At 39.5% G+C, this 72,089-nt stretch overlaps 5 protein-coding genes across 5 annotated transcripts in view; 4 read left to right on the top strand and 1 right to left on the bottom strand.

Annotated features, from left to right (window-relative positions):
• The window catches only part of LOC121907923 (5-beta-cholestane-3-alpha,7-alpha-diol 12-alpha-hydroxylase-like), a 2,363-nt gene extending 93 nt beyond the window's left edge, over nt 1–2,270 (top strand). Inside the window, exon 1 of the mRNA XM_042427472.1 lies at nt 1–2,270. This exon is cut by the window's left edge and continues 93 nt beyond it. Coding sequence (XP_042283406.1) covers nt 1–1,453 — 1,453 coding nt within the window. The 3' untranslated portion in view covers nt 1,454–2,270.
• A 28,293-nt stretch (nt 2,271–30,563) lies between these two features.
• gjc2 (gap junction protein gamma 2) lies at nt 30,564–35,666 on the top strand. Its single transcript, XM_042429007.1, has 2 exons — nt 30,564–30,936; nt 33,258–35,666. The coding sequence occupies exon 2, from the start codon at nt 33,287–33,289 to the stop codon at nt 34,538–34,540; it is 1,254 nt and encodes a 417-aa protein (XP_042284941.1). The 5' UTR covers nt 30,564–30,936; nt 33,258–33,286; the 3' UTR covers nt 34,541–35,666.
• A 3,333-nt stretch (nt 35,667–38,999) lies between these two features.
• Nucleotides 39,000–42,078, top strand: iba57 (iron-sulfur cluster assembly factor IBA57). The gene is made up of 3 exons (XM_042428819.1): nt 39,000–39,501; nt 40,908–41,257; nt 41,393–42,078. Exons 1-3 carry the CDS (start codon nt 39,134–39,136, stop codon nt 41,782–41,784), a joined length of 1,110 nt encoding a protein of 369 aa, XP_042284753.1. The 5' UTR covers nt 39,000–39,133; the 3' UTR covers nt 41,785–42,078.
• Nucleotides 42,079–44,566, bottom strand: jmjd4 (jumonji domain containing 4). The gene is made up of 6 exons (XM_042428816.1): nt 43,893–44,566; nt 43,627–43,792; nt 43,383–43,508; nt 43,039–43,306; nt 42,746–42,892; nt 42,079–42,627 (listed from the first exon to the last, which is right to left on the bottom strand). The coding sequence occupies exons 1-6, from the start codon at nt 44,143–44,145 to the stop codon at nt 42,292–42,294; spliced, it is 1,296 nt and encodes a 431-aa protein (XP_042284750.1). The 5' UTR covers nt 44,146–44,566; the 3' UTR covers nt 42,079–42,291.
• A 1-nt stretch (nt 44,567) lies between these two features.
• On the top strand, nt 44,568–51,574 carry snap47 (synaptosome associated protein 47). The gene is made up of 6 exons (XM_042428818.1): nt 44,568–44,644; nt 44,801–44,872; nt 44,967–45,488; nt 45,664–46,163; nt 46,442–46,566; nt 49,644–51,574. Exons 3-6 carry the CDS (start codon nt 44,992–44,994, stop codon nt 49,788–49,790), a joined length of 1,269 nt encoding a protein of 422 aa, XP_042284752.1. The 5' UTR covers nt 44,568–44,644; nt 44,801–44,872; nt 44,967–44,991; the 3' UTR covers nt 49,791–51,574.
• Nucleotides 51,575–72,089: the final 20,515 nt, after the last annotated feature.

Here is a 72,089-nt window from a genome sequence, read left to right as displayed (position 1 = left end):
GCGACCAGGAGAACCCCCATTGGATAAGGGGCTCATACCTTGGCTGGGTCATGTCTTAGAATTTCGCAGGGACACATTAAAGTTTCTAGAGAGAATGAAGCAAAAGCACGGTGATGTATTCACAGTGCAGCTGGGAGGGTTTTATTTTACATTTCTTCAGGACCCTCTGTCATTTGGGGCATTTGTCAAGGAGAGTCGAGAAAAACTGGACTTCAACAACTTTGCTCGGCAACTGGTGCGCAAAGTCTTTGGTTATGCAGCTATAGAGGAGGACCACCAGATTCTCCACATGTCCAGCAACAAGCACCTGAAGGGGGAAGGCCTGGAGGTAATGACACAAGCCATGATGAGTAATTTGCAGAACCTCATGTTGCACAACATCGGCTCAGCTGCAGACCAGAAGACCTGGATTGAAGATGGACTGTTTATGTACTGCTACAATATTGTTTTTAGGGCTGGCTACTTATCCCTGTATGGCAATGTGCCACCCAAGTCTGAAGAGAATGAGGGGAGTGCCAAAGAGAAAGACAGAGCTGAATCAGATGCCTTATTTTACGAGTTTCGTAAATATGACCAACTTTTCCCCAACCTGGCTTATGGGGTCCTGCCCCCGAGGAAAAGGTTGGAAGCACAGAGGCTAATGGAATTCTTCTGGGACGCTCTGTCAGTGCAGAAGATGAAGGTCAAGGACAACATCAGTCGCTGGGTGTGGGACATGCAGCAGGCCAAAGAGGAGTTTGGTATGGACGAGTCAATGATAAACAGGTACATGTTTGTGCTTCTTTGGGCCTCTCAGGGCAACACAGGTCCTTCTTCATTTTGGCTGCTCCTCTTCCTCATGAAGCACCCAGAAGCTATGAAGGCTGTGAAGGAAGAGGTAGATAAGGTTCTGAAGGAATCTGGGCAGGAAGTCACACGTGGTGGCCCTTTGGTTGACCTGACCCGTGACATGCTGATGAAAACGCCAGTCTTAGACAGTGCTGTAGAGGAGACCCTCCGACTCACTGCTGCACCACTCCTCACCAGGGCGGTGATGCAGGATATGGCAATTAAGATGGCTGATGGTCGTGAATTCCTCATTCGCAAGGGTGACAGAATGGCAGTCTTTCCATACAGTGCTGTTCACATTGACCCAGAAATCCACCCTGACCCACATTCATTCAAATATGACCGCTTTCTGAATCCAGAAGGGAACAAGAAAACTGATTTCTATAAAGGAGGGAAGAAGGTGAAGTATTTCAACATGCCCTGGGGTGCTGGGGTCTCCATGTGTCCTGGGCGTTTCTTTGCCACCAATGAGCTGAAACAGTTTGCTTTCCTTATGCTGGTCTACTTCGACTTTGAGCTCAAGAATCCTGATGAGAAGATACCTGAAATTGACTACAGTCGATGGGGCTTTGGATCAATGCAGCCCCAAAGAGACGTTCAGTTTCAATACAGACTCAGATATTAAACCTGCAATCAGGTTTTTGGGGTTTTTTCTGATTGTGATCATCTCAGTAGGTGTTAATTTGACAATGATGTTTCTAGGAAACATGAGATTCCACTCATGAGATATCACTAATATTATTATAGGCACATAATGGACATAAAATAACTTTTTATATATGTCGATATAAATAAATTGTCAACATATTCTAAATAAGAACTATGATCAGTCCCCTTGAAATGTACAATATAAAAATGCACTACTACTATATTTTGAACAGTTTATAAATCACAATCTTGATATCTATATTTTTTGTCCATTGTTTCATTCATTAACAATAATATGATCATAAACCTTAAATGGATTGTTGGTTTGACACTGAATGTTGTAACTGCTTTATTGCACAATTGTTTTCAAGTGTGATGTAATTCTCAATAGGTGAAGCTACATGTGTAATTAATTATAGTGCTTGTGCAATACTCAGTGAAGTGATAACCTATAATAATTGATTACAGTATTGCAAAAGTTAAGTCAAATTTTGTAGTAATGAAGAAATTGAGATTGTAGTCAAAAATGAAAAGCTTGCTGATATTTTTGATTATTTTACACTTACAGTCTAGCGTTATATCTCATTAGATGTAGTCATGTAAACTTGTCTTTGTTTGTGTAACCTTAATATCAGACATCATCGATGGACTGGTTTCACTAGAAGGTCAGTTTATATTCTGGGAGGGAAGTGTGTTCCATAAACTGCACCTGTAACCACAGTAACCAACTTTGCAATAGGATGAGATAATGTGTATCTGTTTTTTGATTTTTTTCCACCTTTCTAATAAAGCCTTTACTTGACCAAATGATCAAATGATGTGACCCGTTATGACCTCTTCTGTCAGGGCCAGACATCACCTTTTTGGGACCATAGATGGATGTAGATTCAAAATACAAAGTCTTTTAATATTTTTAGATAAATAAATAAATTAAATTCAAACAATATATCTTAAATAATAACCATGTCATATTAGCCCAGTCTATTTTCAAGATTCGGTATTTAGTTTATTGTCATTTTCTTGTGTATTTGCATACACACACAAAAAAATGCCCTTCCTACCAGCCCACAGCAGTGCAACAACAACAGTTTGTTAAATGCTAAATGGACTGCATTTAAATAATGCCTTTTTAGTCTTCTGACCATTCAAAGCGCTTTACACAACATTCTCCCATTCACACATTGATGGCAGAGGCTGCCATGCAAGGTGCCAACCTGCTAATCAGGATAGAATCTTAGCATATTCATAGTAACCACAATTTTCTCCTTTGTAATAAAGCCTTTACTTGACCAAATGATCACATTTTATGATGCCTGTGCCTAATCATTTCATGAGACCGAAGTAGAGACAAAGTAAATTGTCCTTTACTTGATAAAGCTATGTCATAATGGATATAGACTCTGAGCTTTATTGTTTTACAATGTAATTGCTCTATAAATCATGATTGTAATTCTTTCTGTAACTCAGCATTTACTCAACAGATATGATAAATTAGCTATTACAACATTTAAACAATATAATGTAATATATGATTCCACTGAGCTGACCATACAGTTTTTACATAATGATAGGTGCTGTAATCCCTTTGACATTACAAAATATCTCATTTGGAAAAAAAAATGTTAATGGATAAAAAGTATATAAATATGAATATGTTGAGTTACAGGTCTGGAAACTCATTTTTCTCTATTTTTCTTATGCTTTTATAAAGTCTACAATCTGTTTCAGGGGTCATGAATAAGCATGAAGGTCCAGAACATAGAGATTTTCATAACTCATTTGGGGCAATTCAAATCAACTTTTTCAACTTTCTGTGCAGAGATCTTGCATGTTTACTAAACTAACTAAACAATATACATACAATATGTTACATGAAAAAATGATGATACTACATGTTCCAGTATCAGTTGAGAAAAATCCTCTTTAAAAATCACTTTTACAACTTACAAGGATAAACAAAAAGATGCTGATATTTTAGAGAACAATTTCACCCCACCATCAAAAGGTTTAGCTGCTTTGATGTGTGTTGAAACACTCACTGCCAAACATAAACATACACACACACACACACACACACACACACACACAAACCCATAGTCCCAGACATACATCTGGCACCAATAAATGCCATATGACATTGTTTAAACAGTTTAATTTGAACTTTTCTGAATGTCATCGCCTGCATCTCATAAATCACAATCACAATCAGGGCTATTCAGAAACTTTTCATGATGTCATGGTTTGATGAGAATAACGCCTTAGCTTTTGTTATTAGTCACAACTGTACTTTTCCTTAGGGTTTTTTCCATGAAAGTGACTTACCATCTCTAAGCATGACCCAATGAGTTTCTTAGTTGACTCAAGTGGTCTTCAAAATGACTACTATATGTTAATATCATTATTGGTGATCTTTTTTTATTTTCTGCCAATCTTTGCTCAGATTTTGAAACATATTTACTTCATTTCAGTTACATTAATATTTCTAAACTAAATGCCCCTCTGTTACCTAATGGTAGTATATTGGAATGTCAGAGAGAAACAAAGGATTTATCCAGTTTTACAGTATCATGCTGATATGGAAATTCAGACTGGAGATTGGTAAGATTCCAGTCACCTCTTCTCTGTTGTCACTTTTGGGTTAGTGGAAGTGGTAAAATGGTCTTAAATTTTATTTATTTTATCGGTCAGATACAAATGCATGTCACATGGGGCATACTCTGTGTTCTCCAAAACTAATAATGATTTCTACCTCCAGACACTTGATAATGGGTCATTAATTGCAGACTGTTTGTACGGCTTTAACAGGCTCTATTAGACTGAGATTAACTGGAACATTTGTGAATGACAATTTACTAATGCCCATATCGGACATAGCTGTGTGTCATGGGCAGAACATTTGGTTTATTTGGAATTTAAAAGTCTCAAGAATCCTGATGAGATGCACCCCCCCCAAAAAAAAGATATCCATTTCAGGTACAGACTGAGATTTTGAACCCACAGTCGTCATATCTTTTTTTGATAGTCATAGGCTGGTCTTCTACGTCATTTCCAACATCTGAAAAGGAAATGACGGTTACCATATTGTAACCCTAGTTTTATGAGGACTGGCAGAGGTGGATAGGGTTTTACTAGCCACTCACTCTCCATAGCACACAAACAGCTGTTCAGTGCGCCGAAAGGGGGCCGTGCGTTCAACATAACATTACAAGGCACTGGAGGACAAAATGCCTCTCTCTGAATAGTTCTCGACCTAAATGAGCTCCTTATGTTCTTAGGAACAATGGAGGGGTTCCATCTGAGAGTAGCACAGGGTATCATAATCCTGAGTTTTATTCATTTTTGCTGCAGCATTTTTGTTTCTTATTGATCTCAATCCCTTTATTCTATTTGTGAAAACTAAAAAGGGGCGATTTCGCTGCTTTTCTCCCATCCAGACCACATTAGACTAGATCCAGATCAAAAACCACTATACTTAGAACTATCAAATCTGGACTACATTAACATGGAGAGGCTAAAGTGTCTTAAAAACACAGTTTCTGTTTTGTGAAACCTTTATTCTATTTGTGAAAATGCAAAAAAGGGTGATTTCACTCTTTTTTCACATCTAGACCACATTAGACTAGGTCCGGATCAAAAACGACTATACTTAGAACTGTCAAATCTGGACTACATTAACATGGAGTCTCTAAGGACTCATTAAAACACAGTTTCTGATTTGTCAAACCTTTATTCTATTTGTGAAAATGCAAAAAAGGGTGATTTCACTCTTTTTTCACATCTAGACCACATTAGACTAGGTCCGGATCAAAAACGACTATACTTAGAACTGTCAAACATTGCCATTCTCACAAATAGAATAAAGGTTTCACAAATCAGAAACTATGTTTTAATGAGTCTTTTGAATCTCCATGATAATCTAGTCCAGATTTGACAGTTCTAAGTACAGTGGTTTTCGAATCTAGACCACATTAGACCAGGTCCAGATCAAAAACCACTGTACTTAGAACTGTCAAATCTGGACTAGATTATCATGGAGATTCCAAAGACTCATTAAAACATAGTTTCTGATTTGTGAAACCTTTATTCTATTTGTGAGAATGGCAATGTTAATGATTTACAGTGTTGCCACAACCCAGTCTTCGTTACTTTGCTACTTGGACTACATTAACATGGAGAGGCTAAGGTGTCTTAAAAACATAGTTTCTGATTTGTGAAACCTTTATTCTATTTGTGAAAATGGCAACGTTAATGATTTACAGTATTGCCACAACCCGGTCTTCGTTACTTTGCTACTTGGACTACATTAACATGGAGAGGCTAAGGTGTCATAAAAACACAGTTTCTGATTTGTGAAACCTTTATTCTATTGTGAAAATGCTAACGTTAATGATTTACAGTATTGCCACAACCCAGCCTTTGTTATCTGAAATTTCAAGTAGTCCATGTCTCTCCATTTCATTTCTGACTGCCATGAAGATCTCGTCTTTCTCACTTCAAAACAAAAGTAGAAAAGTTATTTTTACCTTTTTAAAAACAATCAAAACGTCTTCATAGATTGGTCAATTGGTTAATTTACTCTTCAAATTCTTACTTCAACAGAATTACCATTGTTCTCTCACCTTTCCTCTAATTGGCCATGGTCAACCTCTCTCACTGCTTCTGCCAATGAAAGCCTGTACCATGGCCTGTGTTAGAAGTACCATAATTCAGTCTTCTTCTTCATATACATATATATCTCAGGGTGCTGGACTGTGAACTGTCAAGTGAATACCTCAGGCAGCAGAAACCCGATGATGCAGAGGAGGAGGAGGAACCATCATGGAGGGACAAGCCCCTACACGGCATGTACCACCGACAGATAGAAGAAGTGGCTGATATCAAGAAATCCTACCAGTGACTGGAAAAGGCTGGACTGACGGACAGCACAGAAGCACTAATCATGGCAGCACAAGAACAGGCACTCAGTACAAGATCAATAGAGGCGGGGATCTACCACACCAGACAGGACCCCAGGTGCAAAGATGTTCCTGAGACAGTTCAGCACATAATAGCAGGGTGTAAGATGCAGGCAGGAACAGCGTACATGGAATGCCATAACCAAGTGGCTGGCATAGTGTATAGGAACATCTGCACTGAGTATGGGTTGGAGGTCCCAAAGTCACAATGGAAGACACCTCCTAAGGTGGTTGAGAATGACCAAGCTAAGATCCTGTGGGACTTCCAGATCCAGACTGACGAACTGGTGATGGCTAACCAACCAGACATTGTGTTGATCAACAAACAACAGAAGAAGGCAGTGGTGATAGACATAGAAATCCCAAGCGACAGCAACATCAAGAAGAAGGAACACGAGAAGATTGAAAAATACCAAGGGCTGAAAGAGGAGCTAGAAAAGATGTGGGGAGTAAAGGCAACAGTGGTGCCAGTGGTAATTGGAGCACTGGGGGCTGTGACCCACAAACTGGGAGAGTGGCTCCAGCAGATTCCGGGTACAACATCTGAGGTCTCTGTCCAGAAGAGTGCAGTTCTAGGAATAGCTAAGATACTGCGCAGAACCCTCAAACTCCCAGGCCTCTGGTAGAGGACCCGAGCTTGAGGAAGACACACCACCACCCCCCACCGATGGGAGGGGGGTGAGAGGGAGATTTATATATATGAAGACATTTTTGTAAAGAGCTTTCTTTCAATACTTTGTTACAGTTATCAACATTTAATTGACTGTCCACTAACATTTTCCATCATTTCAGACCCTGCTTTTCTCCTCCTGCTCACTAGATGTCCTTATTGTGTTCCTACTTTTTCCATTCACCTGACCTTGCACCTTCCTGCAGACATGATCCTCATTACCCCATTATCCAAAGAGTTTATACTGTAGACCTGCACAGTACCCTAGTCGTTTGCCACTATGTGTATCATGTCCTCTAGTCATAGTGTTGCAGCCCTTTTGTTTTGCCTGAGTCTACACTAGTTTTTGTTTGTTTTTTCCTGCCTGCCTTTACTTAACTGCCTTAACTTTTATATTGCTTTGTGCTTTGTGTTTTTAAAAGTTCTATATAAACAAATAAATACATTATTATTATTGTTATTGTTATTATTATTGTTGTTATTATTATTATTATTATTATTGTTGTTGTTATTGTTGTTGTTGTTGTTGTTGTTGTTGTTGTTATCATTATTACTTCTACAACTTTTGGTAGCATTCCTAATATAACTAATACTATTACTAATGTTTCAAGTACCTATGGAGTCCTTACACTACTATCCTCTTGCTCTTTTCCAGACAAACTGTCATCTGAATGTCCTGCTTTTGTCTCAGTTTCCTTCAGTCTTACTGTCTGGCCCACTTACATTCTGTACATTTCAGTCTATCTAACTTACTTTTCTTACTTTTCCTTACTTTTCCTTACTTTTCTTAACTTTTCCTTTTTTTCCTTCCTTCTTTCTATCTTCTCTCTTCCATATTCCTGCGTTTCTCATGGTCATATGCATAGCTTCCACAATGTCCCTATTGTTCTTTATCTGTCATTTTACTTTTCCCTTTATACTTCCCTTTTCCTTCTAATTTCTTTTATTTTTCCCACCAATTCTCTGTGCTTTTCCTGTTTACTTCTCTTTTGCTATTATTTCTCACTGTCTTTCCTTCACTCTTTATGTCCTTCCTTCTTCTCTCTCTCTTTTCCTCTGCCCCTCCTTTTCATCTACCCCTCGCAATTTTATTGATATATCCTTTCTGCTCCCCATAGAAAACACAGTGACAATACAGATTTAGTGGATCAGATTTGTTTACAATGTATGCCATATACCAGGCACAACCAACCTAACCTGAAACCAAGTTTTACTCCGGTCTGTTTTCAGACATTGCAAGAAGGAGATAAACATCACTTCCTTTGTCCACTATTTTGCCTGCTACTGGGGCTGCTTTGTTGAAATATTGTAGGGGGCACTGTCGAGCCATTCCGCCACACCCATGCCCGCCACCTATACAGTATTACAGATTTTAAGACCTGGCATGTGTGTACAAAATTTTGTGAGTTTTCAAGCATGTTTAGTGGCGAACAATGTGTTGCCATGGCAACGACTTTTGATAAAAACTCAAAAGCTTCAGGAATTATCATTATGAAGGTCTTACACCTTGGCTGACCAAATTTTATGTGTTTCTGGGTTACCTACTAGGAGTAGTTAGCAGGAGAGTGGCGAGAAGACTTCCTGTTGCCAGTAGGTGGCATCTGTCCATCCTGCTTGGTACAGCTCATAAAAGTACGGAACATGTAACTTTCTGTCACCAGTAGGTGGCGCTATGAGTATGTCTCAATATTGACACATAGATGTATTCAGGAGAACCCTCATGAAGCATGAGAAATTTGGGGCAGATTGGACAATGTACGTTGGAGTTATAAGGACTTCCTGTTTTATGGCGAAACATCAACATCGCTGCATTGCCACAGCAAGGGCATTCAGCAAAAACTCAAGATTTTGATAACTTTTCATCACAAAGGTCTAAAGATGACACTGACAAAAATTGAAGTTGGTGGGCTTAAATCTCTAGTAGGAGTTAGTTAAAATACAATGCCTGGTAATGGCAAAATCTGCGCAAAAATTGAAATTAAATTCAAAATGGCTGACTTCTTGGTGAACTAGGGTATCTGGACATGTTACATGTGCCTACCAAATTTCATTCATCTACATGAAACTGAAAGGAGGGGCTTCAAATTTGAAATTTTCTAGGGGGCGCCATTGAGCCATTTTGCCACGCCCATGCCCAAGACCCTTAAAATATTAAATTTGACATGACAAATGTGCAAAGTTTCAAGTTTCAAGTTTTCAAGCATGTTTAGGCCCTCAAAATTGTGTTTCTTTTGGAATAATAATAATAATAGAGAAGAATTCCTTCAATTACAAGAGGGCTTTCGCACTGTTGGTGCTCAGGCCCTAAATATACTCAGAAAAATACACCTATCTACCAAGTTTAATCTTAACCACTAATAATTTATTTCTTTGCTATACTTAAGAAATAGAAAAAAAATCTATTCAGGGATATAAGTTATAACTGCTGTCAACCTACCTCTGACAGCATCACATTCAGGATGTAGAGTGAAGGTTTCACAAATCAGAAGCTGTGTTTTTATGAGTCTCTAGGGTCTCTGTGTTAATCTAGTCCAGATTTGACAGTTCTAAGTATAGTGGTTTGTGATCTGGACGTGGTCTAATGTGGTCTAGATGGAAAAAAAGCTGTGAAATCGTCCTTTTTTACATTTTCACAAATAGAATAAAGGTTTCACAAATCAGAAACTGTGTTTTAATGAGTCTCTGGGGTCTCCATGTTAATCTAGTCCAGAAATGACGGATCTAAGTATAGTGGTTTCTGATCTAGACCAGGTCTAATGTGGTCTAGATGTGAAAAAAAGGAGTGAAATCGCCCTTTTTTGCATTTTCACAAATAAAATAAAGGTTTCACAAATCTGAAACTGTGTTTTATTGATTCTCTGGATTCCTCATGTTAATTTAGTCCAGAAATGACGGGTCTAAGTATAGTGGTTTGTGATCTGGACCTGGTCTAATGTGGTCTGGATGCATTTTCACAAATAGGGTAAAGGTTTTGAGATCATTAAGAGAAAATACTACAGTAAAAATTAATAAAAGTCAGGATTATGATACCCTTTGACATCTCTGAGTCCTGTCATACTGGAGTATTAGTTTCATAAGATTTTTTAATACTGAGGAGATAAGACCACAGCAAATAGGCAGTGATAGCAATAAGAGTGAAATGCGGTTTACCATGATTAAGGACAAAAAGAAAAATATGCTACAGTTAAAATTATCAAAATTTAGGACAATTGCACTTTACTGATCATTCTCATTTCATCTTCCCCGTATTTGTTCAATTTTTCAGTTCATGAATTAGCTCGAAAATGACTGAACAACGCCAGAACGTTAATTAACATTAGATCCTGACCGATCCTGTTGGCATGTCAAAGATTTAAGTAATCAATTAAGTTATGCTGTTGTGTCTCGTAAATGCGCACAGAGGTGCAGCTGGGAGATTGCCGCATATAACTTTCTCTCTCTCTCTCTCTCTCTCTCTCTCTCTAAACATATATATATATATACATATATATGTATCAGTGGAGGCTGGTCCATAGAGGCAGAGGAGGTTGATCCTCCTCTATTTTTTGAGAGGCAAGAGGGAGATCGAAATATAAAAAAAGAATATTTGGTTAAAATAAACCATTACCAAATCTCAGTATTATTTATAAAATATTTTTTCTCTGTTCTTTGGAAAAAATCCTTCATTGAAATTCTGGTTAAAATGCTTCAACAGCGACACCTGCAGGGCAGGAGGAGAAAGAGCAGTGTGTGTGAAGTGGTAATGGGGAGCAGTGGAGGGGAAGTGGGGGACAGAAGAGGATGGGTGCCTGCTGTCCTCCGCAGGGCGGGATCTCTTACATCAATTTAATGTACTTCATTTTTTTTCATGCTAATCTATGATCGGCCAAGACACGTAAAATGACGCTCCAAGGGAGGATGTCCTCCCTAACCAATCAACAACCAGAATGCAATATTGACATTGCGTTGGTCCAATGACAGTTTTCAGATTTCATCTTCAATTCTCTCCACTGTAAGGCAGAGTAGCAGTAGTAGATAATGAGCAGTAGATAGCTCCTTGCATTAGCCAACGCAACAGTTAGCTTGTTGTAGCAGCCTGAAGGACTCTTTATACATCCATGGAAGGACTGTTAAAGACTGTTGTTAAGCTAACAGTGAGAATGGTATCTGGACTGTACGGCGCAGCAGCGGCAGGACGCCACTGGGGAGGCTGGAGAGAGAAGCAACCAGAGAAACAACCAAGAGAGTTAGCTTGTTGGTCATTGTTGCTAATGATATCAGACTGGTTAACCAGCAGCCACAAAGTTCTGTTAACTAATAAACAAGATGACCAACAGCCACAAATGGACGTTATGACATTGATACTTCAACTCCATTATAGAAAGAAGAAGACGTCAGATAACGTGAGTCAGATACAGCTTCTCTCTCTCTGTCTCTTTGGTTGCTAATTTCTTCTCTGATGGTTAAATGTCTCTGTAGCTGTTTTGTGAATTTATCTCCCTAACAAGAATGCAGCAGAGATCATATAATGTGGTGTAGATAACGTTAGTTTGCTTGTTGAAGTTACAGTGAAGTAATTGAGTGGTTGTTCAGTCACCTGTTGATGTGTGATAAGTGTGTGCAGGTCTGGCTGCTTGTTTGTGACAATTTCTTCAGTTGGTTTTTAAGCTGAGTTGTATATTTAGTAATAAGCTTACAGTAACTAGAATAACAAGTGTAAGGTCATCTTTGTAGACTATATTTTGTATGTGGTGCATGTAGATAAGAGTGTGTAAGTCATGTATTTGATACATGCATTAATACTTTCTGATGTGAACCTACACTTTTAGATCTGTAAATGTTTTCAGTGTTCAGTCTTTCTAGTATTCAGCACTGATCTGTACCTGTATCAGAGTATAAGCTTTGTGGTACTTTATATATGTCTGTATACTAAGAAAATACAGAGGAAACACATATGATATGTTGTCTGTTTTTGATGAGAACATAAATCTGTTGTCACAATAGAACAATACTATATATTTGATTTCACTATGTTGGTAAAATGACACATTCTGAATCACTCCACGGCTAAAATGAGCACTTCTTTGTTTAGAAACAATATGTATATGCTAAATGTATTTAAAGAAGCAGCCTTTTCACCACTCAGGGGTTTTGTTTTTGAAAGCAAATTGTTTTATTGGTGCATAAAATTGCCCCCCACCCCTCCGATTTCATCAGGTGGGGGACAATGATATAGTATGATGCAGTTCGTTGTAAGATTCCACGTTGGTTTTCCTCCTGCCCTCCCCAATTTTTTGAGTCACCAGCCGTGACTGATATGTATATAAATTCCAACGTGAATCAGTAGGATGGGCATTTGATTTTCATAAGGGGACACAATGCATTGTATATTTGTTTATCCTGTTATCAAAGTTGAACACAGCTTTGGACGGAGTGGACCCCCAGTCTGGTCCTCCCGCCGGTTAATAACCAACGAATTTGGTCTTTGAAAATGGAAATGATGTCCGTGTTTATTTGCATATAGAGCAGGGAAGTGAGATCCGGTCACAAGTGGTCACTCAGGACGCATGTGGAGACGCATTTTAATGCCAGGTGTAAACAGACATACTTAAAGCTGTCCACTTGTGATCGGATCACTCATGACACATGTTAATACCAGGTGTAAACAGGGCCTCAGAGACAGGAGGTGTTCTGAGGCTTACACCAACAGGTTCTTCGCCATCTTCAACAGGGCTGTGGCTCGGACTCCACCCTGCCTGTTTATGTAGGCAACTGCGGTGCGGTTGTCTGTTCTCACCAACATGTGTCTCCCCTGGACCAGAGTCAGGAAGTGTTAGAAAAGGAGCACTGCCTGAAGTTCGAGGAGGTTGATGTGTCGGTTTTTCACTGAAGGCCACACACCACCTATCACTCTCCCCATACAGGTGCCCCCCCATCCTGTCAGGGACGCATCTGTGAACACCGCTATGTAGAGCGTCACTCGGCCTAGTGGTGTTCCTAGACTCCACCTCGTTTGACCTTGACACTTTGGTAATAATCCAAGTATGATTTGTAGGGGAATGAGGGTCAGGCAATGCAACCTCGAATGAGTGCTAGGTCACGATGACCTGTACCAATGCCAAACATTTCAGTCCACCAAACCAAAACAGGAGACATCTGGAGATGTTGGGAAAGAGGCGGAATACCACACACACACACTTAGTGCAGAGACGCCCACTCACGTGTGTTTATAAAAGAGATTCCCCATCTGACAACTGTGTCTCGACCATCTGATTCCTCTGTCATCCACCTCTTTCTGCCACAACATAATTGGTGACCCCGATGTGACTTTGTCCTGCATGCTTCCCTTGTGCTCACCCTGAGTCTTGCACAGTGAAATTATTTTTTTTTTCTTAATCCAAGTGACCATAGAAGAAGATTAGTTTAAAAAGTGCCAATAGCAATATGAGCATCGTGCCAATGGCCTTGATTGGGACTAAGTACCCAGAGCTCTTAAAACAAATTTCAGAAACAATGTAGTCTCAGACTTCTCTAAAATGTATCAATTGCACCTGGCTTAGAAACAATAGTGTCTCAGCATCTTTCACATTTCTCACAATAAAAATGGGCCTGGCAGCCTTCAATCATCACACACAGAGAACCAAAATGTGACATTACTGATCACGCCACTTCCCAACTTCCCTGGGAACCATCTCTTATTGACGTAAATGTTATCTTTGCATATTCACTGGCACATCCCATGTTACAACTGTCTCTTATTGACGTAAATGTTATCTTTGCATATTCACTGGCACATCCCATGTTACAACTGTCTCTTATTGACGTAAATGTTATCTTTGCACAGTTACTAGCATGACCATTACAGTTTCCCAGGGAGATGCGCTGTGCTGGCTGGTCCGAGAAATAATGGTACCAGTGAGCAAAGCCAGACACAGATCTGAGTGTCTTTTGAGTCTCGCTACGACTAACATAGCACTCATGGATGCACTCAGCACTGGGCTTTTTTCAGCTAGCATCGTCTGCTTCTCTGACAGAGAGGTGGGAGGAAGGGTTTTCATTTTACTGTTGCAATGCCTCCAAAAAGAGTAAGTGGTAACTTGGTCCAGCATTTAAAATCATCTTCTCTGTTTTGCAACAGAGGGGTGTAGTTGAGGTTAAACAACTCTGACAGCCTGGGGGAAATATTAATGTCTAAGTATCTGATATTACCAATGTGGAGTGGGAGAGAGGGATCTTGGCCTGCAGAATCCCAGGCATTTTCAGTCAAAGGTAGAATAGTGGATTTGTTCCAGTTTATTTTATAGTGTGAGACTGTGGAGAAGTTGTTGATTATTTTGAATGTTTCTTGTAATGATGTGAAAGGATTTTGTAGGTGTAATAGTAAATCATCCGCATATAAGCTAAGCTTATGTTCTGAATTAGTATATTGAATTCTTTTGATTTTATTGTTGTGTCATATGGCTGTGGCGAGTGGTTCGATGAAAACTGCAAATAGAGATGGAGAGAGTGGACATCCTTGCCTGGTTCCCTGGTGGAGTGTGGAGCTTGGTGAAGTAATCTCGTTTGTATGAAGTGTATAGTGTTTTCATCCAGTGGATTAATGACTCTCCAAAGCCAAACCTGTGGAGGGTGGAAAATAAAAAAGTCCAGTTTACTTTGTCAAAAGCTTTTTCTGCGTCCAGTGATACAATTATAGTTTTGTTGTGTTTTTGCTGTGATCTACTGATCAAATTAAAAAGTCAGCGCATATTGTCTGAAGAGTGTCTATTTTCGATGAAGCATATCTGGTCAGGATGGATTATAAGTGGAACAACTGTTTCCATTCTGGTTGCCAATGTTTTTGTAATAATTTTGGGTCCTTATTGGGTTTTAACAGTAACGTCATTACGGCGGGATGAAAAAAAATCCTATTTTTAAATCCAGAGACCTTGAAGCCAGTAACTACAGACCAATAAGTATACTGCCAGTACTCTCAAAGGTTGCTGAGAAAGTTGTCATTAAACAACTGACAATATTTCTTAATACAAACAATTTTGGTCTACACAACTCAGTGGAATGTCCTACCTGATGATATGAAGAGCTGCAGTTCAATCAGTACATTCAAAACCAAATCTGCTAAAAACCACTCAGCTCAGTAACCATGGAATCTCAATTTCATCTCGTGGTCTTCTCAAATAATCTGCTTTTAATTTGGCAAGCTTACATTATTAATTTCTAGTTGACATTGTGGGTGTATGTGATGTGCTATTGTGTGTAGCTTTGTATTTTGTATAATGTATCCTGTGTGTTTGCTTCGTACTGTTTGTTATTGTGCTGTTATATGTTTTAATTGTAAGGAACTAAAGATGAAAATTAGCTTCAAGCTATCTCTGGTGCAGTGCATCAAATGTTAACATTTATGTTTAAAACTGTACATTGTCCCAATAAATACAATACAATTTATACTTTGTCTTTTTGTACGCTGCACTTTATACGTTGTATGAGGTAGGATGTCTACCTCCTTGATTCATCATATCTTAAACAAATGATTGTGAAACATTTATTTGTTGTTGCCCAAAGACAACAGTGTGGGCCTCTCAGTTTGGACTATGCCACTTGTTGATTCATGATTATCAGTTAACTGGTTTATTGTGAAGTGAAATCATTTCAAATACAAATATAATTAGAATATAAATCAAACTTGATTATTACAAATATTGCTAGAATTCTTATGGCCAAAGAGATATATTAGTCTCTCTCTCTCTGCTATTATTTTTTTTATTATTGGAACTGAAATACCATGTTTTACTGAAAAGCAAATACTGTTGAGTTAACGTTTGTTGACCTTTTCTGTTGGACTTCAGACTACCCACATGAATGTTTCAACAAGAACTAATTTTCTTTTCCTGAACATTTTCATAGTTATTTGGTCTTTCCTTAGACTTTGAAAGCTTTTTACTTCATAGTTACCTTAAAGGACAGGTTCACAATTTTTTTTAAGTCTTTTTACAACAACAATCTGGTTCTTTTTTTCCCATAATCTTTCCTCCTGTTCATACTACCCATTAGAAGATCTACATGATGCACTTACAATGTAAGCAAGTAAGTAAGATTTTATATATGAAGCACCTTTTTAAAACAATGTTACAAAGTGCTGTAGAGGGCAATTCAGAGAAGAGTCCGAGATATCCACCCACTTATTTAGATGTTCAACCAAGACGAAGTGATCATTAGTATAGCAGCTGTTAAGTCAAGCAGGACCATGATAGAATGTTCGCCATTGTCAGCCTGCATGAGGATGTTATTTGTCACTCTTAGTAGTGCTGTTTCTGAGAGAATAGGACAGTAGACTGATGCATCAGAGGAAACAGTAGCATTGTTAAAATTAGATTGAATGTTATTGATTTTACAAGATTACAAGATTCAGAAAAACAGGATGAAAAGTAGCTGCAGAGTGGGCATTGAGGAAGTGAGAGTGTAATGTACATTTCTGCAGTTGAGCAGAAGACTGACGCATTGTGTCAAAGATTTGCATTTGTGGTCAGAAACAAAATCAAATATAGAAAGAGATTTCAAAGTCAGGGCAAGGGTAAAGACAGTCAAGAGTTTGACCATGATCATGCGTAAAACCAGACACATGTTGTACACAGTTAAATGTTGGTGATATTTAAAAAGTTGGTTGCACATTGTGCACATTAAAGTCGCCAGCCATAACTCCACTGAAGTTAATAATTCAGGGAGTTCATATAAAATAGCATTGTTAGGTTTGGGTGGTCAATAGACAACCAAGCAACATACTGGAATTTCACAATCAATTTTAAAGGAAAGTAATTCAAAGCTATTGAAGGTACCCCATGTAATCTTATTACAAGTAAAATTATTCTTAAAAATGACTGCAATTCCCCCACCACAACCTGTGAGCCTGGGGAGATTGAGGGTCTGGTAATTGGGAAGGCAGAGCTCTATTAGAGGGCAGCAGTCCCTGGGTTTAAGCCAGGTCTCTGTTAAAAGTAAGAAATCCAGATTGTGAGATAAAATGAGATTGTTAAGAATAAAAGTCTTGTTTAAACAAGATCCTATATTGCACAACACAAACACTGCTGGAGTGAAAGGCTTGACTGAGAGTGAATTCTTGATGAAAATCTCAGTCATATTGTTTGTGTTATGAACAGTCTGACATTGTTTAGTGGGACCAAACTTGCATCACTGGACTGACCCAGCATGTGATGGAGCTCACACACACAATAAGGAGCACAATCTGGACTTAATCATCTCCAAGGGAATGTCCAGAACATTTCAAAGGTTGAGGTGACTGATGTTGCTCTCTCTGATCATTCCTGTGTTTTCTTTGAGAGTGCTATCTCCGTGCACACAAATGTTCAAATAGAGGTAATCACAAAACAGTTTATCATTGATAACACCAGTTAAATATTTATTCGGGCTTTCTCTTCCTTACCTGCACTCACTTGGGTCTCAGTCCATGAGCTTGTAGATAATTTCAGTTCTAAAATTACAAATATTATTGATGCCATGCACCCACTAAGGTGAAGGTGGTTTCTGGCAAGAAAAGATCTCCATGGAGAAATGCCACACTGGTCAGAATAGAAAAAAGAGCATGTTGAAAAGCTGAATGCAGGTGGCATAAAATGAAAATCCAGGTTCATCATGACATCTATAAGGAGAGACTTCGTATTTATAATTTGGAACTGAGAAATGCAAGGCTCTGATCTGACATCATCACCAAAAACAGTAATAATGCACGTGCCTTGTTTGCTACTGTCGATAGGCAAACAAACCCTACTGTGTTAGTAGCCTCTGAACTTCTATCCACCAGGGCCTGCAATGAATTTGCCTCCTTCTTCACTGACAAAATTCTGAAAATTAGACAAGTAGTCAGTGCCTCCATATGAGGTACAGGGTATGTGTTGTCCCTGTGTCCACTTAATATCAATTCAAGTAGTATGACACAGTTATATCCTATCAACCACAAAAAAGAATGACATTATACAAGATTCTGCCATCAGGCTTTTTCAAAAATGTTTCAAATTAAATGGCCACATATCTTTTTTATTTCCAACTTAAAGTTATTTATAGGCCACAAAGAGATTTGTTTAAAAAAAAAAAAAAACCTGGCAGAGAATGTGTCACAGTCAGCCATTTAGCTGGCAGCCAGTGCTTGTGCACACAAACGAATACCTTAGTGGATTTTGGTAGACAAAACATAATTTTTTGTCTGCTGAGGTACTTTCCATGGTGTTGAAAGGTATGCTTGATAGGAATGCTAAATGCTGAAATAATTGTCCCCATCCTGATGAAAATGCCTATGGTGCATGCAAAAGTGCATACATGTGTGCGTGCATGAATGTACGGTATACTTAAGAGTTCTAGTTTGGGGGTTTGAAAATATGGTCTCCCTAATGCCATCTTTTTTGTAAAGATCCCTCCTATGCCAGAATGAGTCATAGTTGTTAATGAAGCCATAGCCCATAGCAGCATTGAAATTCATTAACCAGCAGTGCAGACTGAACAGGTGGCTAAAGTGCTTAGAACCCTTACCTAGATGGGGCTAGACAGGATACAGTTTTTGCCCAGGCTCTCTAGAGTTAGGGTGAGGGACTCAGAGTCAGACTGTAATTTTATTGATTGCCTTGACATGACATCATTAGTTCCAACATACACGATAACAGTGTGGATGGTTGGATGGCAGTAAAATATGGCTGGAATGTGTATAGCGATGTTGGATACTTTACATCCAGAGAAACAGTAAGTTATGCCACAAGGGAGCCTGACGAACCTGGAGATGGAATCACCAATCACAAGAATTTCTGGTTGACCATTGTGGCATCCTCCATTGTAGATTGTCAGCTTTCAATGACGAAGGTCATCTGTATTGGCTGCCACACCCGCCGCAATAGTGACAGGGGGAGGACCCTCGTGGTGTGCAGGAAAGGGTAGTGGGATGGGTTGTGATTGGTCCATAGTTAGTCCATAAAATAGCTTTAAAAGACATTAATAATCCATCAGATAATCCAGTGCTCACAAGGAGTTGTTAAAATTGTTCAAAGTTGTTGAAATTAGCAAGCAGCAGCATGCAAAAGTGATGGGTGCCAGAATCCACAAGCCTCGTTCTGTGCAAAAATGTACTTAAAAGTTAATCTGAAGTTTATATGAAGCTTCAGCCATCCAAATTAGTCAAATCATGTAGATATCTTTCAATGCTACAGTGTTTTTAGTGCCAAAGTCCCTCTTTTTGTTACCATACTTTCACCAGAGTATAGTACGAAAACAACATGGAATTTTATTGAAACTTCACTTTAACTTCAGTTCATTTATTACCTGAAGGCAGTCATTCAATCACATCTAACTTGTCCTGTATATCTAACAGACAAGAGTCTTCATGTGGGTTTACTGATATTGTTGGTGGCAGCCATAATCAAAGCCCAGGCTGGTGCCATGCTGATAAGATAAAGAGGGCCTCACTTATCTTCATTATATGTTTGAAGTTTGTCTAAACTGTAAAAGGCCTTTGCACATAACCATTTCATTTGTCCAAGGGATCATTTTCTTCGGTTCGCTCACAAACCAAAACCAAACTGCTAAACTATGTATGAGTGTTCTCTTTTTACTTCATTCACTACATTTCAATTGTTATTCATAAAATGCAAAGTCATTCCTTGCTGTTTTCTGATTGACACTCCTGTTTTATGCTTTGACAGAGATGTGATATCTTTCAAAGAGTCTACAGCCATGCTACCAGCAATGTAAGGGTTTTGGCAAACAGTGCCAGATGAAGAACTTTTTTATGGTAAACCATCCAATAGTCAAACCATAACTGTAAAGTCAGGGGATTACCAGTGAGTAGGTTATATGATCCGGTAACCATGAATGTCTGTGCAAACTTTTCAGACTGAAGTATTTCAACATCAACTGTTGGATGGTTTGCCACATCCAATAGTTGTTGAAATACTTTAATCTGAACCAGACTGTATTCTTTGGAAAATAAATTTCATATAATTGAGAGAAACATGTTTTCCATAATTTTTGAGTATGAGTTAATATAACTTACAAGTTATGACACTAAAAGTCCAATGTCAAAAGGCCATTTTAAAATCAACACATACTGCGCACATGTTACCCTTATCTATGGCTTATATTAATATCACAGTTAACTACAGCATTTAACTAGAATACTGGCTCAGTTAGGACAATAAACCTGGACAATAAATCCTCTCTGCCAGATGAGTCAGAAGTTGCTCTGTAACAACCTTCTCCTGTACTTAGATACTGCACTAGATAAAACACTGTACTTTGTCTAGTCACTCATAAATTCAGTAACTCTAGTCTTTCTGGAAAGCTCAAGTGCAAGCACCTAGGCCTTTGAAAATTAACTGGATTTATAAAAGGTAATTTTTCAGAGCAAGATCTGTGTTTTAACTTATTTAATCAGGTCAGTTTCAGATTGTTTTGCAGACTGATTGTTTTGTTAAACTACAAAAATACACAGTACACTCACAAATGTAGAGCTATGTTTCCTTCACTAAAAAAACAATTGTTGGTTATCATGGATGCCAATTACTTATGGAATTTTCATTAATTAGTTAATCAGTTAATTTGTCATTTTAACACCATGAAAGCAACAGTCAGTGCTGGCTAAAATTGAATTATCTGCTAATGTCACCTGAATGTTTTCTATCCTTGCTAATAAAAAAGGGCACAGGGCACTAAAAGGTTTAATGAGAGACAAGTGAACACAAGAGCTTTGTGAACTGGGGTATTTTACCATTTGGGATTTAAAGAACTGTTTAGTAACCTACATGTCTCAAACAGCAGCATTTTCTGCAGACTGCATCTGTGAGGGAACTTCCAGACATTATTGTATGAGTATGAAATATGCTTGTGTGAACTTCTGAAAGGTTAAAATGCGTAGTGACAGTCACAGAAACCATGTTTGTGCATCTGAACAGTATGTTCCTGTGTGAAAGCATGTCCTGCCATGTCTGTTTTGGTAACTGCGTAGAGTAGTCACAACAACTCTCAGAGGTTGGAGTGAAAACAATAAAGGAGTATTTGCCCCACTCTTTGGGGTTCACTCCTCTGTGGCAGCTTGTATGTATGTATTAAGTGTGAGTGAGCCATGCTCTGAGCGTTAAAGAAAGTTTGACAATACTGTATTGAGAAATTGCTTCTTTCTTCATTGAAATCAAGTGCAAGAGGTGAATTGCCACGACAGTCCCTTAACTGTGGAGTGCACAGGTAAGTGTGTCTTGTCCTTACCAACATTTTGGGCCATTTGCAACTTTTGTGTCCACTAGCATTGAGTATAGCGTGTACACAGTTAAATACATCTTGTTTTTGGTAGAGTCCAACTGTACCCCAAAGTATGCTTCTCTGTCATTAGTACTATAAAACCACATTGGTTATGATTCATCCAGCTCAACACACACTAGCATAAATTGGCCAATAGTTTGAAAAGTATAATAAATCATGATGAACTCACCAATGCTGTACATTTGTGTAATACAAAAGACATTTCCTTCAGAATGACGTGGGTAATGATGCAATTGTGTAGGAGGTCCTTGGCTTTCAAGTCCAAAAGCATTTTGCTTTTTAGCGTCTTTTTCTAGGAATGTCATACCAGCATGGAAAGCCACAGATGCCCAGTGGTGCCCACTGATTAAGATATATATTTTTATTTTTTTATTTTAAAGTTTTCTGCTCTCAGATTCTTTTTGTCCACAGAATATATAAATATATTAGTTAACAGTTTATATTTTGTGGTAAATTGTGTTTTTTTGTTTTGGAGTCAAGAAAGTAATAAATTAATCAATCATTCACTCAGTTGCAACATGATTATTTTCACAGTTTCATTTTTATATATTACAGTATTCAGTCTTTATAATCTATGAACTTTACACAGAGTCTATGAACTTACACAGCCTTGTTGACTTGTGGACTTATGTCAAAGGTTGATATTGAACCCTGATGCAAACAAATTAGAGGTTGAATCAAATGAGGACATGTTCAAGGGTTCACTTTCACTGTGAAGAGCTGTGACAAAACCTTATTGGCAGAAAGCCTTTGCTTAGAGGTCATTTTCAATTGAGAGAGAGCATAAAGAGAGAGCACACAGACCACAAAGAGAAAGCAAGCCTTTTTATGTTTGCTCCTCAATGTGTGAATTATCAATATCCTTGCATGAACCATATTTCCCTGCCCCCACAGCACGGTATATATCAAAGTTCTTGTGGGAATTATGTTTTCTCCTTCCTCGTGTCATGTGAACTATCAGTGGCTTTTGCACCACTACAGGTATGGTTATGTTAGGTTAGGGCCCTTAAGCAGAGGGAGGTTTTTTGAAGATTATAAAACGCATGTTATAATGACCTCAATATCATCCAAAACAACCAAAATAAATGTTTGTAACATGTTCATATTTCTCATATGATTTATACAGCCTGGGGTCAAATTGACCCCAAAGAAGAGCAATGCATACAAAGTGTATACAGGACATTGAAAACATGTCATTGTGTTAATTGAATGTTTACCCAGTTATCTCCATTAAATTAGTCATTTAATATGAAGCTCAAAAAAAAAATACGCCAATTATTCATTTAGAGACATTAAATATTGAATGGGGTCAAATTGACCCCAAAGATGATAAGAGGGTTAAGAAGTTTGCTCCCATACGAAGTTGTTTCTTTAATATTGTCCCTCTTTAAGGTACAAGAGGTAGATATCACACTTCCTGCAGTGCACAGCCATGTTGGGACAAGTAAACAGAGGAGCTCATTGTTTGAATCTGGCAAAGAATGGGTACGTTGTACTATATCATAGTCTGCCTGACCCTAACACACAGCTCTCATGACACTAATCATTGCATGTTGGCAGCCATAAGTCACAGGATGTGCTGGGATGGAAGTGTAAGCAACAAAAAAAAAACAAAAAAGACCATTTGAAAAAGAAATTCAGTCCTTTTTGGGATGACAAATTTTTGAAATATGTATTGAACATGATGATAGAAATATACTTTTATTTCTTAAGAGGGGTGGGACTATTAAAAAAATGATTTGTTGGTTGGACATTTGCTTGATGCCTATTTTTGTATCATGAAAATACAGTGAAGTTCTAGCGGATATGTTTTGTTTTTGTTTTTTAAATTAAGTGGTACCAATAGATCAATTAAAACTGCCAGACAGACAGTGCAGATAGTTCCTTTCTTTACAGCTGATGACACTTGTTGTAAATTTTTACTTTTATGTGATTTACTTAAGTCATGTGTATGTGCTGTTTGCTGCTAAGAATAAAGTAAAGATGTGACAAATAGCCATTTTAATCACTTTTTTTTTTATCTCATTCAGATTTACCATAAAAAAATATAGGTATACAGTATATCTGTTGGAAAGTAGTTTTATGGCATTGGTACTATTAGGATAATGTCTTCTCATGTTGTAGTCTTTGTATGTAAATCACTTTTAGCTGCATTTCTCATATGAAAAGTGTTGCACACTTTAATTTCATTATTATCATATAGTACAAACTGCTGCGATAATCTGAATTGACATGTAAAGGTTCTCTACATGTCAGTTCAAACATAATGTCAAAAAAGAAGTATTTGAGTTATTTTGAGATCATCAAGTTGGTGGCAAGCCATGAAACATCAGACAAAGGAGTTATGTTATCCCAAATTTCCGTCACTTGACAAAACACAATAAACAGACCTCTGCATGCAGCTGAGGAAATGCCTTGCACAGGCACTGTTGGCCTTGAAAATAACCTTTGAAAATAGCAAATATTCTAGGTCCAAAATTGAACACAAATCTTCAGCAGAACAGGAGGAAACATTTTAGTAGATAATTAAATGTGTTTAACACTCAGAAATGCACTGGAGGTTGACTAAACCCCTAAAATAAATAATAATGTGTATAGCCGATGATAATTTTGGTAGTTGTCTCACATCTCATTAAGCGTGAGTGCACACTCACAGAAAAAGCAAGGTTTTAGAGGTCCAGAGCTATATCACTGTTCACTTCTGGGTGAATGAATGGGGTTGTGGTAGAAGTCATCCCGCATTAAATAAATAAACAGTCGATGGTCATGGCAATGGAGGAGGACAGGCTGGGGAACAATGGGGCCTTTGGCAGGATACTGGTCTCCTGAGTGTCCTGCCTGTACTTGGTGGTGAGGGGGTTTTGAAGAAAAATGACCCATTGTCTCTCTCATCCTGCTTCTGAGCCTGAGCAGTGAAACGATGCCCCTGGATTCCCGCCCAGGATGCTCTACCATAAAACATAGAATAAGCTACTGCTTTATCCACATGGACAGGTAGGTACAGACTTTCATTATCCGTTCTCACTGTGGTGCTGTGGATTATGCTGGGGGCTCTCGTAGAATGAAATTGTTGTATTTATATGCCTAAACAAAAGCTCCTTTTTTTTTTTAATCCAGAATTTTCATTCAACTGGAAATTTAAAAGTTCATACAATTTCGAATCCAGTGGAAGAGCTTCCATACTGTGTGCGCTGAGAGGTTGAATTTTTAATGCAGCTGATTATTAAGTCACAGAGTCTCATAGGTTGACCCATTGTGTTAGTGGTTTGTATTTTAAAGTACTAGATCAGCTTAACTTTGTTAAATGTTAATTAAAACACAGATTGTGTAGTCCAGAGGAATTTTATGAGAAGTGTCATTTTGTCAGTGTCAATGTCAGTGATACAGGGTGTAAATAGTTAAACAGGAAAAGCATTCCCCTAACCATTAAACAATGAGACTGCAGCATATCAGTGAAACATTACTGTTTTGATGTGGCCTACATGTTAATTATTATTGTTACCAGGATCTTTAAGAGTTTGTGCGCTAACAAATTAAACAGTGGTGATGAATTGTAATAATGTTTGCCAGTATTTGTCTATGCACTGCACCCCTCAACAGCTACACTTGGATTAATTAAATGTTTTTCAATATTGTATCTCAGCTGTAAAGTACTCTATGTAAGGGATTCAGCTGGGATGTTTGTGTGTCATGATGATTCAACACAGGTTTGCGTTCATGCTTTCTCTGTAACTGTTAGTCAGTGTCAACTGGGTCACTGCTCCCAGACTGTTATCATCCCACCTGCTCAGCAGCAGACATAAGTCAAGATCAGTCATTGCCCTCAGTGTCTGGTGAGTGTCTGTGAAAGTCAAACAGTGGTGGAACATAACCAAGCACATTTACCAAAGTACTGTATACAAGTACAATTTGTATTTATTTCATACATCCACTTCATTACATCTCAGAAGAAAACTTTTGACAGAGTTGAAAACTATTGTTATGAGTTACTTTGAAGATTTTACATTCAAAACCTGACCATTTAATACAATTTGATGCATTGTTAAAGATTAAACTACCAAATTGTGTTTTAATTAGTTAAAATTAGCTCCCACACAATCAGCTACAACATCAGTAAAAATCATCTTCAGATAATATAATATGTATTAATATAACGTTGACAAAGGCCCTTCTGCTGCATATTGGGTGCTTTTACATTTGATACTTTAATTACTCATTGCTGACAGTGCAATGTGGTAGTGTTACTTTAACTAAACAGGATATGAATACATCTCTCTTATTGAAGCCATGTGAAACACATTTCCAGAATGTCTGTGGATGATAAATGATGAGCCTGAGTTGACTGAATACTTGGTTGCCATCTAGTGGCTCAAAACATCAACTGAAAAAAAGTGAAGAAAAATAGATGTAGCTGTATAGCTGTAAATTAATGTTTAAAGCAAAGTATTTAACTATAATCTGATTTGTATTTATTCAAAAGCAGGTCTTCTTTTTCCACTCAGTAACTACATAAAATATTTACTACATACATCTATTATATAATCACTTCATGATCTTGAAGTTTAATATTTTGCACAGTGCATTTCTTTGAATTATCACTTTTAACACAAATCAGTGCCTTTTGCTCAGCAGATTTCCTTTTCTTATCGCTGGCTTAATAGCTGAGTGTAAATGTAACATGTGTTAACTCCACTATACAGTACGTGCATATGTGCAGTTTTGGTCTGAGCTTTTGTTGCGTAAGTATACGCCAAAGAGAGAGGATATATCGCTGTTATCAGTGGGGTTCCTGCAGCATTGTTACCAGTGTTGGGAGGTCACTGAGTTGGAGAAGGGCAACAGCACTAAGGCGTCTGGAAAGACAAGCTGCAGTAAACATATCTCTGGTAGTCCAGATGACCCTGATGAGGTCTGCTGCTCCTTTGGGCTTGCCCCAGATCAACCCATGACATGGCCAGTTAAGACAAGATAATGTCAAAGATTAAGACCCCCCAGCTGTGCAAGCAAAGAGTTGTTATTTTGTTTATTTGGATGGGTGGGTTGGATGTGCATTGGATTTTACTGCCCCGATGGAAAACTTCATCAGCTAGTGAGTGTAAAAATAATGACAGAGAATAAAACAATTTATATATTACATATCTCTAGTTTCATACAACTAGTTTTAGACGGAAATATAATTTGAATATCAGTTTAGTGTATTTGTCAATTACCAAATGAACTATTCAATCAACTTGTTAATTTAAGTTAGGGTGCTCATGATCTAATTTAACATGAGTGGAACATGTAAACATTCAGCATACTGCACTATTTTTCCTTAAACATATTGAGGAGAACTTATAACTAGAATATTCTCATTCATCACTTCTTGTTAATTGAGCTACAATCTTCTGATAGCCTGCCAGCAAGCTAAACATCGTCAAAATGAAGTCATGTCAAATGAAATAAGAAGATTATGGCTACTCTTAGCAGGTGTTAAAGGTCAAACATGACACGGCTCCATTGTGAAATGTAGCCTACAGACAGTTGCCACTATGCATGACTACAGATGTGCTAACACTTTGGAGTGTTCTCAGCGTTTTTTGCGAAAAATCTCACTGTAACTCTTGACTAGCAGCATGTTTGGATCATTTCAGGGCAGTAAAATTAACCTCCTTGTGAGACTGGCTGCAGACCAATTTCAGTGGAACATCATCTTCTTTTAACGTTGTTAAAATGTTACTGATGATTATGTGATCCTGTGTTTCAAGCAAGTTGACTTCAATCTTTGAGTCCAGATTTGCAGTATGGTATGCAGATGAAGGCTACAGTATGTTAAAAATTTTGGGAATGTTCTGGAAAACCTTTACAGTTTTTGTCAGGCAACCATGTAATTTGTGTTCGTTAGTTTTTGCGTGCAGTGAACTAAACTGAACTAAAGTACATTCATAATAAAAAGAGGTTTCCATTGGTTTTTGAATGAAGTGTTAAAACAGTGTAATGCACACTCAGTTCAACTTGCTTCACTCGTACAGTATGTGGGAGGTGCAGAGCCCTGGCTGAGGGAAGTTGTTGGCATGCACCTCAAGGCTTTTCATCTCAGTCGCTTCAGTGGAGTCCAGCCTTAGTAAAACTGGCACGGGACGCACTCACCCTGGGGGTAGGATAGGCTCGGCTGAGAAACTGAGAGAAAAATGAGCAAATGAGATGGGACTGCCACCACTCTCAGGCTGCCTATGGGATACCCCCCTCCTACAGCCTGGTATAACAGCAGTTTAATGATGGCAGTAGGAGGGATGGGAGAGGAGGAGTCCGAGCACCAAGTTGCATGTTTTTTGCTCTGGTGTCTTGTGTCACTCTTTTCTCTGAGGGGGGGCACATCTAAGTCACATGGTGGAGCTTGATCTGTTACATAAACACAGACCTCCACAGCCCCCAGTCTGCTCGCATCAACTTTGTTCAGTAAATACACTGTGGATAAAACTCTTGTGGTGACATTGTGTGACATTCTTGTGGCGGCCAAGAAGAGTTGTCGAGATCTTCCCTCCTCCATGTTGCATCACTTTAAAACTTGGCTATGCTGAAAACCCCTCACAGCTCCCAGTGACCTCTTAAAGGTGAAACTGTCTGGGAATAAAAAAAATCTGTCTGTTAAAACAATTCCGTGACTTGCAGAACACGTGATAAAAATGAGCTATAAATGTATTTTCACACCACAGGAATTTTCTGGATTATTTTTTTTTAGAATGAATTTATTTGTCATCCGTCATGATTTTAAAAATCTCAGTCCGATGCCACAGATGCTACCGCAATTTAAAAAAAAAAAAAATCTGACCTGTTTTACATTTCACACTAAATATAACTTTAACCTAATGAATATTAAAAACACTGTCATTTGGCTGTCACATGATGCCAGTCCTTGTAACTAGAGCAATGTCAAACAGTGTCTTACAGGGGAATACCACAATATTTTCCTGGCTCTGGGCAGTCCAATCAATTTTTATCAACGTGAACCACATTCTCCCAAAGCCTGAATTGTCCTACAGTAGGGCATGGGACAACATATTCAAAACCAGTCATTGGTTTGACTCTGTTGGTTGGTACACGTCTGGTTTTGCTTTAAGAAATTTTAAATTTCAATTCAAATACTTTGATATAGTCTCTGAGAGTTAATTGTCAGAGAAAGAAATTTGTTTTGGGAGGAAAAATATTGTTTCATAATTACACTTAAATTTAACATAATTTACATGTTAAAATGATATTTTTCATGAGATAGTGAGAAGAAAATAAGGGTTATTTTAGGGTAAAACAATTATCTATTCAGATAGTGCTAAACTATCCTCAGAAAATACCTGTATATCAGTATCAAAAATGTTTTATTCAATCAGAGTAGAGCATAGTGGAACCTGAGTGAGTGCTAATTGTAAATCACAACCATGAGCATCAAGTTCTACTCACTGTCGAAGAACATAAACTCTAATTGACTTGATGAGTCTGAATCCCTCTAATGTTCACTTCTCAACCGTCTTCACTGGACCATCTGTGTCTTTTGGATGACAGGAAGATTTTGCAGGGAGAGAAATGCATTGCAACTTAAAAACACGTGCGTATCTGTCCCTTAGGGATGGCACATGTCCAAAGCCCAAATGCTCTAGCTATTCCAGCAGCATCCCCTGTCTTCTTTTCCTGCATGCTGCACCAGGGGTGCTTGCTACGCCACATCTCTTCAGTCAGATGGAGAGGGGAGCCTTGAAGGCGAGGCCTCAGGAGAATGAGTCCTGCAGGCCCAGATGGCTACTTCTCAGAGCTTTCTTTAGACTGAGAACTGCTCAAACAGAATGAGATCTTACAGCAAAGACTTCTCATGTGCTTATATCCCATTCTTGACATGTCTTGCTGCAGTTGTCTTTGCTCTATGACTACCCAAAGACAGTCCAATATTCTCACAATATATTAAGACAGGAAATCCTGAATTTTTCATCCTCACTTAAACGACTGAGTTGAAACTGTGATCTGATTGATGGTGGACTTACTGTTGAACGTTATTCTTCGCTTTATGGCTGTATACAGGTCATAATTAAGGTTTATTGAGGACCTTGTGAGAGTAACATTATGACAATGACAATGACCAGATACATTTCATTAATGCAAACCAGACACTAACCCGTTTATCTGTGCTCTAATAAAAGTTGTTGTGTTTAGATCCCTTCCCAAATTTGACAGCAAGTTCTGGTACATACAATACAGAGATGGAGAAATTCCTTTCTGATTTTCTGTCTTGCATGAATCACCTCATCACCACCACCATCTGTACTTTGTCATGTTATTTCAGACTTTTCTTTTTTTTTTAAAAAAGAGTGATGTGCGTGTGTGTATGTAAGAGTGAGAGAAAAAAAAACCTCCTGTCCACATACAGCCAATCTTGCCACCATGTGAAAAAATCCATCACGTGCCTGAAGTAACAATGTGTGCTACTGCGCTCCACAGGCCGAGGTGAAAGCCTGCAGTATAAACAGTAAGTTGGAAAGGACGTGTAGCGGGAGTGCAGAGTGCGACCTGTCCACTGCTCTATTATCTGGCCATCTGCCTGGATGGAAGATCTAAATATTATGACACTTGATATAACTGAGCGTACCTGCTGGATACATTCTAGCGGATCTGCACTGAGGCAAGATGGTTTATGTCTCTGTGACCCTCCTGTCCTCAAACTCCCTGTCTTTGTATCCCCAAAGTTGTTTTTTCATAACTGTCAACCATTGTAAACTGTTATGTAATGGACAGATAAGACAGAGGTGGCTAATCTGCATTTAGTGTGGAGGATGTGTAAGTGTGTGTCTGCATCTGTGTGAATTTGTGTGTTTTTGTGAGAAAAAGAGAGAGGGGGATGGGAGGGGTGGGGATGTTGGGGTATTCTTAATGACCTTTTGGATTTTTACAAATGTGTGTAAAGTGTGCCACAACCATACATCACCTTTTTGCTCAGAGTGAGCTCCTGCTAACAGAGTGAGCTCCTGCTAACTGCATGTATGGTTTGGGGGCATAAGGACAGTGCAGAGAGATATATGGAGACACAGAGAGAATAAAGAGAGAGAGACAGAGACCCTCATCATCTGTGTTACAAATGTTGCACATGAGTGTTGACTGTGTTGCGATTAACACGCTCCCTCAGCTGGCCGTTCATTTCAATCTGCAGTACGATTTCCTCCAGTCTGAACCCTTGGATGCGGGTCACTTGCCAGAGGAGGATTTTTTTTCTGCCTCTCTGTTTTTTATACTTCCTTCTCGGGCAAGAAGGCTGGTGTAATAGAAACCAGACACAAGCCAGAATGTGAGGCATTCACAGCGGTGAGACCTCCCTTCTACACAGAGTGGGAAAACAGGAGAAATAGGAAGTCTAGTCTAATAAGTTCCTACGTTGTTTCTCGTTTCTGGTATTTTGGAAGTTATCAATAAGACGGAAAAGGCCAGGACATTAGGATGGAAGTGGTATTCTGTGGATCAGACTGTGCAGGGGATATGTAGAGAGAGCAGAGGAGACCTTCAGGATGGGAAATGCATGTGCAACTTTTCCAGGTGGGTTGTTTCAGTTATTGACTTTCCCCTAAAGAAACAGTATGATAGTTTCTGTTCAAGTGTGCATATTTTGTCACGTTGAAATTGAGGACCGTTTGTGAGCTCATATGTCTGAATTGACATCAGACATAGGCATTGACATATGACTTCACATTTTGTTGGATCTTCATCCAACAATATGACCCAAATCTAGTAATGTAAAATATTTTATATGTAATTAGGCTAACACCTTCATTTATAATGAAATTCCTGAATAATGTGACTTAACCATAAAGTATGTTCTTTACTGTGCTTGTATTGAGGTCAGCTGAAATATTTATTAAAAAGTGACATTATTTTGTAGAATGTAAACATTTGGAGTAAATGTATTGTATATTTTCTGTACCCACAATACTTCTGTATCTAATATTGTAAGATAAGCTGTATTTTTCAAACATTTAAATCTGGAAGAGTACGGTTTTTGCCTGTTTTAAAAAAATATATTAATGAGAAATATCTGCTACTGGTCACTTTTACCTTTACTTTTGACTATTTAAACAAATATTAATAAAAAATGTCAATTACTTGTAGTAAATTTCTTTGTATGACATCTTAACAGACATGTATTTAGCAAAATATCATGAAATCAAACTACAGTATCAAGGTTTTTTCAATCTGAAGTAGAAATTTGCATGTTTTATGAAAGTGTCGCTGTTTATCTTCAGTGAATTTAATTTTTATTTATTGAAACCAGCAAATCCCACACAGATTAGAACTCTCTTTTCAGGGAGAACTGGTTAAAATGGCACCAGCACTGAAAATTAAAGACAGACAAGGCAGCACATGATTAAAATAAAAAGCTATTAAACACTTTTTTTTATTAAACACGGCAATAGCAGGCAGATATCTCCAGTTCTCTAACTGTAAATCCACTTAAAGGTGTAATATTGATGCTATCATACACAACAGATTCATCCAAACTTCTGTGTAAATCCTAAGTGAAGCAGCCCTCCTGTCATGCCATCCTGAGGCAGACATGAGCTGCCCACCATAGGTGCCATCTGTCTCCATGTGGCTGTACCCCTCCCCAGCGTCAGCAGTGCTGGATCTGGAGGGGAGGCCTCGTGGCAGAGCAACAAGCCTCTCCTGTTCACTCAGATGGCAGGGGAGATGGCACATCCCATGCCAGGGAACACGGTGCCACAGTTATGAGATCAACATGAACTCTGCAGCTCTGTCTCATGAATGACGGGAAAGAAGGGCTACGCATTGCAGCTTCATTCACCTCACAGACTCAGCAGTGACTGTGAATGTGAGAATGTGTGACTGTGCCATGTCATCTTTTTTTTCTCTGCGTGTCCTTTGGCATCAAGTGTTGACGCACCGAGGACAGTATGTTTCTGAAGTGGCACTCTTGAGTGGAGCACACTCTGGTACCAGAGTGGGCTTTTTTATACATTCAGAGCCCTGTCAGTTTCACTTTGTGTTTTCAATCTGTCATCCTCTTCTAGTGTTCTCTCGCTGTAGTGTCTTTAGGATCAAAGCTATAATCAAAATGATTGTTGTTGCTTGTGGGTTTCTGTGTGACTTTCTTTCTTTTCATCTCTGCATGTCCTAAACTATTTCAATCTGTTTGAGTGGAACACTGGAAGTGCTGCATTGTGTGTGTTGTGATAGGGCGACTGAATGACATCACCCTACTTACTGACATGCATCAACACAAGCCATTGTCTTGTGTTTGGCTGTGCAATGAATGGAAAATAGATGTCTCTACATCAAGACGTCCTACTGTGCAAAATACTACAGTTTATGTTTGAAATATCTGCAAAGCTGCACAAGACAAAGCTTCCTCACATGGTTATCTGTATATAAGTCATTTAATCTTTCAACTAGAACTCAAGAATTACAGAATTACTGTGACTGTGTTTTTAACTTTCTTGTTTCCCTTTCAAAAAGCATGAAATGTTTCTTAGTTGCAGGTCTACACAGGGTATCTTGTGGCCTCAAGGTTCAAAATGCCGACCATGTAATTGCAACATCCCTCGTTTGACTGTTGCTGACCTTTGTTGCGTGTCACCCCCCATTTCTCACTCCCTTCATTTTCTGTCATGTCTATACTGTCCCCTGTCTAATAAATGGGGAAAAATCCCCCCAAAACTAAATAAAAGCCCTACACTTGATTTACTTTAGTCAGACAATTATACCAAAAAAAGCACAGGCATTTAAGAAATAACTATAATTGCAAGTACAAAATTACAACTAGTTCATTCAGTAAAACACACATCTACACTTGATACGGTCCCTACATAAGTCTTAATCAATTCTTTATCGTCTCTTCACAGATTCTAGTTGAAAAGCTTGTAAGAGCAACATGAGCTGGAGCTTTCTCACTCGTCTCCTGGAAGAGATCCACAACCACTCCACCTTCGTGGGGAAAGTGTGGCTGACTGTGCTTATCATCTTCCGCATTGTGCTCACGGCAGTTGGAGGTGAGTCCATCTACTCCGACGAGCAGACCAAGTTCACCTGCAACACCAAGCAGCCCGGCTGTGACAACGTATGCTATGATGCCTTTGCTCCTCTCTCGCACGTCCGCTTCTGGGTCTTCCAGATCATCATGATCTCCACTCCCTCTATCATGTACATGGGTTATGCCATCCACAAGATAGCCCGAACTTCAGAGGAGGAGCGCAGGAAGCAGATTAGGCTCCTAAAAAAGCCACCTCCTCACTCCAGATGGAGAGAAAGTCACCACCTGGAGGATGTCTTAGAAGAGGAGGAAGATGATGATGCTGAGCCCATGATTTACGAAGATACACTGGAGGTGCAGGAAGCCAAGGCTGTGCCAGTAAACACTAGCAAAGACCCGCAAAAGCATGATGGCCGCCGAAGAATTATGCAAGAAGGACTGATGCGAATCTATGTTCTTCAACTCATGTCCCGAGCTATTTTTGAAATCGCTTTCCTCGCTGGACAGTATCTCCTTTATGGTTTTCAAGTTAGTCCTTCGTATGTATGCAACAGGGTCCCCTGCCCACACAGAGTGGACTGTTTTATCTCTAGGCCCACAGAGAAAACAATCTTCCTCCTCATCATGTACGTGGTAAGCTGTCTTTGTCTGGTGCTAAATGTGTGTGAGATGCTTCACTTGGGAATTGGTACTTTTCGGGACACCCTTCGCCTGAAGAGGAGCCGGGGCCGACGGACGTCCTATGGCTTCCCGTTCTCACGCAACATTCCAGCTTCTCCTCCGGGGTACAACCTTGTGATGAAGACAGACAAACCTAGCAGGATCCCCAACAGCCTCATCACTCACGAGCAGAACATGGCCAATGTGGCCCAGGAGCAGCAATGCACCAGCCCAGACGAGAACATCCCCTCTGATCTGGCAAGCCTACACCGTCACCTACGGGTAGCCCAAGAGCAGCTTGATATGGCCTTTCAAACATATCAAACCAAAAACAACCAGCAAGCCTCCAGAACCAGTAGTCCTGTATCTGGGGGCACAATGGCAGAGCAAAATCGAGTCAATACAGTCCAGGAGAAACAAGGAGCCAGGCCAAAGTCAGCCACAGAGAAGGCTGCAACCATTGTGAAAAATGGAAAGACCTCTGTCTGGATCTAGAGATAAATATCATTTGGTAAATTAACAGTAAAAACTTTTAAGTCTCCAGGACTGCACTATGACACAGCTGGAGCTGGATGTGTCTGTGTGAGATGCGACCTTGGACAATAACAACTGAGAATTTCAATCACACTATTTGAAGGTGTACAGTGCACAGTGGGCCTAGTTTTTTGGAAATAATTAAAAACACACACACACATACACACACATAAAGAAACGATCATATCCAGTATCATGAATCTTCTTTGTTACTGTAGTGTGTCATTTTGTGCTTTTCATAGCTTTTGGACATGGTTAACATATGCTTACTTAGTTAAACATCTCTAATTCTAGCTAAGATGTCAAAGTATAAACAGACTGCTTCAAGCTATTTATCTCAGCTACCCTTGACTGCCGCTGAACTGGATTCATTTGAAGGAATTTAGCTTTGAAAGTGTGTGATTGCGCCCTCAATCCAAATTTGAAAATGCAGTGCAAAACATTCTACCATTGCACAATGACTCATTTCTGGAGAAGGATGATTGCTGATTCTTGTTGGAAAGATGCATGTTTAATATTTGGGGAAGTACTTTCGGATGTAGTGTGGATGTGTATTGCTGGAAGCAGATTAAACATGAAATATTTTGATAAAGATAATGAAACAGGGCTGTGTCACTGTAGGCTCTTCTGGTTAACATCTGCTCCGTGTGATGATCTTCAGTCATTGCGTGCAAAGCTTTTATCTACTCTATATTTTTTCCAAAACCTTGTAGTGTCACATTTGAAGGGGAAGAGGTAAGTGAATAGAAAATCAGATTATTTTCTAAACTAAATATTGATTTTCTGCAATCTGAAGCAGATGATGCATGCTTTTTAACTGGGAACACACTGTATACACATAGCTAGACTACAGTAGAAATCCCATCCTTAGCTATTCAATTAGCTCTACATTTATCTTATGTTAAGGCATGTTAAGTCTTGAAGATGAGCATTTTAGTTTTTCTGTCATTGAAGCAGTATGTTTCTAAAATTGATTTCAGTGTAAAATTAAATCCTGCCTTCACTGTTGTCATACTCCAAAGTGCCTCAAACTTTAAAGACTGTTCTAGTATTTTATTCATGAAGAAATAAACTTATTTGAAACCTCTGTGATCCTGCGTTATATGCCTCATCACACTTACAGAAAAAATGAAAAGCTTTTATTGAAGTCCAATTCAAAGTTAGAAACTGGGAGAGAGTATGGGATTTTAATTTTTTTTTTTTGCAGAAAGATAAGTAAGATGTTACAGCAAGTAACATCCATGTTATAATGAGAAAAAGATCTGGTCAATTTACTCATTTAAAATGAACATTTTTAAATGAAAATTACTCATTTATGCAATTTGATTAAGTTTTATTTCATCAGATATGATGAGATTCCTCTATTACTGGGATCAGAAAGTTTGTCTTAAGTGTACTGAATAAGTAGGAAATGTATGGTCAGTAGAGAAGAAAGAACTGACATCTGTAATAAGAAGATAAGTAATCAAAATTACTACAAGCAACTTTCATTTTGTGCTGATTTTAGCAGCTCCTGTGGACAAAAGCGGTAGTAATTGTGAGTGAAGACTGCATTTCCCATGAGCACCACTGCCTTGTGTTGAAGATCTTGGCTAGTGTTTGTTTCGGAAGCTAGTGAAAGAATGACGTTTCTTATTTTTAATACTATCTTTCTTTTTGAAACACAGCTGTTTGCAGGATGCATAGTGATGAGGTAATGTATCTGTTTGTGGCTATGTACCATTCATACACCCACGTAGGTTAAATGTAAGGCTGCATTCACACCAAATTTGGCAATGCAGTACCTTCCCGCAGGGTTGTACGGAGGTGTGGGCGTGTTTATTTGTGCTTTAGAATGTAACCGCCATGAAACAATCAGAAAATAACATTTTATTTCTCCGATTCAGTGCTTTGTTCACGCTATCGCAGCTCACTCCCTTCTTTCACTCTCTAGCTTGCTCGACCATTGCTGCTCTCTCTCTCTCTCGCGCTCATGCTCTCAGCTCGTTTGCTCTCTCTCTCTCTCTTTTTCCTTCAGGAGGAGTGATTACAGCGAGGAAAACCTCTTTCAGTGTTCATATGGGCACCTGACTATTAACACTGTTTTAAGACAGACTTGAAAAATTGTGAACCCATCCTTTAAAAGGTTCTATGTGTAAGAATCAGAAATTCTTTCTCATTAGTGACATCCGTGGTCGTTAAGTGAGCTGCAGTCAGCATCCAGTTGCCCACACTCCATCAGCACGAGATTAATGCAGATGATGTCTTTTTCCTCACTTACACTTCTCATAATGACATAAAAGATCTCTTGCATTGTGTTTTGCAGTGTGCTTCAGCAAAGCATCTCTCACTCCCAGACAGTCAGCTGCTCCCCTACCCCTACTGTACGTGTGCACACTCACACTCAATCACATACACCCACAGCAAACACAAAGAAGCTCCTGCTGTGCTGTGGCTGCCAGCTAGCACTTATGCACAGGTCAGGGTTTTTTAATACCTGCACCTACCCAACCCATTATGAGAGCCAATCTGCACCGCCCAACCCACAAAAATATGCATTAATCAACCACCCAAACCCAACCCAACTTGCAAACCGCCAACTTTGTTTACCTGCCGTGTCTACTAAACACTGATGGGCTCAGTGAGCTGTGGCCGGGGAGCAACATGCTGCGATTTTGTTGTGAAATGTGTGGCGGTCAATGGAGGCAGCGACCATCTCAACCCCCCAAAAAACAAAGTTACTGTAGCCAGAAACGGTGATAGCCGGCATGGTTAGGCAGCTAGCCACCAGCCAACCTGGTGGGTAACAGAGCTGGAGAGTAGGGGTGTGCCCGAATACAAATACATTATTCGGCAAAGCACAAATAGTGGGTTTTATACGAATATTTGTTTCATACAAATATTTAAAAATTATTTGTTGATGGTATTCCCCAGAGATAAAGCTGAGCTACTGACACAAGCAAAGTGCTCCCAAGGGACTCTCCATAACCTGTTGTTCCCCTTCTCCTTTCCACAATGTTAGGTTGTAAAAAAATAGGCACTAAATGAAAAGTGCAAAGCAATAATTGCCTTTGAAGTTCCTCCCTACACATTACACGGTGTGCTGTCTCTGTGTTATGGGTGTATAAATAGGAAGAGGTCTGTCTGCATGAGGCAATGAGTAAGGTTTTAGCTCAGTAATCAGCTCAGTCATCTATGATCTGGGAGACTCCAGTTCAAGACCCGATGTGGGACCTTCTTTGTAAGGTAGTTTATTATTTTCTAAAATTAAAAAAGTGTCATAAAAACAAAAACAGGATTTTTTTTTCCTATTTCCACTTTTATTCGAATACAAATACAGATACAAATAATTTTGCTGCCTCAACAAATACAGATACAAATACAAATACTGGGATCTCTGCACATTCTGTTGTGGTGGGTGCCGGTCATTTGTTGATGTTAGCAGGAGAGAGGCAAGGCACTCAGGAGCATGCAAAAACATCACATCCTTTGGATTTTCACAGAAAAACCAGCCCAAGTCCCTCATATAAAAATCAGTCCACAGGCTGATGTAGGCAACCGAAAAAGGAGACATTTCTCTCACTTTTTTAAGTTACGGTACAACCTGTGCACTCCTTGGCAATAAAAAATGATTAATATACTCAATTTGCTTCACAATTCTTACATATAGCCCCTTTAACATTTTATTTTTGCAGAAGGGGGATCAACTTACACTGAATGAGTATCAGACAAATTTCCCACCAAATGGCTAATTATCTTGGCTATCTCTATCTCTATGATGCTGGCTGGAATAAACAGTTATTAGCAGTAATTGTATTGCAAAAATTGAAGACTCCTCACTCACATGTAGAAAACATGGATATTAAACATCCATGATAGAAGACTAGTCCACAGCACAACGTCTCCTCCTCAGCCACTCAAGTGTTCCAATCATTATCAAGCAATGCATTGTGGGACTTCAAAAATGGAGTCAGCTGCGGTGTCCTCACAATTATGACCAAATATTTTGATAGAAATACAACAAACATTATACAGGATTCAAATGATGAGTCTTACAGTAATATTTTTATGGGTACCAGCACATATTGGTATCAAAGGAAATGAAATGGCAGATATCACATTGATTTGGCAGTTAGCTTCAGCAAGACAGAAATCAAGAGCATTGTTAAGCAGAGATAGGGAGTCCCTAGCAAAAAGGGGAATAATTTATTTATTTCATACACTTTCTGTAATAAAACATCTAAAGCCAAAAAATCTTATCAGATGGGGGATCCTGGGACAAAATCTTATCGAATGGGGGTCCGTGGTCTAATTTGTATCCGTTTAGGGGTCCCTAAAGTGAAAAATTTTGAGAACCACTGTACTAGATATTCTGATCCACACTCCATACCACTTGGTGGCGGTAATGAGCCAATTCGTTGTTTGACAACCGCCAAAGAAGAAGAAAGGGGAACGAAGAAGAAGAAGAAGAAGAAGTGTCATCATAATACATCCATGGGTGTCCTGTGTTATGTAGCTGTCAACAGTTGTTAGTAGGCGGACTATCCATCTATCTCTCCTACGTAATATACTCTTATGACAATGTTCAACATGGGGGTCTTGTGTGTCGCCAGAAGCGCGTTCACGTCCAGCCGTTGTCTCGGTGTTTACGCCAGAGCATACACCGGTCGGTATTTCTGCTTTACGTTTCTCTCCGGTGTTTCAGCTCCGACGGGTATCCGTGTGAGGAGGTACAGTCAGGAGAAAAATGTCCCCGGACAGTTTGTGTGCTATCACCTTAATCATAGGACCCTGCTGAAAATCCAGGGACAAGACACAGGCCCGTTTCTTCAGGGGATCATTACCAATGACATGGAGCTGCTGGAGGAGCCTGGACCCAGAGTCATGTACTCACACATGCTCAGTGTGCAGGGGAGAACGCTGTATGACATAATGTTGTACAGGTGAGAGTACGCCTCATTATACTGTAAAACACCTGTTCGTGTTACAAAACCCTTGATCCAAGTTAAAATTAAAATTACTTTTTTTTTTTTTAAATGCAAACATTAACACTGCTAGTGTGGCCCCTCTGCCCTCTTATCAGATACAACAGTTGTTTCCCTGAAAGAGTGGGTAATATAGATAAAATTCTCTATTACGATAAAGCAAATTTTCTGGGAAATCAACTAAGAAACTGTACAATAAACAGGAAGGAATGTCTGTTTTTTGGCTAACTAATACAACAAATTAAATACTTGACAAATCAAGTTATGTCATCACACTGATGCAAAAATCACTTAAGATCCAAAGCATTCCCATGAAGCAGTCATGTTCATTAATTTGCAGTGTTTTCCACAGTGGTCCAATATACCTAGAGATATTAAAGGGACTGCTACAACAGTATAAATAGGCACAAAAAAACCTGATATCCTCTTTTGAATGAGCCCCTCTTGTGTTATTTCCCAATCTGGCATCTTCTTTCACAGGAAATAGCTTACAACAAATTAAGGAAGCAAGATGCTTCAAATATACTGTTTCATTAATGTTTTAAAACAAAAAAGTGACCGTAAACCTATATTTCAGTAAGACTTCTATGTTAAAGAGTGTCTGATAAGGCGCAGTGCAGAAAAATAATGTAACCCAGCCTGTCACTGTCACTTTGGGCTATAGGAAATTTTAATTAATGTGTGTGTGTGTATATGTGTATATATATATATATATATATATATATATATATATTTTTTTTTTTTTTATTTATTTATTTATTTTTTTTCACAATGTTCAGACATTTTACTGACCAAACAAATAGTCAATTAATTAAGAAATTAATCAACAATGATGAAAGTCATTAGTTGCAGTCCTAGAGGATGGTAATATAAAGTTGTTTATATTAATCCATAGTTCACGTTCACACACTTGTTTTCCATTTACTTTGGCTTATTATTTATTTAGACCTCTTCTGTACAGACAATGATAATTCTCTCTAGCACATAGACTCATGTTGTTCCCATCATAGCTCTGCCCATTTTCAACCTGATCGGAAATCTAATCAGCCACAGTAAATAAAAATACCCATTGTAGGTGCAGGGCCTCTAAATAAACTAAAACTTGAATTACATAGAGAGAATCAATAGTATTTCAGATTGTGCCACTGCCACAAAGTTGTATGATGTCATATCTATAATATAATTGGAAATCCGTCTATGACATAAAGTAAAAACTCTAACTGAAGTAGACCAGGCAGGTTAAGGGAAAATGGCCACACCAGAAAAGAACGTTGTAACACTGAATCACAAAATAACTCAAAATTATATATTGATTTTAGAATTTTGATGGTGGATTTTACACAACTTGCTGTATTTCCTTTCAGTCTAAAAGAAGCAGATGCAGGGTGTGGCGTTTTCCTGGAGTGTGACAAAACAATAAAGGACTCAATCTTGAGACACTTGAAGGTGTACAAGATCCGCAGAAAGGTCAACTTAAACCCATGTCCAGAGCTCTCTGTGTGGGCGGTGCTCCCCCAGCAAAAAAACCCGGGTCAGCAGGTCAGTAAACCTGAGCTGTCCTCCCCAGAAAAGGCTCTGGTATGGGAGACAGATCCTCGAACTCAGGAAATGGGCTGGAGACTGGTTTTGGACAGTCAAGTTGACCCCTTGGATATCATTGCATCATGTCAGAAAGGTGACACAGAGGAGTACCACAGACATCGCTATGCAATAGGTAAGACCAGTTAGTAGATTAGAACACATACAGTATGTAACAGAAGACAATGGCACAAGAAGAACAGCTTTTCATGCACATGTGCTCTTTGAATGTTAAGTTTTGTTTGCTTCCTTTGCTGTCATTGTTGTCTAGGACTTCCTGAGGGAGTGAAGGACCTTCCTCCTGGGGTGGCATTACCACTAGAGTCAAATCTTGTATACATGCAGGGCATCAGTTTCAGCAAGGGCTGTTACATCGGCCAGGAGCTCACAGCCAGGACGCATCACACGGGGGTGGTTCGGAAACGCCTGATGCCAGTACGCTTGTCAGCTCCTGTTCAGGACCTCAAGGAAGGAGCCGCGCTGCAAACACAGTCAGGCAAGCCAGCTGGGAAGCACCGAGCAGGGATTGGGGAGCTAGGCCTCAGCCTAATCCGCCTGGCTCATGCCAAAGAGGAGTTGATGCTCAAATCTTCTGACGACACCACAGTGACACTTGAGGTCTCTGTGCCAGACTGGTGGCCTAAGGATGTGAAAAGCAACTGAGGAGGATGTTTTATAGCTCCCTAAAATGTGACATGCATCACAACTGACAGATTTGTCATAGACAGAACCCTGAAGTACAGTATGTTGCACAGCTGTACAGCACTGACCCATATTTGTATTTTGTTTGCAATAGAACCTGCTTTTAGAGTGATTTTTCCCAAATTGTATATTATTTACAGCATAATTATGATATTTAATGGACGTACTGCAGCACTATACAAGAAGATATACAAACCATGACATGGTGTTGGTGGAATTTTAATAAATTTTCAAAAAAGCAATGCAAAAACTCAATCAAGTTGTCCTCTTATTTATTTTTTCAACTTCATATTTCAGTGCAAAAACACAAAAACCACAAACCACATTTGAGATTCCAGTACATCTCAAACCAAAGGTGTAGTAGTACCTTTTATCATCATCTTTTTTGCACCATACAAATTGGCACTTTTCATTCAAGCTACTTCCAGGTGAACAATAAATTGTTTAGACACATCTGATGAGAACATCTTATTCCTGATAAAGGAGATGCTGCCCTCTTGTGGATTGTATGGTGTCCCGGATTTGCTGTAACATGGTTTCTGGCTGCAAAGTCAATGCTGAGTGATCGAGCCGCTTAAAATCTTCGTTGCAGAGTAGGCATTCAAGTATGTGAGCCACTCTTTGTAAATCAAAGGCAGCATGGTAGGGTCCAAGGTTGGTGAGGATCTCTGAGAGATGCCGTGGGTAGTCAGAGGAATCACCAGAGGAGCACGCGTTCAGGAAAGCCATTCGGTTGTCGGCAATGATTTTGAGGAACGAAGCAAATTCTCCATAATCGATGCCAGAACAGGCCTTCATGATGACCTGAAAAGTAATACGCACAAGAATGACTTTACATGATAATCCCCATATTGTAGATTATCAGGGTAGCAATCAGGTTTTTGGATAACATGCAGGCTGAACAGTCTTATCCCTAAAGTACCTGACAGTGCTGATGCCATGAGTCCATCGTGTTCCTCCACTCATTGATCTCTTTCTGGACGGATGACAGCTCACTCTGAAGGAACTGCCACATGATGTCAATGTTGCAGCCATTCAGCCAATTATGATTGATGGAGATGGTGTCCTCCTTTAAGATAAAATGTCATGATCATGACTTGTTGACATCCATAAAACATGCATTTATAATAAAAGAGAATTCCCATTTGTCACTGTCAGACAACAGATTATAATGTAGAGTGTGTCATTTGATATCATTACCTTTGTAGTTCTTACCAGATTATAAACTTGATGATGCCAGCCACTGGGCACAAAAATGATTTCACCCGCCTCTTGAATAATCTCAAGAGGCTGACAGGCTTCTTCAGAGTGTGGAAAAAGGCCTCTGTCTCGAAGTTCAGCTGATGTTACGTCATAAGTGAGGTTGCCGTGAGTGTCTCGTAAGAACTCCTCTTGGCCTGGGGGATAGAGGAGCCATTTCTTCCTGCCACAGATGTTTGCAGACCAACTGTAGGAGCGGAACACATCAGCATGGAAGGGTGTCCTAGTGGCAAGAAACCGTGTTAGATTGTATGAAAAAGGAAATATTTAGCTATAGTGTGAGTGTAACTTTATCATACCATGAACCTTTGGGTCCCATGTAGACAAACCGGTAGTCATCCACTTCAAGTGTATCCCAGTATTCATTGAGCCAGTCAGAAGAAAAGAACACTGGTGTAACGTAAACATTATGTTCTGGAAAGTCCCTGCAGTATAAAACACAACATTAATTATGGGATAGTTACAATATAATGTGCAAAATACTATGTAATATCCATCCACAAAAAGAGCAAGTTCAATCTGTATTCATTCCTTGACCTTCACCTTGACATGTGCCAGTCTTTAAGATAGAGACATCCTTTAGGTGATGAATGGCCATTCTGGATGTATTCCTTCCAGTAGTGTATGAATTCTTTGAAAGGCATAACTTGTTTAGGGTTTGCATTGTATTCCTTGGCATTGCAGTTTGCAACAGGAACAGGAGTCTCATCTGTGATGAAAAAAATAAAATAAGCGGTCATTACAGCAGCTACACACACTGACAGTGATGTATGGTGGTTAGTCAATATATTAGTAATAGGCTTATTTACCAAACTCTTGCAACAGTTTCTGGAAATTAGGCTTCCCCTCCTCAGTCACCCACTGTTTTCTACACTTCCAATCCTCAGTAAACCTTCTTGAAAACATACATGGGTGATTGGGGAGCAAGTACTTTTTGAAGAATTTAGAATAGCTGAGTTCCTTGTCGATGTAATCTAAGAAATGTGAGGACCAAAACTGCTCATACGACTGTCTTGGGATTTTGACCAGGCTGCAGCAGTTACGGTACGCCTCCCTATCCATGATGGTAAACAAGAGGTTGGCTAGCCAGTTAGCGAGATTAGCTGTCACGATTAGCAGAGCTCGTGGGTCGATTGATTTGACATCACAGAGCGTATGTCTTTTCGCATTAACTGTTAAAATTCAAACCTCATTAAGCTAGATAACTTAACATTGTGCTAAAATGCTGTTTTTCTATTTCGACAACAGGTCGTTGCTGATGTCTCCATTCCGGGGGGATAGCAGGTTATGACTCCTGAATGACGAACATATCTATATCGTTACGATTTGTTTTTCGTCATCTCTGCCTCTTTACTAACGCTTCTCATTAATTTAATACTAATATCGCTCGCTATCTCAAATATTAACGAAATTATCGCCCTTGCTGACTACACCTATTTCTCCAAAACCTTGTCGCGACAGCTTTTTCTGACAGCAGAGTTCAAGTCGGATAGTAAACACGGCCGTACTCATGCATGACGTCACTTCCGTGATAAACATCACCTACTGAGAAGAGTACTGGGTAACGTCATGCTAATGTTTACCACTAATGTGGTGTGGGTCAGCAATACTTTATACTTTGTACCAAGAGGAAGTGATAAATCCTAAGAAGGGTTATAACATTATAATGACGCGCTCGTAATGCGGTCAGTTGGATAAAAACCCCGCTTTTCCACAGCTGAAGCTGCCAGTGTGAACGCCTCAGCTGAGCTCATCTGCTGCCTGGATACCTTATTACACTTCAGACTAAGTATGTTCAGTATCAGAACAGAGGGAACAGTCAGTATAGTATCCTAAAGGTATGTATTGTGCATTTTTAATCTTTAATCGTGTTCTTCTTCTAGGAGAATCAGTATATCTCCTTCCAAAATGAGCCGGGACGTCCCCATCCACAGCTGGCCCGGCTCATATTACATCAACAGTGAGAAGCGGTGGGAAAACGGCACCCTTTCCCTCACCAGAACCACGGTGAGCTTCGTCTCCAGCCAGAGTAAGGAGAGTCTCGCCAGTTTCCGCCTCTCCCGCATCATGGAGATTAAGATGGAGTCGTCCAGTTTCATCTTCAGCACCCTCACGGTGCTTGAGGAGGGCAACGTGAAGCACTGGTTTGGCTCCCTTAAGCCCAACAGGGTGGTGGTTTATAATGTGTTGGAGCATTTCTGGAGAGAGCGCCTCCTGTCTCCCAGCTCAGAGGCCCGAGGGGCTGAGTGTCAGCCCTCCAAAGGCAGAGAGCTGATAAACCTGGTGGCAGGGGCACAGAGGAGACTGGAGGACACTGGGAGAGTCCTCAGCCATCAAGGAGAGCAGTTTGACAACATGATGCAGGGACTGGAGAAGATTGACTCCGACCTGGGCGTAGCTGATAAGTAATTTAAAACCTAAACATGCACAATTTTTCAGTTAGAAGTCTGGGTAATGTTTTCTGTTGATGTCATGTTGTTACTAAGTTGTTACAATACAGAAACAGGTCTAATTTAGTAGAGGAAGATGTCATACACTCACACAACTTCTTCCTGTCCATTTCTGCTGCTCTGTTGGCAGACTCTTGTCAGAGCTGGAGTCTCCTTCCTGGTGGCCTTTTGGTAAACTCCCCTGGAAGGCTCAGCAGGAGGCCAAGGCCGAGGATGCTGCAAGAGCTGCAGCTACTGCTGCTGGTAAGGGGTCCGGGAAAAATAAGGTGATCACAAGCATCCCGGCTGTGGTGTCCAAAGGTGGAGATTCTGACTTGAAGCCCGGATGTTTGTTGGTGCTGGTTTCCTCCCTGGAGGTGCGAGACACAAGCTGCCAACTGCTTCACCGCTTTGAACGGAATGAGATCGACGAAATCAGGGTGCACAGTCCTTACGAGATCACCGTTAGACAGCGGTTCATCGGGAAGCCTGATGTATGCTACCGGTTCCTGTCTGCTAAGATGCCAGAGGCGTTGTCAGTGTTGGAGATGCAGTACAAAAAGAAGGTTGAGTTCACTGTCGAGTACACAGCTTTCAAGACAACTCCACTTTCATCTCCATGTGACACAGAGAGGCAAATTGGGAATGAAGGTAAGGAATACATAACATAGATAAAGGCAATGTTTGAATTTGACCACTAAGTGGCAGTAAAGCTCTATGTTTTCACCCTTGTGTATTATTTAGTGTGCAGCCACGTGTAAAAACATTTCATCCACATGACTTTTGGACACAGTCTTGACAGAAATGTATTTTGATGAGTCACTTCATCCTGATTGCCTCAGTTGCTGTACTTTGAGTTTACTGTCTGGTTTCCTCATAAACAACATATGCACTCTGCGCTTTTTCACCATCTCCACCCTTGGAGTCAGGTTTGCTGCAGAAGTGCCAAGAGACAGAGGTCCCGCTGGAGGTCCCAGCAGGAGATCTGTCCCAGTTGCAGGTGCATGTCCTCCAGCCATCTGTTAGTCAGGCTGAGGCCCAAGAACTCAAACAGGTGAGGCCCAGTTGGACATGTTGTACTTCCATTGCCTGTGTGAATATGTGACTTTCACTATTGTTGCATTTAGATTTTTCATGTTTGTATATATAAGGCAGGCAGGTTTACCACAAATAATGGCAGCTGTTATAGTAAATAATCCTTTGGTTTTAGTAACATGTATTTTGATAGTTCCATTCCAAACCACAATTCATTACAGTGATTTTTATTTTTCATCCTGTAGGTTTTAAATGTTAGTTGGTGAGACCACAAACCAAAGTCCGTCCTGGTTTTTAAGAGAGGGAAAGAGACATGGTCAGTTATTTAGTCAGACTGTACAACATCTTTCCATTCAGAACCTCGCAACACTGAGAACTGTTACAGACATGGTCTGTGGTGGCAAGACCTACACAGTGACGCAAATTCAGACCTATGATTCAGACAGTTTCTTTTTTTTTGTTTGTTTGACACACTATTACAGGTTGCTTAGAATAAAATATCTGATGGATAACCTTTTAAGTAAGCTAATTAAGTTTTTTAAATACCATATTTAAATACATATCGCATACAGTGTTAAGACAAATGAATGAATGACTGTATTACATACTGTATCTATATTAGCCGACACAAGGTGCTAATACCTGGTGACAAGATTATATGATAGATTACCTGATTCTGGGGGAAGACAAAATAATGAAAACACCTCAGACTCTGAAATAGCTAAACCTCTACTGCAAACTCTGCTACAAATGTGGGATATATTAGTGTGAATGTAAATTCCAACTATAGCACAACCAATAAAGATACAAATACTTTGAGAGTTTAAAAAAGATCTGACAACAATGTATTGGCCAATATTCTTTTTTTACATAAATAATATAGAATAACATTTTTATCCCTTAAATTTGTTTATAAAGACATTTCACAGTTGAAAATAAACTTTCCTGTGCTCTCAGGTGGACGAACTAAGTAATAATGAGACTGTAACAGACCTTTGCTATTTCTTGTTACTTAACAAACAACATATACACAGACTGATATACCTGTAACAAGCTGATATTGGCCAATATGTCAACCTGGACGATTTATTGATCAGGCTCTATTTAGAACTATTCATCTGTTAAAGGTATCAGGCAATTCGCACTTTGATATGTGACATATGAAAGCAATTGGTATCCACATTGCAGGCACAGTGGTTATATATATATATATATGTACACACACACACACACACATATATATATATATATATATTTAACCAATTTGCCAATCACAAAATTGCAAATTCTATGATAAAGAGGAATCTTAGACACAATTTGAAACTAACCAATAAGGACATGATTGACATATGTGGGGTCTGACCATTACTGGTAATTTGCTTGCGGCCGAATATGACCCAACCTCATTGCAGTGTTTTCAATTGTGGTTTAGTTTCTCAAAAGTCCTTTTTCATCGCACATTATTTTGTCTTCCCACTGCATCAATCATATCTCAAAAGAGGCAACACTTTTAATCTAATATTTGGTTAATTATTATACACAATAACAATGTACAATAGTTCCACATTGTTTTTATCAGTACAATAGTTTTTCAAACAAATTTGTCATGGCAGCGGCAGCATTGGGTCTGTGATACAGCTTGACTTGTCTGTTGTGACTATAAATGGCATATTGTCTACAGCTGATAATGGTTCAAACTTCAAAGGCTACCAATTTTGACTGAAAACTACATTTCTGTACACACCCTGCTCTTAATGTAATTCATGTCGAGATTAGAATCTACGGTGAGGCAACATGTACAGAGGGTTACTTGTTTTAACACCCTGCCTTAAATGCTTTAGCAAATATGTCTTTTTGTTCAAGCACATATTAAAGAAGTAACATTGTTTGAGGTTGGACATTCCTACTTGTTAACAGTACAAACTGGCTCACAAAAGAATGATTACGCATCTATTCAGTTTAATGTACTGTATTTTTCTATTAGTTCACAATCCTGGAATTACACCACTAATGCACAAGACACAAGGCTCATATATTTTTTCTATTAGTTCTAGCCTAAATATTTAATTTTGGGGGTTTCTACATGACTTAAGTTTTGTATAAGCAGCAGCTAAAAATATTCATTTTCTGTGTTTTTCTATGACACACCAAAACTCATGTGAATGTTAACTGCAAGGTGGGATTCAGTCATGTTCTCCTAGTTGAAATTATAAAGTCACAGACCTGAGTGAGCGAATACAGTTGTTCCTCGGTGTGTATTGACATACTATCTGTTTTTCAAACTGCTGTCTGGAGCTGTTTCTGTGCTCAGTTGCAATGTCCGCATATATTGGCCAGTGAAAACTGACATAATGTCAGTGGATGTGTGAGCGCGCGCGTGTGTGTGTGTGAGAGAGCATGTGTAGCATAACATAATATTAGTTTAGAAACCATGGTGGTGGGGTCTGGAGTGAGTGTTTATTAGGTTTTGCTTGGCACATCACAGTATATTTAAGTTGTTCCATCAACCATAACATACACTGTTGTTGGACCATGGAGATGGAGTCACAGTATTCCTTAAACCCACTGAAAGTAGAAAACAAACAGTATCGTATGATATCAATGATCCCAGGAGACAAGCCAAGACGTCTCTCTGGAATATCTTCTCAAGTTTCATAGACTGCATAATATGAAATATTATCATATCTGCCACATGAGTAGCTGTTTTTGCATTATGGTTGGTGTTGAATTGTAATGTTGCCTTCTCATCTGCAGACATTTAGCAGAAGCTCATTGTCTTTGGAGCCAGAGTGAGGAGAAAAAAAACTCACTCATCTACTCCTCTTTCTTTATTCCAATAATACACTCTCTTTCTCACTCGCCATTTTCACACCTCTTTACATATGGTCTACATGTTCTGCCCTGTGTTCACTACTCGCCCACTTTTTTGTAGGTTTTAATAGTGAATCTTTTCTTATTTGTGTCCTGCTCCTCGGTTGTCCATGTTCACTGGGGGCTGATATGTAATTTTTTAAACAAATGAGTATGCGTGTGTCTCCATGTGAGTGTAATTATTGGATTGTGTGTGCGTGTGTGTGTGTGTGTGTGTGTGTGCAGATGCTGATGCAGCTGAAGAACCTGGCTCTGGAAGCAGAGACAGAGCTGGAACGGCAGGATGAAGTTCTGGACGTCCTGACCAGCTCCACGGACCGAGCCACAATGCACATAGAAAAGCACACCTGCCGCATGAAAAGACTGCTGTAGCTGAGACGCATGCGGTCACCATGTTCCTCCTGAGAAATGCACTACAAGCTTTCTCCTTGTCCTTGCGGGATTGGTACGGCTTGAGAACACTGACGTACAGTGCTAGGGACTTTTTCCATATACTCATTAATAGTTCATAGGATTTTTGTTGCATTTGCTGGTAATCACATGATGTTGGGGTCAAGTGTCAGTGATTTCAGGGAAATACGGTGGAACGCCTCGGCAATGTCTGTTTAACACTAAAGATGTTCATTGAAGTCTGTGAAATTTGCACATTTAAGGTCAGGTTATGACCTTAAAAGCATGAGGATTTTTTAATACTTGTTTCTTTTAGAGAAATGGAGTGTTGCAAGTGCACATTTGTCATTTTTGATTTGATCTTCTTTTTTAATACTTCATTTGAAACAATTCAACCATTTAGGTCTGAGAAAAGTCCACTATCTATATGCAGGGTTGAGTCAATGCTCTCCCCTTTCAATGTGGATCCTGCAGCCTTTAGCAACTGTGACTAGCATTGTTAGCATTACATTCACATTAGATGCTATTGCCTGGACACAAGTCTCATGTTTTCACATTTTGCCAGTAATTACAGCATTTCAGATGTTTAGAATAGTAGCTCTGGAAATAACTGTCATTCTGAAAACACCATTTTCTCCATTTTCTCTATTTTTTGAGTTGCCATATCTAAATGAAGTGCTTGATCGCCACTTAGTTCAGATTATGTGGAAAGGTGTGCTCTAAAAATGAAGATATAACTATAGAGAAGGACTTGCCCTCCACTCGATTCAGTGCCCAGTAGTGGTGCTTATGGTTTGTCCTATTAAACACAATATGGAGTGTTCGAGTGGGAAGCCAGTGAGGGATCATGTCCTTGTCAGTGCATTAGTGACTCCTACTGGTTGGTCGTGGCACCAGGGTGAGATCTGGGGGAATAGAATAACCCTCAGTGCGTGTCATGCCCTTCCAGTGGAGCCGGCGGGTGAAAATATAGACAGGATTATCGGAGGAGACACACACGGCAGTCTAAACCCTCACAACGTGTATTGGGAGACAGCAATGACGACGACTGCAGTAAAAGGTGAAATGGACACTAGAAGTACAAAAAAAGACAATAACTAGTCTATTTATTCTCTCAGCACACAGATTTAAAAAAACTGCATGTTACAAGACAGATTTTGCATTAAAATGAGTCTTAGAGGGATAGATAAAGTTACCGTAGTTTCTGATGCTTTATAACCATTTCTGACCTAAAGCTTGTTTTTCTCAAGTCCAAGGTGTCACTTATCCTCTCTGCACACAGTTTCACCGTGGCTTACTGTTGCATGTCTCGATATTGCTGCTGTGTACTGCATCAAGTGGAAATGTCCCATCATTATCAGCATATAGCAGAAGACTGTAAACGTGCAACTAAGTAATGGGACTTATGACAATGTAACAGAAAACACTCCCTCTCTCTGTTTTTAAGTATTGTTCACAGAATACTCCACCTTAAGGTCCACATCTACTGTATATGTCTTGCTGAAGATTGATATTATCCTAAATCTGTATGATGTCTAAAGGACTGATGTGTGTATTGTATTTCTGTAATTTTATTGTGGTCTGTTACCACTGTGAACTTGTAATTAGCTGTCAGTTAATCTTGAAATACCTGTGATTTAAAAAATATTGATCTCATCACTGTATAGATGCTTGTTTTTGCTGATAATACCAAGTTTATCTTGACTCTGGATACAACTAAACGATTAGCTTTAAATATAAGGGAATAAATCTGCACCTTCATCCTCTTCTTATCGCATGAACCCTAACTGGTATCGTAAGTAATGGAATTAATTAATTTTTATCAGCCAGTTTGCCTCAAGTCATCACTGTTGGAAGTCTGTAAAAGCATATAATTTGCAATAAACTAAAGTTTAAAATCCAAATGATCAACTGTAACCAATAGTTTTATATTAACAATGGATCAAATGACAGTGTGAAAGTTCACTGGTAGTGATAAACCCACAGAGAGTTATCACCCGACTCTGCAGTTCCTCTCCAGTCTATAGAGCTTTTTAGTGTCTGTCAGCTCATCGTTTTGGTTTTACAGCTTAGAACACAAAGTTATTGACCAGCTGGTGAACACAGTGGAGCATTTAGCTGCTGAAGAGCCAAGAATTTTCCTCAGGAAGTGGAGACCAAATCAGAGCTAAAAGGAGAGTGAATACTGGAATTACATTTGTCAGGTGGACATTAGCATGACTCCAACTGAATTATGTTGGTCAGTGTCTGCTGGATGTGTAAATAGGCAACTGTTTGCTACCACATTTGCCTTATCAACTTCATAAGGTGTATTTACAGCATCTTACTCTGTTTCCATAATCTTTGCTCAACAGCCTTTGTTCAACATTGTAAAACAGGTTTTTATTTCACCTTCAGCTTCATAACTGTAGCCAACAATGTGCTTTGAAGGTTGAATTGTCATCAGGCCTTTGTATATAATCCTCCACTGAATGTGGATATAAGCAGTTGAGAATATTTAGCTCTGGAAAATACAATTTGGCTTTTATCAGCTTTTAACACCAGTTTATGATGGAATGCCTTGTAAATATTATTATAAGCAAGCTGAAGGTTTTGAACAACCAATTGACTGGGATCAGCAGAACACTTGAGTATAATATCCTGGCATAAAATGACCATTAAAGCCAAAGAAACAACATCATTTAGTAACTGGAAAGCAAATTAGGTTTAGTTATTTGGAAGATTTCTGAGCCAGTGAAATGAGCCTCCTGAATTCTAACCAGGCTTTATTCCTTAACTGAAAGTCAACTGGCAACGCCCCTCATAGTCGGCTCCCATGTGACAAATTGCAACAGAGAATATGAAAACATGTGCAAACTAGAAACGGATGTTAATTACTGCTTCAGCCGCTGCGCATGCTGTTGTGTGGAAGTGGCGCACTTTGTACGGTCTGCTATAACATCCTGTTGGCACCAAGACTGTTGGCATCAGCTGACCACCCCTGTCGGGCCGCTTTCACCAGAAGAGGGGACTACTTAATGTCAACAGTGGACCTGATTTGATTTGGCAAGTGGCTGAGCACTCAATTATGAATCAGGATGAAGCCTTACATAAAGGGGTTTGAAAGCAGACCGACAGCCTCGCTCAACAGTCTGGTCCCAGTTAGCATGAACTTATCACTTCTATTAAACACAGCCCGTCATGAAAGATATGAGACACTCAATGTACAGGCACATGTTAACTCAAAAGGGATGCCTAGTTATGACATTATGAAAAGTCCTTCCAGCACGGTTGAATATGTTTTCACTGTGGACTGTTTATTTCTTGTTGATATGAGTGATAAACAGTCAGATTTTGGAAGTCCCAAACTCCAGAAGCACACCACATGGTTATGTGAATTCCAACCCTTAAAAAAGGTTAGGGAAATAGAGCGTACACTGGCGTGGTTTTGAAGCAGCCTTGCAATACGAGGAAGTGGTGGCGGTCTTGTCTGACCACAGATACATGAGATCCGGCTTTGCCTTCCTAACGGATGGTATGGAGACACAAGGGATTTTGCTGGCCTTGACTTCCAAGTCTGTTTACTTGATAGCTCTGCGGTGCGCTCTCTCATTCGAGGAGCGTGTCTCCATTGATGGCCAATCAATCAACTCATGCTGGGAAAAAGCAGTCCGAGTCTGGGCTACGAGGGCACATGTGGGTTGCACTGTACTCTAAAATATGGAGACATGTGACTGCAGTACAAATAGGCTGGAGTCGTCATCCTTGGGAATATGTTTTTTAGTTTCCTATTTGTAAAATTTAGCACTTTGCTCTCTTGCCATGTTTTATATAATGCAATGATGAGTTCTGCTGATCTTTTATTACCTTTTCTAATGACTTGTGCATGTACTTACATAATGCATTTAGTAGTTCTTAGTGCTTTGCATCAATTACACGTCTAGATTTATGAGTAATTGTTTATGTGTAGCCTGCTGTGAGCAGACTAGAATACGATTGCTAAATATTACAGAAATGTAACTTCCTCTGCACTATTAGACCATGTCTGAGTCTAATGGCCTGATTCTTGACTCACGTCCTGGCCGGCCTCTTACTAGTGCAGGTGTTGCTGGGTTTCCTTTTGCTGAGGGAGTTTCTGGTTTCAGGAAATATGGCCTGTTGGTTAATGTTAGAACTGGGAGAAAACGTTCCTGGAAGGAAGGTGCTTGAGTCCAACCAGGGGGTGTATATGTAGTCTCCAACAGAAAGTGATATGACACTCAACATCCTCATCTTGTCATATCCAATTGTCATTATTCTACATGCATAAATTTACCTGTGGATTTGCAACATTTGACTATATTTCTTGTAGATATACTGTATTTGCATTCTCTGCGCATACATTGTTTGGATTCAGATCTTTCTTTGGCTTGGTCAGACCAAAAATGTGCTCTGCATGGCTGCTTTTATGGTACTTTCCCAGGTGCTGAGCTGCTTGATGATATCATGTGCTCTTATTGTTATGTTTTCCTTGGTCTTTGAGGCGAACTTTGGTTTTCTGGCTTTTGTTTCACAAACTTTTCTCATTTCTGTACAACAGAGTTAACAGCTAGGCAGCCAAAGCAAACTTGGCTGTGGTTTAATACAGTAGTATCAGTCTCAAATCAACTCCAGGTGAAATCCCACATTACAACCCACCTGAACTCTGCTAAAGTGCTTGCCTTTCTCGCATATGCATACTGTGTTACTTGCTACTTTACTGACTATGATGTGATACTGTATATGCAAGTGTAAGGAATTGTTCAGCTAATTCTTATCATGTTAACATCTTAAAGAGTGTAACGACTTACTCCTTGAAGTGAGATCTTTTGTCCTTTAGTGATACCCCATCAGCCTCACCCACCAAAACACAGCATTAACTTGTTAAATCTGATCGTCTTGTTGGCCATTAAGTAATGAAATATTCCATAAAAACATACTTTTAACCAAGTTATTGTTAATGTGTGCTCTTTGAATTCAGTAGAGGGCACCAGTGAGTTGCTGGTGGTGGGATCCAATTCATTAACAACAAAAAGCCATTGCATTATGACCTTTGCACTTCCTGTGATGACAGCATTATTTTAATATGTATTACTTCATGGTGTGAAGGGTCAGCTGGAATACCACACTGTCTGCTGAGTGTGATGTATGCATATATACTATACAGAATGAATTCACAAAACACTTGCAAATGTGTCTGTGTACAGTATATTTGGAGGCAAACATCCAAAATATAAAATAAGTCTTTTTTTTTTTCTTCATCTCCCTTTCATTGGACTCAGTACCATAGATTTGGTCTTTGTCATTATATAAAATTAAATGACTGCTCTACATTTTAATCTTTGCATATGGAAATTAACAAAAAGCACAGCAACGGTAACCAACAACAAACTTTTCTTTGCAGGTCTTACTTTTTTTCTTTGGGAAACCTCCACTACAAATGCATCACACTTGTTTGCATAAGGTTAAAATGAGTACAACAGTCCAGGGTTGCAACTTTGGCAAGTGTGAGGAGTCCTTTTTGCAATGACTGGATTATGTATTCATTAAAACCCCATCTATACAGTTCCCCAAACAGGTTGTCAGGCCAAGAGCCAACTCACACCGCATCAGTACTTTTACAAGCGGGCCCCCCAGAAACGTTCAGCGAGTCTGTTTTTAGTGGCTCTTACTGCAAATGGAAACACTTAACTCCCACAATAAATTACCCACCCGACCGATGCCACACTGTGTAGACCCCCAGCTAGTCACAGACAGAATCTGGATTTATATTTTAAAATCAAATCCTCTTGGAATTTTCTATGTCACGGTGACTTTGGGTCACATGAACTGACAAGGGGGCAGGAAAAAAATTAATCACGCTAAGGTTGTTGCACTAGCGTGCAGCCTGCAGGGCCAGCAGTTTGATCAAAGCTAAGGATGTGTCCCCCCCTCACCTCAGTGGGGTTGACACTGGGGTCATTTCAGGATAAAAATAGACTTTCTTGGTTACTCATTTTCTCTGGGAAGTAAATACCCATTAGTGCAGCAGGCCAGTGATCTCAAGGACAACACTAGTGTTCAGTCTAAACTATTGTTTATACTGTAGCTGGATGATTAAAAGAGACAACGGCGTATAGCAGGCCCTGCTGTTAAATAGAGCATCCCCAGCAAAAACAGTAATGATGGTGCCCCTGTGAACACAGTCCAGTGGGGTCAAGTTCAGACACTGTGAAAACATACTTAAAAGCACTTGACTTAAACTTCTGTACTGAATGTCGAGGTGTGTTAGGAAATAAGAACAACGTCTAGGACCCTCGCTAAGAGTGCCCGTGAAATAATCCTAATTATCATTCCAGCAAGCTTTGTTTGACCACCTAGTGATGTAATTGCAGCTGACCAAATAGATTGTTGTTGAAATATTGCCCTGCTGTTATAGCTACGTTGTGACAGCGTTGTGTGTTCACTGAGGGCCGGTGCAACCATAACAAACACAGCTGAATCTGGGGTTTACATTTCAGCAGGATGACGGCGCACGCAGCGTCTGGGTGGAACTTGGGAAAAGGAGCCTGGGCCGGCAGCCTCGTCTGGCTCTCCGCCAGCATGGTAAGAACAGCCTTGACAGTGGGACCTGTGAAGTCATTGTCCAGATGCACCAGGTTGTAGATGCATATGAATGAATGAACAGCATCGGTTATACCATTACATCAACACAAGGCAAAGAGTTTGTTTGACAAAGTAGGTAAAGTCATGCCATGACAATAGACTGGGCCTGTAATGAGGGTGTGGACCATCAAGTTCAGGTCAGTATTATTATGACATGCTCTTTTAAGAACTTCCAAAAGCAAGCCGCCAGCCTAATACCATGGACTCTGAATTTTGAAGTCAATACAACCACAAACGGAAAGAAAAATTGTAACCATCTTTGCCCTAAGATTGGGTTTAATTTAGAAATAACGTGACACTTGTGTAAATCTCTCGGTCCTCAACTTTTTTTGTATATTTTTACTTGAATGTCTGTTGAAAGATCTCACCACTTAGATTCTTTCACTTCATCACAGATTTTGGAGATGAAAACAAAATAAAACAAAAAAAAATCCTGGTTAAATGTACCCAAAGGCATGCCCATACGCTCATTTTCTCCTCTTTTCTCAATCTCTATATCTTTTTTTTGTATCTCTATTTCTTTTTTTTTTGTGGGTTTATTTCCATAACTGCTAGGAATTTTTGGACAACACCTATTTTGTGGAAACTCCTTCCGCAATCCCAAATGGTTTGTCCACGTAACCTCAGGGGAGCAGCCAGCAACTATGTAATTGGAGAAGACTGAGTACACAAAGAGAGACCATAGCCTGGTGAGCTATTGAGAAGCTGAAACAAAGATTACCAGATGTTTACCCGGCCCTGCCATATGTGAGGTGGTTACTGAATGTATGTGCAAAATGTGTGAGTAACAGACAGAGGGAGTATGAACCTTTGACCCAGTGTCCATTACAGGTACAGAAAAAACTGCAATGCCAATTGTCCATGAAGCCAATGCAAAACAATGACGTGTTACCCTGTTTGGTTTTCCTCTAAAAGGAAATCTAGTGTTCCTCAGGATATCAGTCAGGAATCCCCTTTTACTGATGGAAACCATGGAGCCATCAAAACAGAGCTCGGTAATTCTGCTGCCTGGTTTCAATTAAGGCATTGAATATCAAAGACGATCACTCCCATTTTAATGTGCATTTTTTATGTGTTTCCAGTTTATTTTGATGGAAAATTTGTGGGTGGAGCACTTGCTAATTGGTATGGAAAACTTGCACCTGTGGTAGACCAATGTTTTGAGAGTCAGAAACATTGAATATTTGCGTTCGTTTCTTCTGAGAAAGAGCCCATTTTTGTCCCAAAAACAATTCCTTCCTGGATCTGATGTGTAAGATTGTCTGGAACAATACAGTTACACAGTGGTTATGAGTTTTCCAAGCTTTGATTTCATAGAGCGGTATCATTTGTCATTCATCATGAACCATTTAACCATATACTTACCATGAGATTCTGGCATTGAAAACACTGATATACTTTTGATAGACTTTTCAGCTTTTTAGATTCCAGACACATTTTATTGGTAGCAATAATGGTTGATAATGCCATGTACTTTGATTAGACTACCCAATGTTAGAAGTCATAATATAAGATTTCTGACATTGTTTTTGCAGCACTTGTCAACCTTTTTTGAAACTTCCTGTATTATGTCATAGCATCAATGGAGTGAAGCCTGTGTGAGTTTCCCTGCCTCCCTGACATGATATACTGTACTCACTGTAAACTATATCCAACGCACTAGTCGCAATAAGACGGTCTCTTTAATCTGTCATTTCTGCTCACTCCTTTGATGTTGTACTGCTCATTTGGTAACTCTGTTGCTGCTGCCTGCTAAGGGTCCGATCACATCGCTTCAGGATGACTTTGTGGAGGAAATAACCATGTTTGCATATTCCGGCTGCTGCAGCCAACATTTAGAGATTTGGTTCGTCCATCATTCTTCATATTGGCTATGAGTCCACCTCAAGCTGGAAGCCAGAGTTCCTTGTCTGCGCTGCTATATCTTTGGACTATGACAATCCTTTCCGACTCTCTGCTAAAATGATTAGGATCACTACTTCTTTTCACCAAGGTAAGGATTTTCTACACGTGTTAACATGCATATTCAGAACATTTACATGCACTTAAAGGTGCAGTGTGTAGAATTTAGTGGCATCTATTAAGACAGACTTGACAGAAATGGAATATAATATTCATAAGTATGTTTTAATTAGTGTATTATCACCTGAAAATAAGAATTGTTGTGTTCACATAACCTTAGAATGAGCCCTTTATATCTACAGGGGGAGCGGGTCCTCTTCCACAGAACCCACCATGTTGCACTGCCATGTTTCTACAGTAGCCCAGAACAGACAAACCAAACACTGGCTCTACAGAGGGAATTTCACATTTTTCATGACTTTCACAGCCACTGTAGGTTCTCCTACACACTTTGAAGGGGAGAGTGAGGGGAGGGATATTCAGTTGGTTGCAATCTTAGACCTCACCACTAGATGCCACTAAATCCTATACACTGGTCCTTTAAGTAACCAGGTTACTGCAGATGTCTCCCCTACCACCGTCCTTATTTTGGAACCAGGCCTTTCTTATTTTAATTGTATTAACAGAAGACGCTGCTTTGGTCATGACACTTTTTTGTTGTTGTTTTGTTTTGTTTTTTTGGTGTGTCTGCTTGTGTTGGAACGGACTGACAATGCGTCAGACTGGATGGAATTATTTCAAAGACTTTGTCCTGCAGTCATAGTTATAAAAAGCAAATTAGAAACCCAGTTACCCATGTACGTGGCCAAGAAATCGGTGTTATCCATGAGAAATCTAGCGGGGGAGACCAGGCTTCTCTAATCACCTCCCCCAATTACAGAAACCAGGTTTCCTTTTAAATGACATTTAAGAAATCAGCTGACTGGAGAAAGCGGACTATAACCTTGTTGAGTTCATGTCTTGGCTCTGTTTAGTCGGTATTTTTATGCTTGGCAAAATGGCATCGCTGCTGGCAGTTTTTTTTTCCACAGATCTTCTTGTGACTAATGTCTTGGTGACTGCTGGCTGCTAATTTTTGCTGTTATGCTGCTGCCACCTAACACCTGCCCTTAGGGAGATTTTTTTTTACTGTCACTTTCCAATCTCTGCTGTAAGTTTGCAGGGAGTGACACCAAATATCAACTCTATACATTAAGATACTGAGATAAGTGTACAGTGAGTGTAATGAAATGCACATTTAAAAAGCATTCAATTTCCAAGAATGGCTGCACATTAATTTTAGGGTCTTACCTTGGGGCTATCACTCTGTATGTGTAGATTCATGGGTACGTGTGCAGCATATGTGTGTGGGGTGGATCTATCATGACATTCTTTCCATTCTGGTGAGAGAGAGGTGGAATCACCGTGTCTATATATATGACAAAGTGCGTCACTCTCCTCCTTCCTCTCCTCCTTTGTGGTTTTTAGGACTAGAGGGAGATCTATAAGTTACAGCGGTGTTCTGTTATTAGTGGTGAGCTTTAATCTTCAAATTAGAGGGGTAAATCATTAAACACTGCTTACATCTGCAAACAGGAACACATATGATGAGAGTTTCCCTTTTAATAGACAGCTGGCTGACATGTAGTTCATGTGGTCCACTGGCTGCTAAGTGACTTATGACCACTCTGATATGAGCATATTACACCCATTGTAAAGAACAGTCAGAAAACACAATGCCTGGGATTTATTACATTATTATTTATAGCCTATTATTTAAGACATTTCATCAACTCTTTCATTATACACATCTGTTGTACTTACAAATGTAAAGGGCATTCATCATACAATGTTTTCATATAAACCCATTGCACAAGAAGAATTTGTATGACCTCTTACATAATGAGGATTATTACAATAAAATGAAAATCCATGATTCATACTGAGTTGAAGGTGGAGCAAATCCTGCTCTGTAACTCAATTTGAATGTAAGAAATTGTTGTGTCTCTAAAATGAATGTTTGTCTACAGAGAGCATAATCTGTTATCTCCTGTTTTACTCTACAGTACAGTATTTGTATGAATTTTGAAAAAGTAGTGGATCATAAAAATATACATATATTCATCACCATGAATTTGGAAAAAAAAATCCAAATTTAAAGCCCTGTTTGTTCACATCATATTACATAAGACAAACTGAATTTTTTGCACGGTGCTTTAATTCATTCTTATGAAGCTCCAGTGAGTAGAAGACCAGAGTTTTGGTGGGTCACTTACTTGCTCACACCCATTGTTGACAAGTTTCTTAACTTGATTTATAATGTTCTAACATTTCACAATGTACTAGAGCTAGAATTTATTAGTTTGGTGCTCACACTTTGTTTTCCAGAGAGATATGATGGACCTCTGAGAGAAAAAGAAAAGTAAATTTTGTGTTTGTTAGCTCAGTTGCAGTTATGAAGCAGTGTTAGGGCCACTGGGGTCCAGAAATCCTCGGAGCACAGAAACACATCGCTCAATGACGACATGAGAACATCATGCTGAGGCGATACCAAAACCAACCACCTTATCGCAATTACATCATGTCTCCCTGACGAGAGAGCCAACATAGATGTCATAGATGTCACAGCTTTGCATAAGCAGTAAATTGGACCTGACCATCCTCAAGGAAATGACTTTAACTTTGTTGTCGGTTCCGCAAAATATCTGAACTGTTTTGGACTGCTTTACGATAATATTTCTCTTCATGGCTATAGACCCCTATTAACCTCCTTGGATGATTGTTTTAGTTTCATATGCCCACTGTGCAGTATTATTACAATTTTTTCCAGGTGTCAAATAAAGTTATTTAATCTCTTCATTTTGCGAAGTCATAAGCTGGGATTTTGTTATGGTTTTTATATGCGCACACCTGCTCTTGATACATTCTCCTTGAGGTCTCTGGGGAGGTAATAACCACCATCGATTATGTGAATTCAAGGGACACATCCTGCATTTTTACAGTCCATTGAAAAGGTACTGAGAAGCAGAGAAGCCATAAATGAGTGTTCAACTATGACACCATGTCTGGTTTTATTATTACCCTCATATGTCAGTTCACACATTACTCCCTCATAACAAGTAGATACTCTGCACTCATTGTCTTGCACATCATTTAGAGTAACTGCTATGCATCACATTTTACTCCTCGAACAGATTTTCCTGCTTGAGTCAGAGCCAGCATCTCTTTCCTCCTGAATGATTGAGGGATTCACTCTGTGCTCTTAAAGGAGCGCAAAGGACAGCTCTTCCTCCTTGGAGTTTTTGGGGTGATCAAGTATCTTCTCTACAGTTCAACCCTCATCTGGGAATATTTCTCTACAGAGACCGACCCATAATTTGCAACTGACTATTGGAGATGGTGACCTCCTGTGATTTGGGCTTACGCTGCAACTTACACAAGGCCGCCACGCCAGAGTGAGGGGGGACATGGGTTTTACAGGCCCACCCGCAAGGAGAATGCAACTATTTCCTCTCCATAAATCAAAACGGACACGCTCTGTCTGGGGGCTTTCAATAGGAACAGAGCATGTTCATTTTTTTTAAATAAAAAGAGTCTGAAATTAACTTTTTTGTGCAGCAGCGGATTTGGCTTTATACCTACACATATAGTATGTAGGTTTACTTTACTTATTTTTACAAAGGATGATACACATGCAAATGTATCATTGAAGGCTTTATGGCACCAGAGAAAATAAGGGATTCCTTGAAATGCTCTCCCATAAGAGCAAATGCATGTGCAGGAAAAAGAGTGGAATAAAACAACTAAGAATCAATTTAAAAAGCCATCATAATGTGTAATGTTTTGCAAAATAAGTGTTGTTTAAACCTGCATCTGGCAACACAACAAAGACACTTTATCACCTTATAAAGTTGATATAGTAAATATGTTAGCAAACAGTTGCCTATTTACATCTCAAGCAGACACAGACAAACATTTTCTTTCATTTGGTCGTGTTTCTGTCTACTTGATGATGATGATGATGATGAAGATGATGATGATGATGATGTGAGTCCAATATTCACTTTCCTTTTTGCTTTATTATGGTCTTCACAAACTCCTGAGGGAGATAAATGGCTCTTTAGCATGTTAGCTAGTCGCTAACTTTGTCTATCTCCCATTTGGTGCTGGGCAGGTAGCGTGCGATGGGTTTTTAAGACTTAAATACTGATGAGAACAGTGAGATCAGACCAAAATAGTAAATTTGTGGCTGTAAAGCCAAAACAATGAGTGAAAAGACATCGAAAGTGAGTTGAAAAAAGCTAAAATGTTCCACAGAGCTCTGTAAAGTCAAATAACATTTCTCTGTGGGTTTGTCACGACAACGACTGGTAGTCATTTGATTTATTGCTAATGTCTTCAGGATTTTCAATCACTAATCCAAGATCAAATGTGTGCATACAGATGCATGAGGCCTGTTAAAAGGTCACATTGTCATGGTTTAGGCTGCTCTTACTCACTAATTTGCTAACCTACCAATGCTCTTGCCTTTTCTAATCAAGTTATTCAAAGCTTTTTCACATGTTGACATGGCAGAGTAGTTGAGTTTATATTTACCTTATAGGTAAAAAGGCTTGACCATGCATTCAAAAACCAGAAACACACTTTTGATAGCTGAGCTGGATTGACGTCATGACTAACACAGCAGTCTCTTTGGTTATGTCTGGTCATTAATATTACTTACACTCCGCAAATTTTCCAACACGGTGTTCATCTATGCTTTGACATATCTAGATTCCTCCTTCCATCACAAAAAAACAATCACTGCAATTTTCCCTGTAATGAGATTCTCTGCTGGGACCAGGGGTTATGGAACACACATACAGACGAGTCATGACATGACTCACCCCACCGAACGTCTACAAATATGTGCCTGATGTCAATGACACTATGTCTCGGATACTAAAAGCATTCACATCCCTGAGAAAATATCAGACAGTAATTACACATTTCCTTTGAGATATGAAAATTATTAAAATGTGTTTTAAACATACTAGCAGTGATGTGTTCTTGAATTAGCGATTATAAAGAAAAGGGAGAAAAAAGAGAATCCATTGCCACTGGCAAGTACAAAATCAATTCCTTGCTGTGTATTGGTGGTTGATGAAAAATTGTCAGTCGATGGCAGCCCATATTTCCAATGTAAACCCACAGGAGGATGTCCTGGAACAATTCAGCCAAAGCGTCTGGCTGAGACTCCACAGAGCTGCATGCGTGGGTAATTGGTCGAGCAGCAGAGGAATGACCTTAAGTTTAGATTCAGGCAGTTAGGAGACCTTGGAGACAGCCTTGATCCCCAGGCTGTCCCTCACACAATTTTACTCTGAAACTCTGCTTTTACTTTGCCACTGGGGAAGTGCACGCAGACATTTTAGTGCCTTGTGCAGTGACAGCACAAGGCCTTATATAATATAGGTGCTGTAATAATTCCTTTATTAATGAATACTGAGTACTTATTGAACTGCAGTGGATGACTACAGTTTGATTTCTGATATTACAGAGTGTACGGCATACTCCACACCAGAATAGTAGAGAAATATTCATCAAAAAGTAGGAAAACCTAGTCTGCCAAGTGAATAAATCTCATATCTGAGTTGAGGAAACAGTTTCCTCACTGCCAGGCCCTTATAGATGCACTGCAGCCGATTTCATGCGTGGAAAATTGGCTGCCACTCAGCCAAGAGCTTGATGGAAGAGCAAATCTTACCCCCAACACCCCTCCTCCTATTCGATTCGGTCAATATACAGCACCAGTGGTGGCTGTAAGTGCAGGGAGCTCCCCATTGATCAGTAGTGGAACAGAATCCAGATCCAGCCAGCTGGGGCTGTTAGCTGGGGAAGCCGTGTTCTTTGCAGTGAGGTAATACTTCAGAAATCTCCAGCAGGTTCTAATTATGCCAGAACAACTCAGTGTCTGGCTGCGTTTGGCTAGAGGAATAGCCAACACAAGCCGTTCAACTCTTCCCTGTGCGTAAGCCATAAAGGCCAAGGGGATGCCCTCATACTGCCAAACTAAGTCATCAACTGTGTGTGAAATTCTCAAGTGCAAAAGTTGCCTTATCCTGAATGATTCTTAAGTTTTCATGAGATAATGTTTTTTCCTATTCACTAGGTAGATTATCAAACTAGGGAGCTTCATTTTCTTTAAATCATGGAGTTATAATTGCTGAGTCCAGTGGCCAAACTGCAGCTTTTTTTTTTAAAGGGTATTCTTTTAGACCTTTTAACCTTTGACTGTGCCACAACACAAGGTGGTGCTACTGTATCTTCCTGCTCTGTTGCTATGCAGTAGCAAGCCTGCAAAGCAGTCAAACAGGCAAACAGGGTAAAGGCCAGAGTTTGAGGTCAGGACTGTTTTATGATTTCAGTAACCATACAGATTTCCTGTAAGAGGGGAATGATTAAGAGTGTCATCCTGCACTCAGAAACCGCCTGAGGAATAATACATTCCCAGTAGTTAAAGCAGTTACATCATTTTGCTCATAGATCATTCACTTATCTTTTATCCTTACCCACCACGAAGATTTTTCTCATAAAGGCATGGCATGAAATATGTTTCTTCTTTTTCATAATTAACTGATATTTCCTTCCCTATGACAAAATTAAAGGTTCGTCAACAACGCCCCGGTCTTAAAATAAGATGGTAATAAGAGAAAAACTGCACTTTGCAGTGAAACCATTGATTTGAGTAAGCTGTAAACTGTAAGTTGACAGTGATTAACACAAAAACATTTGCTGCCATAGTAACCAATCAGCACACTGTGTAAAGAGATGCCTGTGTTATGGTGCAGACATACCTGGCAATTATGTTTAATCAGTTTTAATTGTTCTTTGTGAAGGACTATAATTCTGCTTTATTAAAGAGCGGTAGATTTGCCATCATCAGGTTAAAACATTTGCTCCGGTAAACTTTGCAGGTCTTTCACATCAGTTAGTGCCATGCTTTCTCCCTCTTTGACCTCATTTAGCATACACAGTTATGCACACACATATAAGCAACATGCGCCCGCAATACCTCCACATGCACACACTTGCTGCAACTCAACAGTAGCTGCAAATGCAATCTCGAGTTTTGATTACACACACAGCAAAGTGGCTGACTAACCTCAAATCTCATCATTACCAGTGCTACAGGGGACGAGAGAAAACCCTCTGTAGTCCCACCACAGAAATAGAGTGGTGACAGTTTAATGGTCTCCGAGCTCAGAGCACCACACCCTTGCCACTCTATATAAAAGACCCTACTCCCACCTCAGCACGTGACGTCAGGTGCTTGAACCTGCACTGCAAAGCTTTCTGGGATTGTTAATCTACAGGGGGGTAAAATTCCCCTTTAAGTGATGACATTACTGTGCGTGACTGCAAGTGGAAATTTTGCAGCCCTCCATCACTGTCAAGCCTCCTAATGCTAACATTTACTTCTCATTTATTTATGCTAATCAGTAACAACTGGATTTTTTCTGTTTTTTTAAAAAAGATTTGAAATTTGATATGTCTAAATGATTAAAAGCTGGAAGAACACATATAATATTATCATGCTTTGGGAATTCTTTCTCTCCTGAGATAGGAGGCTCATTCCATTGTAATGAATTCTCTACGCCTGCCTCTGTCCTCTATATCCACTCTGAATATTCATTAATTTTACCCTTCAAGGTTTTTCCAAATAATATGACTACTTTTTCCTGTGCCCCCAGTGAGCCATCCATACGGAGAATTACAACCCACAGACTTTCTGTCTCTCTAAGCCCCGTATTCCATAGCACGGGGACCTGGTCTAGACAAGTGTTGAAAGTTTGCTGGAGCCTCAGCAGTCTCCGTGGCCTGACAGTCTTTTGTGTGAGACACTCCAGATGGGATCCCACACTTTGAGCTGTCCTAATGACCGGCAGTATCACCAGAACCATAAGTGAAAACCTCTGATGTGACAGAAAGACAAGGAACATCATTAATAAAGCTAATGATGCGTATGGGTGCTCTAATGGGTGCCTGGAGTACACACTGAGAAGTCAGTCAGGGGTGACAACATAGGGTGTATTTGTCGGGAGCCACTTGGATATAGAAACCGGATGCTTACTGCAGCTTTTTTTTGACCTTGAATAACCACCATAAACACGTCAGCCAGCTTTGCCAATGATGAGCCAAGGAATATAAATTCTTTGTCTAGATGGCTATGTAACTGTTTTCTATCACTGATATGACGAGCAATGGAAACAAATTATGCAATTTCGTTTGCCATTTGTGCAAATGAGGCATTAGCTCAGCTCAGGGGGGAACTTTGAAATGAGATAAGGATGGGTCCCATCAAGAGAATTCAGGATTACGGAACTACCTCACTGAGTGCAAGTTCAGGGGCCCGAAGACATTGTGACATAACTGTATGATTTCTTGGATTTCATTTAAAGTCCATCTGAAAAACATTTTCACTTTTAAGATGTCACAAAGAAAGGATTACAGACTTTTTTAGGCATCTGGGCCCAGGGCCAATCAATTTATAATCTGTTCATGCCAGTGTCTCTTTTAAAAGGGAGTTTTTGACCAGAAATTACGCTAAGGAGCCATGATTGTAAATGTATGTCCCATTTTGTTTGTACAAGGACATACATGCACATGTAGGAGTGACGCAATTGCTGCCTTTATTCCACTGATCAACAGATGGCGATAATGTGCCAAGAAACACAGCAATGCCCCAGCAAAGGCAGAAAAGAAGAAGACTGCTAGCAAGAAAACAGGGTCAAGAACAATGCAGGTTTTAAACAAAAAATAAAAGAAAAACTCTACTTTGTTCTATGTGTAAGGAAATTCATTCAACACATTTGACCTCAACCATGCACAACGGGTTTTGGTGAGTAACACAAAATGTAAACAAGAACAATTGCAACCTCACCGCTATAGATGCCACTAAATCTTACGCACTGGTCCTTTAAATTTTCTCTTATATTTTACTCATTCTGTGTTCATTAGTTCAAGGCTAATCTCAAATTACCTGTTCTCAACAGAGGCTAATTACATGTCTATTCCCAGTTGCACCAATTTGAAAAAACAAACATCAAATATAACATATCATACTATCATTAGCTGCACTTGGCTGATGCCAATCAGCTGTTTCATTCATGCTTTACAATCACTGGCTCATTCACAGCTGTGTGGCCATCAGCTGACTACTAAAGTCCAATCATGTTCATTCAGGTGTACAGCATGACCATTAAAACCAGACACTTCACACTGTTACTATACTGACACACTCATGAGAGTGCTTTTGCTGCTGCACCCCTACCTCCTCCTTATGCAATATTGTTTTGGTATTGTTTTTAACTAAGATTTAATGTTCATGTATGTGTTTATTAAGGGGGGATTAGTTCTCCAGTCGTATCCTCGCTGCTGCTCGCATTCATTGAGAGTTCTCAAAAAGCTTGCAGAGGTATTTCCACCAACTTTATATGACCAATTCCTTAATGTTAGTGTCTCAGACTGAATTTGTATTTACTTGATACTCCACAATATGATTATATATCCAATGTCATCATCCAATTCACCTTTATAGCATTTTGTTTTGAGCCAGGTCTATGTTTCAAACCATGTATATAGTATTCCTTCACATTTTTAGCCTTGAGGCCAGGAGATAGAGCCCTCTGAGAAGGGAAACAGTGTGTTGATACGCCCAGGGGCAGTGGAAAAAAAGGCCTGTGTGAACTGTCAGCACCAGATAGACACAAGAGCAGCTAATCTGCTCCCAGGCCACCATTCACTACCATGTGCCACTTGCACTCTCGCTGACCGACTTCCTCCATATGCACACAGAAGGAGGCGTAGAGGGTCTGGGTGTACCCGCAGCTGGAAATCCTGAGTATAGATATACATGCATGAGGAGAAGGCTACCAAACATCAGATGCAATTGAACTCTGGGAAACACACTTCCTGGCAAGGGACCCCCATTTAGAAAACCACTTTTGAATGTAGACTTAAGTCTGGGTCGCCTACAGAGTGAAGACACAACGACATGTGAACAGAACTGTGTTATCTCACTCTGTACACTGGGGGAGGTGTTGACATACAGCTTGTGCTTTAATTAAAAATACCATTTTCCAGACAATGGAAAATGGATCATATAATGAGCCACTCCTGGCTGAATGAGAAAAGCAAATAAAGGATTGTTTGCTCAGTGACTAAGATTTGGAGATGGATTGAAGATGGATAGTTATGAAGGAGACCAAACCCCATGATATCATATCCTTTACTGTAAATCTCTTCCATGAAACTCACTTCACGATTCATTAGTCCTGAACAGTGTCTGTCTTGTCATTAAGACAATTTAAATCCTTTGATTGCTGTTGAATGATCAGTAATACATAATTCTTGATTTAGAAGTAGAGGGAAGTTGTCATGACACTAACAACATAATAATATTATGTGGAGGTATGTTTTGGGATGACATGTGTAACAAAGGTCAACAAGCCTTAAACCTGCTACTATTCTATTATATGTATGTGTTTTCTGCCTTTTATCTAGACAGGTGCTGTCCAGGCATCATGCTAGACCTTTTGTGGCTGACACAGTGACCTTATGGCTTCTGCTGCCCACGACGTGGTCCAGGAGCTGGTCTGCAGACAGATCAAAGTGGGAATCATGCCCCACCAACAGAGATAAATACACACTTCCTCTCTTCCCTTTCACACTGGTTTTTCCCACACTCCGCGAACCCCCATGCTGTAGCAAGGCCAGCTCAGAGGAAATGACAGACCACATCAAGAGGCTCGCTATTGCTTTGACAGGAGGGCTCGCGCCAGCCTTCAGGAGAGAGGGAGATGCTCTCACATTCATCAGGGGGTTGCAAGTTATTTGTGTGTCTTTTGCAAATGTTGGCAGTGGCAGCAGAGCACAAATAAAAAAAATGGTTTCACACTCATTATGAAACATGCATGACCTACGTTCACCATATCCACACCAGATGCTGTCAGTAATTCTATATTGTATACAACTATAATTTGGTCATCAATTGCTCTAATAACCATGTCATTTGTGCTCAAACATACATATCATATTATGCATACATATCATCTGCAGAATCTACAAGCTGTCAGTCAAACTGAGCCACTGGCAAGCAATAATAGTGAAAAGGATGTTTTATTTACTTCCTCATTATAAACATTTTCAAACCAGTGAAGTCAATTACAATAACTGACCCATTACATCAGTGAATTATACAAAAAGCTAGAGCTTGTGAACAACACATTTTTTTAAAAATGTGTCCTTTTTGAAAAATGGCAGTTTATCTCTCTTTTGAAATTCTTCACACTACTTTCTGGTTTGGGATTCAAGAATAAAAGATTTTAGAATTTATTGAGTCAGATATGTAATTTTCACTAGAAGTTAAAATTCATTCCTTGAGTCTCTGCTGGTTGCCTGGTTATGCTAAAAATTAACTAGTTTGTGCGATGGGTTGTCTGACCACATCAGAAGTGTGTGTTTATAGCTGTTCCGAATAGCCACATTTGAAGGCTGTCACAGAGAGGGGTGAAACACAGAAATTGTTTGAATATGGGAGAGACAGCACACATTTTCAGATAGTCTCTCCTGGAAGGTATTCATAGTGTTGCACATGTTTGTACACACAAAAAGTGCTATAAACATTTGTGTAACAAATGAAAAAAGGGAGTTTGAGAGTTCAAACCCTGCACACCTGGATTGTGGGTTTCGCAAAGTTACAGAAATGGTCTGATGCTGCCCTCAATTTCTGACAGTTTCTCAAGCTGTTCAACCATCAGACAAGCAGTTCTGATTGAGTATAATGGTGCCTTCATGATGACAAGAAGACTTCAGAGAGTCACTGCACCTGGCCAAGAAATAGTCCAGCATATAGCTCCCTGTAAAACCACAACTTATACTTTATTCACTTTGGTTTTTGTACAGAATAAACAAACAACATATGACGTCACACACTAATTAGTGAGCTTTAGAGGTGGTTGTAGGTGTATTTTTGAATTTTCCACATACCCACACTAGCTGTTTCTCCCTGTTTCCAGGCTTTATGCTAAGCTAGGCTAACCGGCTGCTGGCTGTAGCTTCATCTGGAAAGTGGTATCAATCTTCTCATCTAACACTCGGCAAGGAAGCTATTAAACCGTTTTTCCCAAGATGTTAATCTATTCCTTTAAGCTGCACAAATATCAGTTAGAAGATACTTGATTTTAAATGAAACCACAGACTGAGCGTTTTTAATGAATTCTATGAATTCCCTGATGCTTTTTTAATGATTTATTGACTTGACCCTTTCAGTAGTTGATGTTCTTCTCACTGAATGGCATATCACAGGCAAATATGCCCTCCTAATGGCTTAGTTTTACTGCCTGTTAGGCTGCTGGCTGTCCCTGGGCAATACAGTGTAGCACACTATAGTGCATTTAAATAGCATGTAAATCATCTGATCTCATCTGAGCCTTACAGACTCGGCAGGCTTTGCTGGAAATCTTGGCAAACTGGTGCTAAACAAAAACCTTTGGGAGATGAAAAAATGAATTTTCTTCTTCCAAGGTCTCCAGTCAGTTTATTATCGGTCCTGTCCTTACTTTCGCAAGCTGTCCATCACTAACCATGCTCCTGTAGACATGCCTCTGTCCTTGACATCAAGAAACAGTAGCCCAGAAACAAGTTGTTTTTCTGGGTTTGGCCTTGATACTTACCTGTTTCCTCAATCTGTGTCAAGCAACAAAAGCCCCTCTCATTTTGACCAACTCGTGGAGTAAATCATCTGCACTCCCAGCCAATGTTTCTCTAACATGATCCTTCTGAGACATGTACATGTCATGGCAAAATATGGCAGCTGCAAGGAAAAACGTCTCCTCAAGCAATGAATTATGTTTGGGCATTCCCTGAACAGTGGCTGTTTATATTTTCTTGGGGGGATATGCAAGGCCACCCAAAACAGAATTGTGTAATGTTATATTATTTCACTGCTTTACTACAAACAGGAGAAAACGCCAGATCCTCCTAATAGGGCCGTGCTACTTTTCCAGTTTTCTGCTCTATTTTATGCTTCTCCCCAGGAAATCCACCCATGCTCATAAGTTTCTCCACCTGTTTGGAAATATCTTTGAATCGTTTCTGGTCCCTGTGAAGGATCATAAGCAAGGCCCTAAATGAGCAAATAAACTTTGGCAATGCTTTTGCACCCGAAAACGGAGAGAATGAATCATTCTGCAGATTCATCTTCTGCAACACCTAATATTGTTTGTGATTCATGCAGACATGTCAAAAGGAACCTGTGGGAGAATGGGAGAAGTGAGCCTTGATGTCCCATAGCTGAGTCCAGCTCCATTAAACCTAAATGAACATTTCATATTTGCCTGAACCAATCTGAGAGTGAATGTGTTCCACACTGACAATACTTCTAGCCCAGTCTAATATGTTTCAACACAGTTTCAAACACACACAAGAATCAAAAACACAACAACACAACATTTCCGATTTGTTATAACTGGAAAAAAACATTAATATTGCAATGGTAACACACCCAGAGCTGTTTTTAAGACTTTAGTGGCATTTCCAAGTCAAGTCCCAAGCCAGTTGAGGCAAGTCTCAGACTAGTCTCCATTCCTTCAGTCTAAATAAAGTTGTAAGTCATCATAACCAAATTCAAGACTTTTTTTCTATGTCTTTGAATGCTAACAATAAAAATGACATTGCATTTGAAGATTTTACTTTCAAATCTAAGAATTTTTACAT

The sequence above is a fragment of the Thunnus maccoyii genome, chromosome 12 (genome assembly GCF_910596095.1).
Source record: "Thunnus maccoyii chromosome 12, fThuMac1.1, whole genome shotgun sequence".
Classification (NCBI taxonomy): Eukaryota; Metazoa; Chordata; class Actinopteri; order Scombriformes; family Scombridae; genus Thunnus; species Thunnus maccoyii.
Note: the sequence above shows the minus strand (reverse complement) of the source record. Positions and strands in the feature narration are given on the sequence as shown.

Coding starts and splice junctions, on each gene's coding strand:
- gjc2 (XM_042429007.1), top strand. CDS start 33,287: ATGAGCTGGAGCTTTCTCACTCGTCTCCTGGAAGAGATCCACAACCAC.
- jmjd4 (XM_042428816.1), bottom strand. CDS start 44,145: ATGGATAGGGAGGCGTACCGTAACTGCTGCAGCCTGGTCAAAATCCCA. Junction 43,307..43,382: donor ATGGGACCCAAAGGTTCATG/GTATGATAAAGT, acceptor TCTTGCCACTAG/GACACCCTTCCATGCTGATG. Junction 42,893..43,038: donor ATCATCAAGTTTATAATCTG/GTAAGAACTACA, acceptor TTTATCTTAAAG/GAGGACACCATCTCCATCAA.
- snap47 (XM_042428818.1), top strand. CDS start 44,992: ATGAGCCGGGACGTCCCCATCCACAGCTGGCCCGGCTCATATTACATC. Junction 45,489..45,663: donor GACCTGGGCGTAGCTGATAA/GTAATTTAAAAC, acceptor CTCTGTTGGCAG/ACTCTTGTCAGAGCTGGAGT. Junction 46,567..49,643: donor AGGCCCAAGAACTCAAACAG/GTGAGGCCCAGT, acceptor GTGTGTGTGCAG/ATGCTGATGCAGCTGAAGAA.
- iba57 (XM_042428819.1), top strand. CDS start 39,134: ATGACAATGTTCAACATGGGGGTCTTGTGTGTCGCCAGAAGCGCGTTC. Junction 39,502..40,907: donor TATGACATAATGTTGTACAG/GTGAGAGTACGC, acceptor ATTTCCTTTCAG/TCTAAAAGAAGCAGATGCAG. Junction 41,258..41,392: donor CAGACATCGCTATGCAATAG/GTAAGACCAGTT, acceptor ATTGTTGTCTAG/GACTTCCTGAGGGAGTGAAG.